This window comes from Haemaphysalis longicornis, unplaced genomic scaffold (genome assembly GCF_048455015.1).
Source record: "Haemaphysalis longicornis isolate Haplotype H1 unplaced genomic scaffold, Haemaphysalis longicornis Haplotype H1 scaffold_1, whole genome shotgun sequence".
Classification (NCBI taxonomy): domain Eukaryota; kingdom Metazoa; phylum Arthropoda; class Arachnida; order Ixodida; family Ixodidae; genus Haemaphysalis; species Haemaphysalis longicornis.
In genome coordinates this window covers 450797716-450869804 of record NW_027526203.1, presented here as the reverse complement: position 1 = coordinate 450869804, position 72089 = coordinate 450797716, and the positions used below count along the sequence as shown (strand labels likewise).

Below are 72089 nucleotides of genomic sequence, written 5' to 3'. Positions count from 1 at the left end.
ATCTAATTGTTCGCTTTAATACTAGCGACACTAGCGACATGACATCCTTCTGAACAACTGCTGAAAACGACTCCCGGTTCTGATCTGGATACAACTGAAACTACCTGGGTGCCAGCCCTCGCAATTCTAAATGTTTTAAGTGGGAGAGGATCCTAAATCCAATGGAGGATCCAAACGATCCAAAGGATCCAAAGAGGATCCAAAGGATCCTAAATCAAATGACCACATTTTTTCTCTAAAAAAATAATAGTACTTTATTCTACAAAAAAATAAGGCTATACAGGTAGGCAGGCCTGCCAAAGCAGCGTTGGGCTTGAAGAGCAGCGCCAGGCAGTCCACGAAAATCGCAATGATGAAAAATCACCGTCACACGTACAAACAAACTCATATCGGAACGCTTAAGTATACAAAAATTCCTCGCATTTCCTCGAGGGGAAGAATGTGAAAGTGCGAATGCACGAGTTGAATTTGCGCGGTTCGGTAATGTTCGCGAAAGAGAGATCACACACACACACACACACAACTACAAAGAAAGAAAGATGCATTTATTCACAGACACCTATTTGTGTTGTCGTTGTACTTGATTGCTAGAGCGGATCTCAGCTTTGAAATTTCGTGTCAGTACTCCTTTAAGCAGGTGCATTAGCCCTTCTCACGCCCGATTCTTGGCCAATCCCTCACGTGGGTGTGTGCCATGTCAGCGGCCAGGCAGCGTGCGCCCATCTCCCCCCGTTGCCAAGGAAGACGAGGAGATTCCTGGCCAATCCCCCACGTGGGTATGTGCCATGTCAGCGGCCAGGCTGCGCGCGCCCATCTCCACGTGCGCGGACATCGCCGGTGGACGCAGGTTCAGGGTCGCTTAAGAAGTGCATTGCACTTAAAAAAGAGGAAACAAGTCGACCTAGGAGGTGTATGTTACAATCAGCTCTGAGGGAATAATTATACAATAGCTGGAACGCGATACAATTCACAGACACTGGTTTACACACACAGCTTGATATGTTTCCCGGAACCTCAGGTTCTCACAGCTGACAAAAAAAAGGAAAGAAAAAGAAGAAAAGAAAAGGTAAATAACTGTACGGACAGAAAAGTAGAAGGCAGTGCGTACAAGGCTAAATGTGTTAGAACGATGAACACGATGTCAATAAAACCAGAACCTAGAAATTAATGGAAATGCAAACATTACGTCATACTTTTTTCAATTTGCAACTGGTTTTTACTGAAAAAATACTTGGTGTTAAAGTACAAGGGGACGTAGCAATGACGCATTCTTTTACCGTATCTAGTTGTGCATCGGGGAATGTAGTAAGGGCTTTAGGTCTTAGGAAACAGCAGCTGGTATGTATTGCTGCTGGAATATGCTAGTCCAAAAATGTTCTCTTACGATACTTTCCACCAGTGGCGTAGCCAGAAGTATTTTTCGGGAAGGGAGGGAGGGGGGGGGGGGTGTTATACTCTGCCGGAAAAAATTGGGCCCATCTCCCCGCGAGGGGGACTCGAGTAAATGCGTCGCATAGGGGGTGGGTGTATTGCGGTAACGTTTAGTGTTTGGGGAGTTGGTGGTAGTGAATGCGTTGTATCAGCAGCTTCTTGACGTAGTTTGAATGAGTCAAGGATATAAGGCGCGTTCGTAGCCTCCCATTCTGTGTCGGCTTTGTGGCGCAGTGGGTAGAGCACCATGTACATTGCGTTCCGCCCGCAGGGTCGAGGGATCGAAACCAGGCGCCGGATAGTATTTTTTTATATATAGTGTAGGGGGAGGGGTGCGGACAACGACGGTGCGGACTACGACGGACGTCAACGCGGGTGACATCGTGAGTTACTGAAATGCTCTGCATTTAACAAAAAGTTTAAAAATATAGCTCGCGCCCAAACAGTACCTTATTAGATGCGACGCATCTCTTGCTCTGGGGCATGTCCCTCCTGCATCGGCGTCGGCGGCGTCCGCACGCCACCTGCGCATGCTCGACTCTCCTCCGCTCTTATCTCCGACAGCGGTGCGCAACACTCTCTCTCCGTCTCATTATCATAAACAACAGCTGCGTGCGCGCGCTTCGCTTCGCTCGCTTCGCTCCACTCCCGTCGCGCAAGTGCGCGCATGCGCGACTCTCCTCCGCTGTCTCCTCTCCTTCAGGCGCTGTGAATATAAAGCGGGTAGCGCGCTGCGGCGGTTCAGTCAGCGCTCGCTCTCGTTCGACTTCGCGTCACTTTGCTTGACGACTGCGTGCTTGACTTGATTCTTCCGATGAAGACGTGATGGAAGCGACGGTCCCTTCAGCGAGTGGTGTGACAGAATCCAATACCAGCGTCACTCCAAACGCTAAAGTAAAATAACGCCCATCTTCCCGCGTATGAGAACACTCGCATGTGATGGAAATTCATCATACGCGTTCACAACACGTTTCACCCGATTTAGAGATTCAACCCAACGGAAACACCAATTGAACCCCCGGATGCGTCGCATCACACCAGGGTTCCCTCGCGGGAAGATGGGCGTAATTTTTTTTATCTCATTGTCGTTTGTACAGGAGAGATTAAGAGAAATACGAACAACGGAGCACACAGCTTCCGCCGCATGCCGCACGGTCTGGCTGCACTGTCAGTAAACTGCGCGCATGCGTACTTCTTTCACAGCGTTTGAGAGTGTGGCCTACTGTTAGGGGAAATGCTTGATAAAGAAGCGACGCCGGTCATTTATTTCAAAGCGTCTTGTTATGCTCTGTCACCACTGAGCATCCTGTTATCTACTGCATTTGGGAGCCAAGCGCACGGCAGGCTGATTGCAGCTAGCATGATGCCCGGTCATCCTGCTCAGTGGCGGCGCAGCGTGAAAAGCCGCCTCAAAATAAACGACCGGCGTCGCCTCTCGATGAAGCATTTCCCAATAATGTAGGCCACACTCTCGAACGCTCTCGAAGGAGTGCGCATACGCACAGTTTACTGACTTTGAAGCCTGACGGTGCGGCATGCGTCGGAGGCTGTGCGCTCCGTTGTTCGCATTTCTTTTAAGGAGGGGGTGGGATGCGCCACTTATAAACAGGAGGCGGCCAGCACTCTGGGGCGGTATTCTCGTAACTGTCCCTTTTGAAAACGTCCCTTTTGCGTCCCTTTCATCGTGACGTACTTCCGGTTAAGAAGTGGACGTGGGCAGCATGAAGGAAGGTTGGCAGTAGGTTTGCTGCGCTTGGGTTACGTCCCTTCCGGTTGTTTGCTGTTAGCCAATCAGGGCTCGCCAAAAGGGACACTTTTGAAAGGGACGCAAAAGGGACAAAACTCGAGAATACCGCCCCTGGTGTATGGGCTCCTGCCTTTTGGCTGTCTCTGGCTCTCAGCTGTATGGAAGTTATGCCAATAAACTTTTTACTCCTAAAATTTTGGGGGGTGTTCTGACCCCGAAACAACTACCCTGGATATAAGTCCTTGTTTTCCATCATTAATTGATCGACATTTGGTATTACGCCCTATTTTCAGTGCAAATATTGTATGAGAATTCCATCAATTCTATTTTTCCAAGGAAGTGAACACTGGCCGTACACTGTTATACCGTAGAGTAAGATGCTGTATGCTAAGGCATGCGTGACGACTTTCCGTAGTGTTATCGACATGCTGTATTTAATATTATAAATCGGAACAAACAAACCTTTAACTTTTTTGCAAACATGCGAAAGGTGCAAATTCCTAGACAGGTCACTGTCAATATATAGTCCGAGATACTGTACAGTTGCAAATATTCGATAGGTTTACACGTGCAACGAGTACAACCACATGTACGTAATAAAAATGGGTAATCAAGGTACACTTTTTAAAGGCTTATAAATGCAAATAAAGTGTGTCTTAGCTGCATTCCTTTAATTGAATTTTTTCTAAACCAATGCATAATGTTTCTTTTTGCCTTTGGTAGTAACACCACCGCATTCTTGTACTTTTTAGCGGAAGTAACAAGAACGGTATCATCTGCATACTTTATAACGTCATTCATATAAATAATAAAGGGACTCTGCAACACTGCCGATAAACGTCTTTACTCTTTCCTTCGCGGCCGAAATCACTGCGAAAGCTACAGTTATCGCCAGCCCAGAGCGGCACTGCGTGATTTGCTCGTCGCAGCAGATGCGCCTATTACAAATACATATATACACGCACGCACGTATACGCCTCGAGATTCGTGATCGCTGCGCCGCCTGCCGCCGCTTCTCCGCGGCGTTTGCGGGATTAGCGCTGCGTGGCTGATAGGTGGTCATGCAGTGTTTTGGTTCTCTTTCGCTTATCTTTGCCTTTCCGCGCACTAAACAACTTGTTATGGTGACGTCTGTAAGCAAACTGCACGTTTAGGGCACTTCAAAAAAAAAAAAAAAAACAGCTGCGTCTTGGTAGAGTGCTCTAACGCCAACAAGAGCTACCCGGGGAGGCGGTTCGGCGCGCTTCTAGGCCGCTCTTGCGGGCGTCGGCGACGGCAGCAGCATATCACCGCTGTCACCTTCGAACACGTCAGCACAAGTGAATTCTATTTATTGTCGCCTCGTTTAGACCTGATATTGGCACTGTAAGAGGTTGATTCGTTTTGCAGCGCAGACAACAAATGCTAGAATAGTCGTACGGGAATGAAAAAAAAAACCGAGTGCAGCCTGTGAAATACTAAAGACGTTTGTTTGAGCAAGGTAGTATTCACCAGACCACCTAGATGCGAAATGCGCTATTTCGCTAGACATTCGGGGGGGGGGGGGGGGGGGTGAGGAGGAGGACGCTCAACTATCGTTGTTTACAAATGCGGAGCGAAATCAACGAATGAACGTTTTAGTAATCACACACACAAGCTGGGTGTTCACTTTTAGTTTGTTTTTCGCCTTCAACGAACGGCTGATCATTCGGCGGGCGCATTTTTTGAAGAATACAGGGTAGGCAGTTCACAAGCGATACGAGGTGTCGTTGGAAGAGTTGATTGATTGATTGCAGGGTTTAACGCGCCGACGAAACGGAGGCGATGAGGCACGCCGTAGTGGAGGGCTCCGGATTAATTTTGACCACCTGGAGATCCTTAACGTGCGCTGAAATCTCGTACACACGGGCTCGTTGGAAGAGTGTCGTATCTGATAAGAGTCTCTGATTTCGGTTCATGCTAGATTCTGCAGTCTCCCTGTGTCATATGACGATGTTTCGCAGAAGAGTTTGGTCACGGACGCGGATTACTCTATAAGCCCATCTTCGCGCTTCTGCGGAGGATAAATGTAACAGATGAATCTTTGCGAGCGCTCACCTCGGGACAAGACGACACAGCATTAAATTTGTCGTCGTGTGCTGACTCCGGAGTGTAATTTTGCATTATCCATCGTACTTCTTTGGTACAATGTTTGTGAAATTTATGCCGCATTGGCTTGTTCATGGTACTGATCAATATCTGATTTGTGATATTAGCAGGCGTAACTTGCGTGCTGTCAGGTATGAGTGCTCCGCTGGATTTTCTAAGTGCACAAAGTCGATTTACATCATAGTGTGTATGGCCGCTACATGACCATCGGAGGAAACACTGCTTACGGAGACACTGCCACTAAATTTCAGGGCAGCGGAATTGCAATCAGCTGCATGCAAATGCTGGCTTCGGGACGCCGGCCTGTGACACACGCCCGGCGCTCATATACATCTCACTAAGATCGCGTCATAAACGTTTATACTCCCGTGAACACACCACGCTTGCAAACAGAGTGCCTGCTCCATGTTATTCGGTATTTCGAACGCGGACAAACGGTAAATCGCTGTCTTGAACGAGCCCCAAAAGCAACGGCGACAGGGGGGAGCGGGCCGGGGACTCCCGCGCCTGCTTTCGAAACGGGCCGCTAGGGGGATTTCAGTGGCGCCCCTACAGGCCGCGCTCGAGGCGTATACCCACATACATACATACATACCTGCATACATACATACATACATACATGCATGCATTATTGCATACATACATACATACATACATACATACATACATACATACATACATACATACATACATACACACGTACATACACACACACACGTACATACATACATGCATACATACATACGTACGTACACCCTTTGTCAAAATTTTGTGGGCCAATCCTAAGCCTTCTCGACCACAAAAAATTCAAAGAATCGGCTTTACCTTTGGCAAAAATATATTAAGGCAGTAAGAAAGAAAGGTGCTTTCTCTAGCTGTCCTGCATAAAAGGTTTCAGCCTCGCTCGGGGCGTAAGCTTGTACATTGAATTTTTTGCAGTTTGCGCGTTTCCGGCTTGGCCCACAAAATTGCGACAAAGACTAGTTGTACATACATGCATGCATTATTGCATACATACATACATACGTACATACATACATACATACATGCATACATACATACATGCATACATACATACACACATAAATACATACACACACATACATACATACATACATATATGCATGCAAAGAAACATGCGTACGTGCGTGCGTACACGCACACACAGGTGTAGATACGGCGTACTGAAATTCCCTTCCACACCTTCCTAACTACCCCTAGCATTTCCGTGCTTCGTGCTTGTAACTCCCGCTATAGGGTGCCCTTGATAAGCATTCATCCTGCCTCCCCAACTCCAAACTATGGAGCTCCATTTAGGGGTGGCGCAATCATTTTCCTCAAAAGTGGAACTCTTTAGGATGAGGGTTTCCCGCGATCTTCACGGCGATGGCGAGAATGATCACGGCAACTACTACGATGGGGGGGGGGGGGGGGGGGGGGGGGCGGAGGGTGTCGTTACGTGCTCACATGAAAACGCACACGAAAAAGGACAAATTTCAACATGGCACGCATCGCATTATGTGGGATCAAACACGGAGAAAAACTTTGAAGGCCGTTCCGCCCTGCGAAGGTGGATAAACGATAAACGCTTTCAGTTTTCTGGCGTTCCTGGAAGCACTCTGAAAGCGATAGTTATCGCCCGCACAAATCGGCACTGCGTGATTTGCTCGCCGCAGCAGATACCGATAGTCTCTGCACTGTTTCTGTGGGACTTTCTCTCAAATTGCTATTGAATGCGTTTATTCCTTCAACTGAATGGAAGCTCACCAATAGCGGTAATTGGGCTTGAGGGGCGTCACGCAAGCTCAGTAAAACTTCCCCGAAGCTTTGAAGAACATCACGAGAAAGAGGGAAAAATATTTTGCGCAATTTTCTATCTTACGCGCGTAGAGCGGCAATGTATGTCTCGGTCATTTTAGAGCCATCCCAAATATATAAGAAATGAGCACGCGTGTTCACTACGTTCTAAGAGCACTTCTCGTTATTGGAAAAAAAAAATCGGAGGAAAACTCCTGCAGCTGCAGGGTGCCTTTAACCTGTCACAGCGGATTGGAAGTAAAGCCACGGCCTTCGGATTACGCATCGAGATTCCACTAGATTTCCTGGCTTGTCTGTAGGGGGTTGTAGCCTATATAGTATATACACTGAAGAGTGGTAGCCACACGCCGCCTGAGTAAAGGAGGTCACCCCATTGCCCCAGGAGAGTTGAAACTTGAGCGGGTTGTACATAACTTTGGAAGAAAGTGGCAGCGCAACAGATGCGACGGAACGAGAAGAAAAGAAGCGCAAGTGTTTGTTTTCTTCTCGCTTCGTCCCGTCTGTTGCACTGCCACTTTCTTCCGATTTCGTTACCCGTGAGAGGATTGTAAGGCACGTGCTGTTGTACTGAAACTTTGCCTGCCAGGTGCCGACAGAGTATAGATTTTTTTTTGTAGGGGGATGGAAACGGGGAAGGGGGGGGGGGGGCACCGAACCTATACTTGAAAAGCGTGGACACGCAGTGGTTAAGGAAGACTGGAAGGCTAACGATGAAATCCGGAAAGAACAGTGGAGTATCCAAAACAGCCAAGGTAACCAATAAAGAGGCACGGCAGATTGAAACGAATAAATGGAGAGAAAAAAATGGTATCTAAAGCGTCGTTAGAGATTTACAGGGCTGAGAAATTGAACATCAGAAAGGAAAATTTCTAAGATAATTCCCAGGGCAATGTTTTGCTTTTTGAGGCTAGAGCAGGTTGCCTGCGAACTAAGAGCTTTGTGGGGAAGTATTCACAAAATGATGGGGTATGCGTGGTCTGCGGAAAAGAAACAGAAACTATGCGGCATATAGTGTTAGAATGTGAGGGTATCCATCCAAATCTACATGAACGAAATATTCGGCCTCCAGAAGCCCTAAGATTTAAGGGTACCACAGAGGAAGTTAACTTCAAGGCTGTCGAGGGGACGAAAAGAAGATTAGAATGCTGGTGGACGAAAAGCAGAGAAGGGAATATTGCCTAGGACAGTTACCACCTGTAACAGAAACAAAGTATTTTATGCCTAGTCAGCTTTTTGTGCCTGCCCTAAGCAGTGCTAGTATTAAACCAAGAGTGTAGAACATGGGTATATTAGTCCTTTTTGGTAAGAGGACATGTCATCACCCCGCCAAAAAGGGGAAACCAATAGCAATCATCATCATCATCATAATCATCATCAGCTGCTGCTGCAACCATGAGGGGCGCCGTAGTGAAGTGGTGGGGATTAATTTAGACAAACCTAGAAATATTTAACGTGCCTCCACGGCCGGGATCGAACTCGCGTCCTGTAGCTCAGAAGCACAACGCCTTAGCCGCTGAGGCACCGCGGGTGGCGATGGCAGAGTTTCTACATAGGGTTAAATTGTTCTGATCCCAAAGCTGATGCTAGGAACTAGAAAGTGCCGTTTCCCTCTCCTTTCCAAAAATACGCCACCTTGTTTTCGATGGCGTAACGTGCGCGCGTGCTTCGAAGCTCGTTCTCGGCTTCTTTTCTGCGAAAGGGGCGACGAACGAGCGGACGGGACGCGAGAAGGTTGGGATAAGCCAACGAAGCAAATGAAACAACCAGAAAAGAAAGCGTTCTCTGTAGATAGCATTGTTATAGCAGGAAAGGACGAATAAATGAAGAACTGCGCGAGGTCACACTGCCAGTCGACGCCTCCCCGTTGTTCCTTTCCCTTCGTTCTTTATTGTTTTGTACAAATTGCTGCCACGCAAATTGGAGGGTTGTACATGATCGGCTCCTGATACGACGTCAGTACTAGCGCTATTGAGCCTTAATGCCGGCACCGGGAGCCATGCAGCGAATCGCGCAGGGCAGCTTCTGACTTTGCAAAGCTGTTGCCGATACAAATAATTTCACGGCCTCTTCATGTGATCGCTTCGTGAGCAGCCACACAATTCCAACGCACGTTTTCAGCCCCGCGTCACGAGTTCAATTCCAGCTCGCTGGGGACGCTAAAAGGGCCGCGTAATTCAAATTTGAAGTGGTTGCATCTGCAAACGTTACTGGAATTTATATTTTGGGGGGCATGGTGCAAGTTCAACGGATAGCACAGCTCCAAAGTTTACGTAAACAATTTATCTTCCCGCTATTTTCTTATGAGCGAGGTACAACTGAAGACGAATTCATGTTGCAGGTCTACTGTAACGGAGTGAGATGGTGGTTAATGTGTGCTTGTAGCGTCACGTAGGTATATGTATCTTTAAATTTGCTTTTAACGACTTGGGTGCGGGACTCTCAAAACATTCAAATATAATGCCGTTATTATGTATCTTATAATATGATGCTTGTGCGGTTCCAAGAGGAAACTCGTCCGAAAGTAGGCACATTACGACGCATTGTCATCAGCGGGGTATAATGATGCGTTCCGCACTAACGCTGTAGAGCAGGACGATGAAGGGAACGGTCCCACTTTCCAATCTCTATTACAGGGAGGAAGTCTTTTTTTTTTTAGGCGAATGACTTAAGTGCCTATTCTGGGAAAAAGCGCAGTTTTTTCCCGGCCAAGAAAATGGCAGCCACAGTAAAGAGTAAATGAATATAAAACACGTGCGAGGTCCGGTAGGATTTGAACCCGGGCCTCCACAATAGCAGATGTATGCTCTACCGTCTGTGTTATCCCAGCACTTTTTTTCTCATTACATGGTAATCATGCGAATTCTATGCGCTTACAAGGCGCACTCTATAAGCAGTCTACAAACATTCACAGTTTAAGTAAGGGAACAAGTCGAAAGTTCGAACTAAAGGTCCGGAAGGCGCACACATGCATCCAGAAGGTGGAGCCATTGTGAGGACCCACTTTGGGCAGCGTGCACGCTTTGCACCTGCCACATTGGTCTTAAAAACGATAGCCTTTCTTTTTTGATAGGGCTACTTAAACGCGAGAATTTTTGAGTTCATGTATGTTTCTATGTCTGTCTGTCTCTCTATTCAGTCACCCGGCCAAAAGTTAAAAGAATTCTTGAACTATTTATAAACTACTAATTCTGGCGGCAATGTCCATACTTGTGAACACTGTTGAGCAAAAGGGAACATTAAGCATTTTTGTGTTAAGACATGAATACACAAGTGATATTTGCATTGTTCCTTTAATTAAAAATGCATGGCTGCTTGATTTTTGCGATAGCATATGTTACATACTTTAAACGACGGGTACAAGAAGAGGACGACGAAACTGGCATGAACTGAGGGGATGCGGGGAACGAGGTGGCGCGTGCCATCATCATTAGGCTTTTTCGGAATGATTCTTCCCGCTGGCACAATAAAGTGGTCCTCTCTCTACGTCGCCCGCTACTCGGTTTTTAACTGCATATAAAGGAATACGCCTTGAAAAAAAAAAGTTTTGATCTCAAAATACGACGACGATGATGATGATGATTGCTATTGGTTTCTCATTTGTAGCGGGGTGATGACGTGTCATCTTACCAAAAAGGACTAATATAACTATGTTTTATACCCTTGGTTTAATACTAGTGCTGCGTAGGGCAGGCACAAAAAACTTGTTAGGCACAAAATACCACCCCTCCGCACTCCCCTCACCTACTCCCGAGCAGTGGGAATGCGCGCTGACCATCTCGGACCTGCAGGACCAGCAAAGCCTGATCCAGCGGGCCACCCGAGCAGCGACAGCACGCGGTTACCTGGACTAAGGCGGCCGCCCAACTGCTCTAAATATGTAAAATAAACGTTTGTTTCTCCTCCTCCTTCTGTTACAGGTGGTAGCTGTCCAAGGCAATATTCCCCTCTCTGCTTTTCGTCTACCAGCATTCTAACCTTCTTTTCGTCGCCTCGACAGCATTGAAGTTTACTTTCTCTGTGCTACCCTTAAATCCTAGGGCTTCCGGACGCCGAATATACAATAAGCGCTTGTGGCGCCCCCTCGTGGCAGTGTTCCAAGTTCAAAAGTTAGAAAAGGTTCAAGTAGATGGCGCGCGCAATAGAAAGCGGCAAAATTTAATTGACTTGAGCAGACCTCCACTGTGTTTATATTGGGAGGAGCGACACGGGAGGGGAAGAGCGTGAAAGGTGGGTGGGAAAAGGAAGAGAGGGATTTACGTGGCATGGGCGGCAGGACACTATCGTCTCTCGACGACAGTTGCAGCGAAGTAAGCAGATACGCGGCCATTTTTTTTAAATTGTTGCCAGTGGTAGAACGAGAATTCTGTCGTTGTTCTTTCTTGGTGGCACATACGTACCCACTTGGGGGACTGGCCTGGAATCGGGAGCTTTGAGGGGCAATGTGCCCGCTTCACAAAAATCCCAGAGCTCTGAATTGGAAATTGGAAAAGTTGTAGAATAGTGCATGCGGCGGGGCACCGTAACGTGATGGCCCGTGAGTTGAACAGGGGCACATGGCTAGCCGTGCAGAATCCTAATTCTAGGGTGGTAGTGCCAACCTGCGCGCTGACGTAATTTCCGCAGCAAGACGAAAAAATGAAAGCGAAGGACCAAACGCAAACACGGTGTAGCCGAAAATAAGCCGGTCGAAGTAATTAGTGCCAAAAGACAAAGAAACGAAAGCGAATGAAAGGACGCAAATACAATGTAGGAATAAAGAAGTTGCGAATAAGTATCGCCAGGGTTTCGCCTTCAAAGCACGTAAGCAGACTTAAGTCCCCCGATGCTTTTTTTTGTGTGTGTGTGTGTAACGGTATCTGCTAGCGCTCTAACAGGAATTTGGGGTCTGTGTATCTCTACATTCTACCTACAATCTTGGGGATAGTAAGGTGGAGGGATTTGAAAATGGTTTGCCTGAACTTTCAAGCGGACCCCGAAAAAAAAAAAAAAAACGACGGCGTTCGTGATACCCTTCAAACTTCGCTTAATGTGGGCACTGTTAGTCGAATGGTGTCCTTTCTCATATGCATGACTTTGGGATGTCCAGAAGATGAGGGTATAAGCTTGTTCCCCTGGAAAAAAATCTTCAACAATTGTAACGCACGCGGACTGATTCTACCGGCCAGCCTAGATGATATGTCCGGACAATCACCAGGTATGAGTTTTAGAATTTTAAATCCGTGCAAACAACTTATAATCGGTTTTGTTCATTTTATATCTATTTATGGCCTCCCCTGAAGCGCCGAGGCGTTATAGCAGTGGAGCGGGCAACAGGCGACAAAATACAAATGTCTAAAAGATCCTTTGTACAGTCGCTGGGCAACCAAGAGGTCCCTAAGTAGGAAGCAGTACACAGAAAAAGAATACTGAAAACAACCAGAAAAACCTGCGCTTGAAATTGCATTTTCCTGGCTACAGTGCACACGAAATGAATGACCCGAGACACCAATCTTTAAGGGCGCTATATTATTCCAGATGTGCGGGATGGCGCATATTAGACAGCGGAAACGCAGGGATAAAACAGTACTAAAGCTTAGACACTCACTAACAACCGAAAAAAAGCGAACGGTCCTGTTTGGATTCCGTTTTTTATAGTTTTATAAGTGGAATATAGTGCACATCTTTGTGTTTCACGTTCATCAGAAATACAACCTCCGGGACCGGGAATCGCCCCCACAGCGTCGTATGTGGCAGTACAATGTGTTTGCTGCACCCTCACAAGCGGCTGCTAGGATCTATACAACATAGAGTGAAACAAGGCAAGAAGCTGCGGAGATTTGGGATCACAGCTACGTGAAACAGGTTTAGATCTTAGGCAACTTTTTCGTACCTCTGTCGCGGCTGTAATTATTGGTTTGCCCTTCGCTTATATATTTTAAACCAGGATGCGCGACTTTAAACTGCATATTTAATTTGTTTTGGTTGGAATAACTTATCATGCCCGTATGGGCGAAGCTCTGTTTGTGGCTACATTGTAGACCCTTCTGAACTTTAAGCGGTTATAAATATGGTACCTGAATACCTGAATTATGCTCGAATAGTTCAGGCTAGCAAGCAGATCTTTTTTTTATTACGCTCTGAAAAAATGTGGATCAGATTCACCTCAATGCACGTGCAATGCCAAATCTCTTCGTCTTAGGGAGCAACTCTGACGAATAGCGAGACCTAACATACGATTTTGCTAGAAAATTTGATGCATCCCATACGTAATTCGAAACGTCCTGGTTACATGCAATACGTCAGAGCCAAAACTACATTTTTCGAATAATATCACAATTTCGACATCTTCGTTTATCTTTTTGTCCAGTTTGACCAGAAGCATATATGGGCTTCAGCTGCGTCACGGCAAAGCAAACCCACGGGGTTTTTGATAGTATGCGCCAAAAGACAGCCATCTCTTCTGGTTCACTTAATGGAGCTGCGCGGTACGCATATGGTGCGAACAGTTTTGCAGCATACCCGACCCGCGCATTGCACTAGTAATGCGGATGTGGTATACAGGTCATCTTAACGAAATTTACGGCAAGCCGTCTGCAAGCTGGGCGGTGGCACGTCGGGAATTTCGGAAAACGAGAGTGGTAAAGGCGCACGGCCAAACAAGGGGAATTCGCGCGGCCTCGAGCGGTCAGTAGAGCACGCAGCGGCTGCAACCTGTGCGGCTGCCGATCGACGCACTGGCGCGCGCCTTAGTAGCAGGCAGGGCTGACAGTGGAGGATTGAGAGGTCCCGCCGAAGAGTGGCAGTCACCGGGCTCTCAAGGAAGTCGATCCAGGCCAGCGTCCGCAGCAGCAGCAGCGGGCCGCCACCGCACCTTGCACCGCATTCGCGTAATCAGATTCCGCGGCAGCGTTAAAAGCGTCCGGTATGCAGGGCCACAACGAGCGGACGGTGTGTGGATGGGCTGGTGCAGGGTTGAAGGGCCGTGAGAGGGCGCGGAGACAGGCGAGCAAACAGCGGTCCCGCGCCGAGTGGGCTCGAAAATGTAGTACACGACAGCCCGAAACAAACGAGGGGAATCGGGCACGTTCAAGGCTTCCTGTGTGCGCGTCGGCGCGGGACAAGAAATCTCTGCTCAAGAGAGGGCTGGAATCCTCTGCCCTGACGTGGCGCTGTCTTAGCATTCCAGCCATCGACGTCTACGTATGCGACTACAAAGAAGCATCGCCGGCTGGCCTAATCGTTTGCATGGGCTGGAGGCGCTTTTAACTCTGCCAAATAAAGAATCCCCTCATGAAGCTAGCATATGTGACAATGTATAACGCCGCGAATACGGGGGAGAGGCAGGATGCGACACGTCTCCACGCTAGTGTGTCATGCACCCAAAGCTGGAGTCCCCGTCTATTTGCCCGCCACCGGTTGGAGACGCGTGGCCAGCCCTGATCGGCAGTCGCTCTGCCCCGGCGCCATCGCTCTTGCGGCGTGTTCGTCAGAAGAAGCAGACGATGCCAGGCGCTGCCTCATGGTCTCCTCGCTATGGCACTAAGACTGAATGAGACGTCCGTGTAGTAAATGGTAATGGGGGTGTGACGGTCACACCGCCATAGCGGCTGGCAACCGGTAGGTTTTTTTCCCAGAAAAAACATTCTCTACTGAGAAACACTACCGCACTTTTGAACGGGAGCTAAAGCCGGCATACCTCACTATCAAGCACTTGCGCTTCCATCTTGAGGGCCACAACTTCGTGGGCTTCCCTTTTTAACACGTCTTAACAACGCCTTCAAGTTTATTAAGTCAAGACCGTAGATTTTCTTGAAACGACATTTGGCGTATCTAGCAGAGTTTGCGACGGACGTTCAGCGCATCAAGGAAGACAACAACATTCCGGCTGATGCCCTGAGCCTTACTGCTGGCATAAAACGCCTCGGTTTCTCTACATAAGCACCGGATACATGCACTTGACGAGCGAGAAAGGGTCAAGTCGACTGGCGGGTTCAGCTACCTCGACCCCTCCCGCGTTTATATGAACTCCGTCCAAAGAATCGAGGTGAGGGGAACGGCAGGGTTCCAGGAAAAGAAGCTACAGAATTTTCACGATTCTAACGCGCAACCTCTTTTGCTAAAAGGCAGCCTTAATATTTGCGTGCGCGTTACAATCGGGCTCAAAAACCGCAATGGGCCTTAAAGCGGCCAGCAGCATTGCCATGCGGAACGGACACGGAGTCCCCGCAAAATCTAACTCAATCCAACAAAAACAATCCGTCAACAGTGAGTGAATTTCGGCGCACTAATTCCTCAATGGCATGTCACATACCTCGGTCAGCTGTTGCACATTTTTTTGCGCTGCTGCAATTAGCCCGTAACGCCTAGAATTATGAAGATCAAGGCACTTGAAATCGCAAACAGCTTGAGTGTTTCCCGCTGTGACTTCATTTCCAGCAGGAGCTGGATAAGCGATCCTATGAAGTACAATCATTTTTGGCTTCCACAGCTGCATATGCCAAATAAAATCTCTCTCTTTCAGGTACGTGGTGTCATGTTTTTAAAGCAAAGCTTTCTACCTCTACCCCCCAAGGGTTCTTTCGCGACCGTTGGTGTCACCAGAAAACTCCAGCGAACAAATAAAAGAATTTACTGGCACCGCCGGGAATCGAACCTGGAACTAACAGACTAACAGAGCGAGAGCCCGTTGTCTTACCGATTTAGCTACGAGCCCACGCGAAGACAGGGAAGACAGGTGGTGTACTCACAAAGTACATCTACGGGTTTACCCCCTTCGTTCTCGCTGAATGCCATGTCAAAGCGTCACGCGACCACTCCCGCCCGTCTAGCGGCCCTGTGCGCACCTTGCTCATGTGCTAAGAGTTACAAAAATTAAAGGAAGCTCACACCAATGCATGGCATCTCATTTCTAGTACGCCATTGTGCTAAAGCCTGTGACCTCCAGTGTTCACGTAAAAAATCACAGCTCCTTGTCGTCCGCCCTCACGCCAAATAAAGGAATACAAATACATTCAAATAATCCTTGATGGCCAGACCATCACTCCAAGCCCCAGCATCAAGATCTCTGGACCTACATCTCGAGACTAACACGAAGAGTGACGTCTCCTTGCATCGCCTCAAAAACAGCATTAATCAAATCATACACATGATCAGGCGAGTTGTCACCAAGAAGCGAGGCCTAAAGGAATCCGGTACCTTTCGATTTATTGAACATTTTGTCCTCTCGAGAGTCACTTACGTCAACCCCATGTCTCCTTCTCGGCAAGGAAGACATTGAGATGCTTTATATAATGATTACAAAGGCGGTCGAGCAGGCCATTGGTCTTCTCATGAGTGCGTCCACATAGGGGCTGCTTAGCACGGGACTCCACAACACGGTGGAAGAGCTGATAGAAGGCCATCTTTCAAACCAGAAGGTCCGACTCAGAACTGCGGTGGGTAACTGCATGCTCCACCAGATTGGCTGGGCAGCCCAGAATGTCACTCCGCTTGACGTACTCCCAGACTCTTGGCGACTAAAACTAAAGATGCTCCCTTTGCTTAGAAATATGAACCCCTCACATGACGAGGGTCGCCGAAAAGCATGGGTTTAAGCGCTAAACACCGCCCTCGGTGGGGATCACGCAGTTATCTACTCAGACGCCTGCAAATATCGAGGGCAGCAATACGCCATCATCGTGGCTACCTCCAGAACCAACCTCCTTGCGCGTACCTCGCTTAGGACCCAAGAAATGACGGCAGCAGAAGAGGCAGCCAACACTTAGGCTCTCTTTCAACCAGGGGTTCGGAGGGTAGTCACCGATTCCCAGCAAGCCTACTGGAATTACCAGTCGGGTTGGGTGTCCTGACCTGCACTGCGCGTGCTAAAAAACCACTCCCCAAACGGTTACATTCAGCTCATCTGGACACCCCCTCACGCTTCAATGGAGGGCAACAAATACGCCCACCCAACAAGTCTGCGCTTTTACCTCCCCTGCTATGGAGCTGCACGAGGACAGTCACCCGCTTGTCACGCTCAGGGAGATATCCCAGCATTATCGCCTTGTGAGACAGACCGTACCTTCGCCTTACGGTGACCTTTCCAGAAAACAACAAACTACCCTACGACTCATACAATCGGGGCTCCTTTCCACAGCCTACGCGTCTTCACTTAATGCATTCGAATCGCTACGACGCTGAATGTAAATTTTTCTCAGAAGTAGGAACACTCCACCCCGTAATCGGGGTGTGCGACTTTAGCCCTGAGCACCCTCCTCTCTTTCTGTCAACTACCCAACAAGAGCAATGGGAGATGCTGCTGTCCAGCCCCTCTCTACCTACCCAGCTTCATCGGTTGGACGGAAAACAGGCTGCGCGGAGTGCATATGGGCCCCACAGAAGAAGGAATCACTCCCCAGGGCTGCACTCTGGACCGTTCAGAAATTTCAACCGAAGTATTTCTTCCTCCTCCCCTCCTCCTGTGCCGCAAATCTCGTCGCCTCCGTCCGCGGCGCAGAGGCGGAGCAGTCAGATCGTCTAACACCGGGTTGGAGCTTACTTTAATTTTATAAAAAAAGTTTCCACTCTTGTGCTACACCAATACAATACAACCAAACACCGTTCATGCATCATGCATTGATTTAACCTTACCAACAATATCTCTTTGAAGTAATAAATGGTGTTGTTAAGTGCATTTCACTTCTCTCTGGTTTTACTCTTTGTGGAGCGATGTGAGTGAATAAAGTGACGTCGCATGGGTAATCATTATGGGTGCCGTTTACAGCTTTGCTTTCCAACCACATTCACGGGGTGGATTGGCGCGATTTTTTTTTTCCATCTGCGCAGTACCGTCAGCGTCAAATTATTTTTTTTTTCGTATTTTCCTGCGCGAACTTACCCGCCCGCTACGATTGGGGGTGCGTTAGAACCGCGTTCATTTCCTTCGAGCTTCGAAGGGTTCCTCCATTCAACTCCAGGACGTCCCCGGCCGTGACTCCGGAATTCGCGTTGTTTGCGACGTTGACCCAGTTTCAGACCACAAGCGTGAATGCCTCCTTGCTTCTCTGAGGCTCCATTCACCGCATCACTCATGCTGGGAATCGTGCGTCACAGCCCTTTCGCCGACAGATACGTCTATGGCAGGAATACCGACGTACGCGCACGGGCTCGTTCCTGCTTCCAGTGTCATCAGCGCCTTTAGCATATTACATCCCTACATACCACTTTCCCCCTACCGACTGCGGCATACCATTTACCCAACAGTACAGAAGCAACACTTTCGGCATGGTGCAAAGACGCCAGTTAAACACGGTAATAGGCTGCACACTGCGCTTAAAACAACTTAAAACATACCAAACCACCGCTGTTTACAAAAAATGTCTACTGATTGATTGATTGACTGATTGATTGATTGATTGATTGATTGATTGATTGATTGAAGTAATTGATTGATTCGAAGTAATTGATTGATTCGAAGTCATCTTTAACGAAAGTTCTCAGAACAGATTACAGATTTTGGGCATCCGGTAGCAAAACAAAAAAAAATTGCAAGAGTAATGCAGAGAAGAAATTTCGCATTAATTTTCCGCAATAACAATTGAATATCGCGCCGTTACTTGAACAAAACTTTACGGCAGTGTTGCGGACAACTAAGTTTCTGCGTGATAAAAATTTCAGCACACTTTTTAGGGCGACTGTTGCGTGTACGATTCTACAGCGGCTTTGATACATCGTCCGGTGCAAAAAGTCCCTGTAAAGGACGCTTCTCTGCAAGCAGACGGATAATGAAAGAAAGCCACCGCCACGGAGGCGGACATGGGGGGCGAAACGTTTAGGCGAACGGAAGCTTTATGCGAAAGCAATCGTCAACTATGTTGGTCCGAAATCTGGCGTCCATGGCACATAAATGGCCAACGGACGCTACACAGAATGGCTGACTGCTAAAAGAATAAAAGAGCTCGATGGATACTCGAAATTAACCCAGATTTCTCGGAAAAGTACCCATAAGTAAAGCCACTAATTGAGTTGACAAGAAAAATAGGTAAGTTCTGAGATGGGGGAACTTTAAACCAGAGTCATCCAGAATGCGTGACGAGCAAGGAACCCATGACACTGGCCACCACAGCCCTTCCATTCCATAGTTTTCAGAGAACATGTATGTGGTATAAAAGAATGCAACCATTGCTCAAATTCCCATGGTTTACTAATGGAAATTTGAGCAGTGTAACCTCCATGGGAAATTCCCAGAGGTTACAACCCCCCCCCCCCCCCCCCCAGTAGGTGCGCCAGTGACGCACCTATTGGAGGGGGGTGGGGTTGTAACCTCCTCCTCTTCCACCGAACTGCAACCGAAGTTGACCGAACGAAGTTTGTAGTCTCGGAAGGTTATATTGTTGTACATTCTTCCTCGACACTCTTCTGTTGACATGAACCTCGAAAAAGAATATTGTTTTACTGGTAATAAAAAAATAAAAGAAAATGAATACAGGAGCACGCCCTTTTGAGGCTATGTGCTTTTAAGACGGTGCGGACCAACTTGCGTATAACTTGAAGTAGTTTGAACAAGAACGAGAAAATTTCTTAGTGGCAGAAAAAGTGTCCGTGGGTAGAAAATGTTTGAATGCCTAAGAATCCCTGGGGGGGTTTAAATTAATCCTTAGCCCTCCACCCATGTAGGGCGCGCCTCAGAGCCCATGTTAAACCTCAATTAGTACTCTTTTTGTAGGGCCACATCATACCATCTTCTGACCTATTGTGCGCAACTTCCGTCACGATATTTGAATAATTCGTCGACTTCTAAAGCAAAAGAACGCTGAAATTTTCCATAGGTTGGGACTCAGTATTGTCAAGATTGTCTTCTGACCTCAAATAAAATCTAATAAGATCAGATCAATTTTATATTATTTTATTTGAAAGCTAAAGTTTGTTTTTGCAATACTAAACACTGTAAGAGCTTAAAAAGCCCCCCCTCTCCCCCCAAATCTCATGTCAAATAAATAAAGGTTCGGTTTTCCTTTATATATATCGCCTGAGTTTATAACATCCTAGCGAGGAAAGCGCAACGTTTCGTGCGCAGTTAGGAAAACCTGTAAACACGGATAAAAATACTCTCGTATTGATAGGCTTCCAGAGAGAAATATGGGTTCATTTGACTGCCCAGCGCAAATTGTGCCAACGTATGCTAACAGATTTCTTACTCTTGCAGGTAGCTCGAATTTGAGTAAAATTTCGCATTCAGACGTATTTGAAGTTTTGGCTCTTTGTTCCTCGAAACTGGCTTCGCCGTGCAAACCATAATTTGCCGTTGATAGACAGGCAAACAGCCTTTTTTGTATCCGGTATAGCAGTGAATATTAGTCAACTGTACTGCAAAGTTTATTTCTGCATTTTTGCAAGAAATAAGAATTGCGAGGAGACTACACGTGCTTTACGCTTTGCTTGACTTCATCCGAAAAGAAGGCATTCAGGAATGCTTCAGCTGTATTTCCTTCCCACCCTGATCTCCCATCATCCCTTCCCTCACATTCTATTTACAAACTTGGGTTCGAGGCTTCGGGGAATGGCAAAAAGGCTTCCCGTGGCTTTTGTAGCGTGAGCTACACTGGCCGAGGTTGATCAGTTTCGCGTGGCTCCTGGAAAACCATGCTGCGCATGCGCGAGGAGCAATGACGTCACATGGCGCAGAGAACGTTGCTCGCTTCCCGGCGTCTCTCACACACCCCACGAGCCCAGCGTCTTCGCCGACCTCCGCTCCGCACGTGGCAGCACGGTCCACTTGATGATCATGTGAGGGGTGGCCGGGTGTGGAGCCGATGGCTCGTGCGTCGCGGCAACACCGGCGTGCGCCTGTGGAACCAGCTTAGCTCTGGGGCATTGTTGACGCTGCGCCGGAGCCGCTTGATCAATATACATGCGTCACATAATGCGTATATCGTGTATGTGTCATTGAAGCAGCAGTGAGCATGATAATCAAGTTAATCCTAGACAACCAGGAAAGCTAAGAATAACCAGCTGAACTTTAGCTCACGCTACGTATGTCCTGGCATAGCCGAGCTAAGCCAATGCTAATTTCTCTTTTAAAGCAAAGCTTTCTACCTCTACCCCCCAAGGGTTCTTTCGCGACCGTTGGTGTCACCAGAAAACTCCAGCGAACAAATAAAAGAATTTACTGGCACCGCCGGGAATCGAACCTGGAACTAACAGACTAACAGAGCGAGAGCCCGTTGTCTTACCGATTTAGCTACGAGCCCACGCGAAGACAGGGAAGACAGGTGGTGTACTCACAAAGTACATCTACGGGTTTACCCCCTTCGTTCTCGCTGAATGCCATGTCAAAGCGTCACGCGACCACTCCCGCCCGTCTAGCGGCCCTGTGCGCACCTTGCTCATGTGCTAAGAGTTACAAAAATTAAAGGAAGCTCACACCAATGCATGGCATCTCATTTCTAGTACGCCATTGTGCTAAAGCCTGTGACCTCCAGTGTTCACGTAAAAAATCACAGCTCCTTGTCGTCCGCCCTCACGCCAAATAAAGGAATACAAATACATTCAAATAATCCTTGATGGCCAGACCATCACTCCAAGCCCCAGCATCAAGATCTCTGGACCTACATCTCGAGACTAACACGAAGAGTGACGTCTCCTTGCATCGCCTCAAAAACAGCATTAATCAAATCATACACATGATCAGGCGAGTTGTCACCAAGAAGCGAGGCCTAAAGGAATCCGGTACCTTTCGATTTATTGAACATTTTGTCCTCTCGAGAGTCACTTACGTCAACCCCATGTCTCCTTCTCGGCAAGGAAGACATTGAGATGCTTTATATAATGATTACAAAGGCGGTCGAGCAGGCCATTGGTCTTCTCATGAGTGCGTCCACATAGGGGCTGCTTAGCACGGGACTCCACAACACGGTGGAAGAGCTGATAGAAGGCCATCTTTCAAACCAGAAGGTCCGACTCAGAACTGCGGTGGGTAACTGCATGCTCCACCAGATTGGCTGGGCAGCCCAGAATGTCACTCCGCTTGACGTACTCCCAGACTCTTGGCGACTAAAACTAAAGATGCTCCCTTTGCTTAGAAATATGAACCCCTCACATGACGAGGGTCGCCGAAAAGCATGGGTTTAAGCGCTAAACACCGCCCTCGGTGGGGATCACGCAGTTATCTACTCAGACGCCTGCAAATATCGAGGGCAGCAATACGCCATCATCGTGGCTACCTCCAGAACCAACCTCCTTGCGCGTACCTCGCTTAGGACCCAAGAAATGACGGCAGCAGAAGAGGCAGCCAACACTTAGGCTCTCTTTCAACCAGGGGTTCGGAGGGTAGTCACCGATTCCCAGCAAGCCTACTGGAATTACCAGTCGGGTTGGGTGTCCTGACCTGCACTGCGCGTGCTAAAAAACCACTCCCCAAACGGTTACATTCAGCTCATCTGGACACCCCCTCACGCTTCAATGGAGGGCAACAAATACGCCCACCCAACAAGTCTGCGCTTTTACCTCCCCTGCTATGGAGCTGCACGAGGACAGTCACCCGCTTGTCACGCTCAGGGAGATATCCCAGCATTATCGCCTTGTGAGACAGACCGTACCTTCGCCTTACGGTGACCTTTCCAGAAAACAACAAACTACCCTACGACTCATACAATCGGGGCTCCTTTCCACAGCCTACGCGTCTTCACTTAATGCATTCGAATCGCTACGACGCTGAATGTAAATTTTTCTCAGAAGTAGGAACACTCCACCCCGTAATCGGGGTGTGCGACTTTAGCCCTGAGCACCCTCCTCTCTTTCTGTCAACTACCCAACAAGAGCAATGGGAGATGCTGCTGTCCAGCCCCTCTCTACCTACCCAGCTTCATCGGTTGGACGGAAAACAGGCTGCGCGGAGTGCATATGGGCCCCACAGAAGAAGGAATCACTCCCCAGGGCTGCACTCTGGACCGTTCAGAAATTTCAACCGAAGTATTTCTTCCTCCTCCCCTCCTCCTGTGCCGCAAATCTCGTCGCCTCCGTCCGCGGCGCAGAGGCGGAGCAGTCAGATCGTCTAACACCGGGTTGGAGCTTACTTTAATTTTATAAAAAAAGTTTCCACTCTTGTGCTACACCAATACAATACAACCAAACACCGTTCATGCATCATGCATTGATTTAACCTTACCAACAATATCTCTTTGAAGTAATAAATGGTGTTGTTAAGTGCATTTCACTTCTCTCTGGTTTTACTCTTTGTGGAGCGATGTGAGTGAATAAAGTGACGTCGCATGGGTAATCATTATGGGTGCCGTTTACAGCTTTGCTTTCCAACCACATTCACGGGGTGGATTGGCGCGATTTTTTTTTGGAGATTGTAAATGCCTCCGAAACTTCACGAGAGCGTTGGCCCGGGTATCTGCTCACAATCGAAGCGCAGTCAAGCTTTGGCGAGCGGCCATTCTTGCCCCAGTGTGGTGCCGGGTCACTTCCCTGAAATTTCTTGAGGAAATTTGCATGCTCGTGCAGGCGGTCATTAACGCAACGCCCCGTCTGCCCTACGTACAACTTGCCGCAGGACAGCGGGACGTTGTGCAGAACACATTGCCTGCATGCCGTGTAGGGGCTTTTATGCTTTATGTCTCAAAGTCCGAAGTTTTTGTCATCGCTGCCGAGTCGGGCAAGCATGTTGTGGGCTGAAAAAACCACCTCGACGCCAGGCTTAATCTTGCCGTTTTCATTTGCTTGGGGGAAACAGCGTGCAAGTATGGAATGACGGCCCTTCTTTCGTTTTCTTTGTGGAGGTATGTGCAGAAGACTGGTGTTTGTAATAGGTCTTGCCTGGTTCTGTTGCTTAGAGACTCTGGTAGCGCAATTTAGCAGGAATTGGACGAGGAGTTGCGTGTCACCGGAGTAACCAAGGTTTTAAGACACGCCGACGATTTTTTGGTCTCTCCCAGTGCCTGGAGGGTGACGTCTTAGCCAGATGTTTACCATATCTGCGGCATTTTTGAGCCGACCTTGTGCGGCTTGGTTTTAGCCAGAGAACTTCCGGTGAACTCAGAGCGTCGATTTTTGTATTTTTAATGTGGGCCTCCACGCGCAACACGTTTGTTGGCAGTATTCCCCCCGCTCATAGAAAAGCCTACTGCCGTTTTAGGGCGCAGCCTTCGGTGGCCGTCTCTGGGCTGAGCCGCGTCGCCGTCGTAACCGAGTGAACGATGGAAAGACCGAATAGTGAAAGAAAGCAAAAAAGGAGAGTGTCACGAAATTGTGTGTGTGTGTGTGGGGGGGGGGGGGGCGGCGGTTCGCCGTGGCGGCGCGAGCGCTTTCAGAAAGTGTGCGGTGGAGGAGGGGTGGGGGGCAGTATGCTGTGCCCGCACGAGACGCTCGTCTGCGCGACGCCGGCGAAAACGTGAGGTGGCGGGGGGGGGGGGGGGGGGGCGTGCGCGTGACGATGGTGTGCGTTCCCTGCCAGAGACGCGAATCGCGGACCATTTCTGAGACGCACTTCACGCCGCCGACGCAGAGGCTCATCGTCGCTGCCGTCGAGAGAACCCACGAGTGAGTGCTGCCTTAGCACACTGCTGCTGCGCCCAAATATCGCATTAGGGAGTATCGTAATCGCCAGCCAATTTTTTATCGGCTCACTCAAAGGTGGTTTAGAGCGATATTGCTCAAGGGGCCTTGCGGAGTGCCCTCCAGAGAATTTGCCACCACCTTGACCCAGACAGCTTCAAAGAACAAGAATTGCGGCTCAGGGAGGTTGGCTTCCCCGAAAGTTTCATCAAGAGACTTTCAAGGGTTTCCGTAAAGGAAATTCACGAAGGTAGGCCGGAGAAGAACCTCAACAAAGAAAAAGTAACGGCCGTCATTCCATACACTGGCAGGATGTGTCCCACAAGCTAATGAAAACGGGAAAAAAGTTTGCCGTCAGAGTGATTTTTCAGCTACCAACAAGGTTGCTCGGCTCTGCAGAAAAGTGAACAGCGATTACGAAAGCTTCGGACGTTGAGACATGAGGCATAAAAGCCCCTGAATGGCATGCAGGCAATGTGTTGCGCACAACGTCCCCTTTTCATGCGGCAAGTTATACGTTAATGACCGCCTGCGCGCGCATGCCAATTTCCCCAAGAAGTTTGAGGGGAGCAACCTGGCAAGTTTCAGGGGAGCAATGGCTGCTCGCCAAAGCTTGACTGCGCCTAGATTGTGAGCAGATGCTCAGACCAACGCTCCCGTGAAGTTTCGGAGGTGTTCACAATTTGCAAAAAGGACTATTGTGTTAGCATGCCATCGCACTACAGGCAAAAGAGATAAACTATTTAGGCGGTGTGACTGTCGTGGGTGATACCACTGATTAGCAATCATATTCATACCATGCTGTTTTCCTTTGTTGTTATTACTATGTGGTTATGGTCTTGCACTTACCATATATATTTCACGTTTTTTTTCATAAAATTTAGTAAGTCAGCGCCCGTCCATGTCCCTTTTACTCCTGTCCTGTTCCTTGCGCTGTTTTAGTCATTGATTTTTTTTTAAAATTCACTTTGGTTATTAATCAGACGATTCTACGGAAAAACCTGTAAAAAGAATGCTTCCTGCCTACGCGACGACATATATGGTGCGGCAATTATGGCGCCTGGAATTTAGCCCCTTGGCGGTGACGAAGACAATGACGAGAATGACGATGGCTGTTTGGTTTTTGCCGACCGACTGAAGGGGCTACCACGTGATTTTACGAGAAAAGAACATGAATAGATGCGCAGTAATATATTAGCATGGCAGGGAGCAGAGAAAGAACAGAAAACTGAACATACTACCCCTGTCACGATTGCAATGCTTGTGTGAAAACCGTACATTGAAGTTCATTCTAAGTGATCACCATGTAAACCCTGCGTCGAAGTAGAAACGTAGGCTCATATTTGATTTCAACTCTACCATGCTGCTGAGACGACGTGCCTGTGCCAACAGGGCCCTTGATGCCATGCCTGCACGCCAGGAAAAATCAAATACGCCCCATCGGCAGCGCATGGCCTTTGTTGGCGGCAATATGGAGCGTGCGGTTCGCGCGAGAAACATGGCCTCGGAGCTCGCGGTCATGGCCGCACGCGAAGAGCGATGCTGAGTCGAATCGGAGAAAAGGCGGGCGTCCAGCGCAAGTCCCCGCGCTGAGCCCTCCCGAGCAAAGGTCAGTGGCGACCCCCCCGACGGCTTACCACCGGACTCCACCTCGCGAGGGTCGCGACTCAAGCAGACCAACATGTCATCGCCTGGAGGCTTCCCTCGGCCTGGAGGCGTTTTTCGAGGGCCACCTCCAGGATTCCCTCCCGGCCCACCGGGAATGCCACCGGGGGGTTTTCCTGGTGGACCCCTGAGGCCCGGGTTCCCGCTGCGGCCCGGTGGTACACCGTCTCCTCGCCCGGGATTTCTGCAACCTCCACCGGGGATGCCCCCTCCACCGGGGATGCCCCCTCCACCCGGGATGCCCCCTCGCACAGGTTTCACGCCCCCGGGCGCAGTGCCAGGCCAGGGCTTCGCGCCGCGTTTGCCACCAGGCGCCTCACCCATGCGGCCCGGCTTTCCCCCGGGTCCTCCTACGGGCTTAACGCCACCCAGGACTCCACTTGGTGGGCCGCCAGGACTCCCACCACCGCCGGGTGTCCCGCCGGGTACGACGCCGCCACCAGGAATGGTGCAAGTGTCAGGGATTTTGCCACCAGGGACTTTTCCGCCGCCGCCACCGCCGCCGCCGGGGGGGGCACCACCGATACCCCCGGACGTTGCGCCGCCACCGCCCCCGCCTCCACCGATCGCGCCTTCCATGCCATCACCGCCAGCCCAGGACCCTGATCGTCAGTTGCTTGTGAAAAAATCCAAAGAGGAACTCCAGCAGCTTATTTCCAAGAAACTTGAGGCCTGGGACAAACTGGCACTCTCAAGGGAACAAGAGGAACGCATCGACGCATTGCGCAAGCTCATCACCATTAACAAGGACGAGGTCGAGCTGGCAGGAAAAGTGGGTCCCAAAGACAAGCTCATCGAGGTGATGGACACAAGATTGAAGCTCGCCAAGGATACCTTAGACCAGATAAACGCAGATATCAGGAAAGACGCAGCTGAAAAGCTCAAAACTCTGGACCAATGGGAAAAGGGTGCCATTCAAGACATAAAGCGGCTCAACAGAATGGAGTCTGAATTGGCCATGCGACTAAGCAAACGAGGCAGGGCAAACATCGGCAGATCATCGATTGACGACAATGACAAGGACCAGGACATGGACGACGTGGACATGGACACGGACAGAGGCTGGAGTCGTGGTCGCGACAGGGACCTCGATAGCAGGAGCAGAGACCGGTTCCGTAGCCGAGACCGCGACAGAGATGACAGAGACCGTGACAGAGACCGTGACAGAGACCGTGACAGAGACCGTGACAGAGACCGCGACAAAGACCGCGACAGAGACCGCGACAGAGACCGCGACAGAGACCGCGACAGAGATCGTGACAGAGATCGTGACAGGGACCGTGACAGGGACAGGGACAGGGACAAAGACCGTGACTGGGACAGGGACAAAGACCGTGATTGGGACAGGGACAAAGACCGTGACAGGGACCGGGACAGGGACCGTGAAAGGGGCCGGGACAAGGACGAGAAAGGCCGTGAGAAGGGACAAGACACAGACCGTGACAAGGACCACGATCGAGACATTGACACAGAGAAAAGTCGGCAAAAAAGTAAAGACGACCAAGAGGAAAAAGCGCAAGAAGAAAAGGAGCCAACCAAAACAAGCAAAATTCAACGAGTGAGCATGGTAGAAGTCGATACTGGGGATTCACAAGTCTGTGATAGTAACCTCCTGAAGTTACACGAGCTAGAATTCCGAATTGCCAATGACATGCTTAAAGGAAAATATAAGGGCAAGAAGGGTCGTGAACTGACGTCACGCGAACTGAAGGAAAAGCTGCGGAGATTGTGTGACCTGGAAGTACAAATCGCAGACGAGCTGTTTGGTCAAGAATCCGAGGCGTCGGGAAGTATGGACGTGGAAGGGACCATTGCTAGGGCGACACACAAGCTGCCGCCGGCTGACAAAGGGCGGAGGTACAGCCATGACACGGATGATAGGCTATATCTAGACCGAAGAGACTACTACGATCGGAGAGACTACCCGCCAGATTACATGGATCCGTACGGCCAGATGGACTACAATGTTCCACCGGAGTACCACGCGGACTTCAGGCAGATGGGCCTAGGAATGATGCCCCCGATGGGCCCGGTGCCTTTGATGCAGCCAATTCCTGAAATGCAAGTTGTGCCCCAGCCGCAGCCCATGCCGCAACCAGTGCCTCAGCCTACCCCGCAGATTCAAAGGACGGGTCCAGGACCTACGCTGGGAGCCGTCGAGGAGATTGGAAATGATTTGGTTCGCCACCAAGAAAATATAGAGGTGTCTGGAGAATCGGGTGTCCAGGTCATCAAGCACACTACACACTCAGAGCTGATTCGCTGTGGCTCGGCTGAACCACACATGGAAATTCAGTCCAAGCCAGCCTTCTCCATGGAAAGCATTGACACCGGTCGAAAGCCCATTGTGGCTACCTTTGAGCAAGTTGCTGACGACCAGACAACCGTTGTTAAACTGAAGACTGCCATTGATATAGAAATTATACCCCAGGGCGTAAAACCCGCTTCCGTGGCAGAGAAGACTGAACCGGCGTCCAAGAAGGAGGAAACTGAAGAGGAAGAGCCACCGAAAAAGAAGAGCTCCAAAGAACGAGCACGCTCCCCGACTACGGTTCGGTCGCCGAGTCCAGCTGCGATCGACGAAGAGGAGGAAGAAGCGGCTGATGATGATGAGGAGCCATCGGGACCACGCGTTCAGGATCTAGGAGACCGGCGCGTGGCGGCCGATGATGAGATCCCACCCGGCCCGTCCTTCTGGCAATGGATCTGCCAAAGCATCTACCCTCCCCGAGGCGCCCGCGTTCCGGTGGGCACCGAGCGGCACGAGCGGTCTATAACTTCGCCACAAAACCGGGGCCGCTCACGGAGCCGAGACCGTGACGACCGGGTCAGGGAAAAAGAGGAAGAGCTGCGCCAGCTCATCGACAGCGTCATAAAGGTCTCGCAGGACGTGATCCTAGCGCGGCGCGCCATCGAGCTCGGAGGCGTCGGCGAAGAACGTTGTATGGGCAACATGTTCGAAGCCGAAGGAAAGCTTCGCAACCTGATAGACTTGGAGATGAGGCTGGCGAACGAGCTGTCCAACTTTCGAAACTCCGATATGGTGGCCAATGAAGAGTCCCGCATAAGTGTGCTGAACGCGGAAGAGAAGATTCGCCAACTGATCGACGTTGAATCTCGTCTGGCTGAAGGATTTGTTGCCGACTGCAAGTCAGGAAAGTCGAAATTATCTCACGCCATGTCCGAAGGCGCCTTCCGCAGCTTCGCTTTCGAAGAAGCTGGCCGCGGACCGGGTCCTCTCACCGACGCGCGGGGTATGACGCGGCACCCCCCCAAAAAGCGCGTACTACCTCTCCACCCCAAAGACGGCACGTTCGGAGGCAAGTGCAGGGCCATAGCCGGAGATGCTGAATGCCGGAAGGGCAAGCGAGGCAAAAAGTGCGCCGACACCGACGACGACGAGTCGAACGAGCGGCGCTGTGCGCGGGGACTCCGAAGCACGGACGACGTGCGCTCCCCGCGGACTCGATCTCGGCGGCGAGCGGACGAGGACGAGTCACGCTCAGCGACGCGCCGCAGGGGCCGAGACCAGAAAGACGAGGACGAAGACGACGCGCCACGGCTGTGTCGCTCCAAGTCGCGCCGGGGGGGAAGCTCCCGGTCCCGCAGCCGCCAGGACGTGGACCGGTCACCTAAGAAGCAACCGTCCAAGTCGAGCCACAAGCAGCTCATTAAAGTCAAGGAGGGCGTGCCTGTCAAGATCAGCCTGAGTGGGAAGGTGAGAATGCATTCTTGCATGTGATGCGTACCGCGGGCCTTCATTGGTCTGCCCTTACCTTCAAACACAAGCACAGGGCCGAAATCATGCAGGGAGGGCAAATCCCAGATATCAAATGGAAACGACAGGGCGATGCTGTTAGAAAACCTGATGTACAAGTAGTGCATGCAATCCAATGTGAAATCTAAGCTCTTTTGGAATCCTTTGCCACGAGAAGAAACGATTGAAAGGGGGGCCCCGAAACGCCGGAAAAGGGGCGCAGAGTGATAATGAAGACCTTATTACTATATTGGTAGTTTTTTGGCGCTTGGCAATATGACAAGTATTTATTTGTGCCATTAGGTGCACCAATATAAACTGAAATGGCACCCGTTTGCGTGACCACTTGAAGTGAAGCAACATTACTGAAACCACAAGGTTAATCGGGACGAGCACATGCAGTAAGGAAGGGGGGTGAGGGGGGGGGGTTTCTCCAGTCAGTTTTGTTCAGACTGCGTGCACGAAGTACTGCCTCAAGGATGTTAATACTTTTTCTCAGCATTTTTGGAAGCACAACAACGAATAACGCTGTTCCTGCAATGCGATTTTTCAAAACTATAGCGGAAGTACTAAGCAGCATGGTTCCTTAAAAAAATCTCTCCGTTAATGAAAAGGAAGAGGTGATTAAGAACTTTTTTCACGATGGATTTCGGCACGTCTGATCGTAATCGGGAAAGAAAATTTCACAGAAGGTCCATATCTACGTTGCCGGTTGATGTACACTGTTCGTCGAACACTGAACCACGGCCGGGACAGAGCGGCGGCGCGCACCAACGAGCGCACGCCGCCGCTTTAGCCCGGCCGTGACTGAACAATGCAAGCAGCGCTTGTGGCATGTAGCGAACAGAAAATGTAATTTGCTCACCAGAGAATTGAGAGAATGTGCTCCTCTGGCGTTTTCACGGCTCCATCGCAATGGCTCTGTCTGACGGGAAAAATTCCGGGGCTTCAAACTGTTTGATCAGCTCTTAACACGATGAACGAGGGATGCGAAAGTTACTGCGAAACTGTAAATGGAAATATTACGTGCTGCCACTGTTGCCTTGCGGCCGACCTTACCTGTTTATCGGAATTATTGCTAACAACGTTGCGAACGTAGCCTTGGACTTTTTGAACATCACGAGGCTCGGCGAACAACTCGGCAAACTTGTTAGCATAAATCTTGCGATCGTTGTCGTCGTCGTCCGAGCTGCTAGGTCTGCGAGCTACTGGAACAACAGTATTGACGTTTCCTCCGGCTCCAGTAGCCGCCTCTTTTTGACATGGTGCATTTATGGCTTCGTAGACATGAACTCGCCACACAAACGCTCAGAAACGCCACGAACAACACACGTACACGAAGTAGGCGATGTCGTTGTTGTTGTGCCCTCTGAAATGCGCGCTCGCGCGGTCACTGCTGTTACCTGCCGGCAACCGCGGCGTTTTGTGTCACGCGACCCGTCCTCCCGGCCAGATCGCGCCACGCTCTCACTTCGAAGTCAGAGCGGTCGGGAGCGCCCCGAGTCGGAGGCTGGCGCTCCGAAAGAACCAACCGAAGGTAGTTCGAGCGCTCGAGTTCTACCAACCGAAGGCGCGGCCAATTTTCAGAGCACTCCAGAGCGCTCGTAAACGCCCAACCGAATACGCCATTATACACTAAAAGTGCTTTATAAGTAAGTTAAAACTTCTCGAGCTTAAGATTTGAGATAATTATTTCGACTATCGCGCTTTTATCCTTTTTAAAACGTGCTATTGCTTCGAGATACCAGTCTCCAAAAACGGCGCTAATACAGTGGCTTCTATGCCAGTTTTCAGACTTGGAACTCCAACCTGCTTGATCGCAAATTCTACCGTCAGATATCTCAACCCCCCTGTACTAACTACTTTCAGCCTTTTAAGCAATGAGGGCATTTGAATTAAGCAAAGGGAACATATGCCTTAAAAGCCAGCGAGTCAATGATCCACCAGCAAGCAGAACCACCAGACAGCGTCCAGTGACTGCTCAAATTTGTTCTGGTTATTTTGGGGGACAGTAGAAGACAGGAAGACAGGCGGGCAAGCAGGTAGGCAGGACGCAAAAGCAATTTATTTCGTCCAAGGAGGACTATAGCCTTTAAAACCATCTTACGCTTTTTCGCGGGATTGAAAATATGCCCACAGATGTGAAGATTAAACACTGCGCGAGAGGATATTGTAAATGCAAGTTTATTGCGTATTTTGAAGCGACAAGGACGGTATATACCCTAAGAAACCCCCCGGGCGAGCGTCACCACAATGCCCCAGAACGGGCAATCAGTGTGACCATTTGGCATATGACGAAGTCGAGCATGTGATATGGTAAAAAAATAGAATCTGCGCTAAGACAACAGCGCAAGGCGAGGAAGAGAAGATTCTATTGTTTATTGTAATCGCATGCTTGACCTCGTCATCCGACAAATTCGCACATTTGGGGAGGCTGATTCGTCATTCTACAGCGTTGCGGTAAAGCCGACCTACGGCGATCTGTTAGAGTGACCAGGACCTATTCGCAGGCGCGTAAGGAAGCTCTGCGACACCGTACGGTGAAGAGTAGTCGACCCATGCCTCCCCGCCATACCTCAATCTCAGCCCTGCACCCCAGCAAAATTCTTGGCCGCAATGCACCTGAATGGTCAATACCTGAGTCTATATAAGCTAATTGGCCGGATAACTCTCACCCAACGACTCGAAAAGCCTTCTCGCGGCTAAGCGCAACACGTTGGGAAGAAGACACTCCTTGACTGTGTGTGTCCTGTTTCCATGACTATTTTTCGGGCTTCACCACAAGCGCAAACAAGTAGCCCAAGTCTATGCTTCTGTCAAGAGCTACCTGCGCTTTAACGTCCTACAGTGTCAAAAGTTATTCTTGCGTTTCATATTTTCACAGCGTTGACTTAATTCCTGGCGAGAAATCGTACGTTCTGCCTTATTTACATACCTTTACCACTGATTGGTTATTCTGGTGCACTGTGTTGAAGCCTACCCAAGGGAATAGTTATGATGACACTACTGAGGAGGGTGACAGCCTTTCCACTGTAATGGTACTCCTACCTGAGCGGCACGAAATCGGGTGCCGGATGAATGAATGCGGAGAGAGCACTTGCTGTTAGTGATGGTCCTTATTCGTCTCACATCAAGCATAACTGTTGGGCGTGACAAGAGCTAGATCATTACTGCGTGCCTCAGCACTGGCATCCACCGCTAGCCAACAGCGCCGAAATAGCGTTGTTCCCTAGCTTCGGTTAGGGCCATATTTTATACTCAGTGCCGTCCACCGACACTCAAGCTCAGCGCTACACCGAAGGCTAGAGTGCCGTCCGAAGGCATTAGAATTTTTAAGGCTGAGCTGACACAAACCAGCCTTCTTTTCTTTTTCTTTCGCCACCACCACCACCACCACCACCATCATCATCATAATCATCATAATCATCATCATCATCATCATCATCATCATCATCATTATCACCATCATCCTGCTATCTACGCCCACTGCGGGCAAAGGCCTCTCCCATTAATCTCCAATTATCCAATGCCTGTGTTAACTGCGACCAATTTATCCCCGAAAACTTTTCGATCTCATCTGCCCATCTAACTTTCTGCCGCCCCCTGCCACGCCCCTGCCCCTGCCCCTGCCGCCCAAATGCAGCGGTGGCGTACAGGTAGAGCATCCGCCTCGCGTGCAGAAGGACCGTGGTTCGAATCCCGGTGCTGGAGAATTCCCACCGGATTAAAAAAAAATCCGCGAGTTGATGCAATTGCAGAATGAGGCCTGGGGTGTGGTGTGCGCCTGACCCTGGTGACCATTGCCGGTAACGGACTCCCCCACTAGAGGAGGATTAGCTACCCTGGTGTAGTATTGGCCACAACAACTCCATGAATACGCCAGTTAGCTCTTTCGTCTCAGGTTCCTGTTTCTAAGGGCAGTGGTTGGAGCCCGGCTCTTCTCTGTTTTAAAGACGATAGTCTTTGTTGGGCTACTTAAACGCAGAAATTTTGGTCTGCCTGTCTGTCTGTCTGTGACTCGATTCAGGCACTCGGCCAAAGTGAAACGAAAACTGCGCAATAGTCTCATATACTCAGAGCCAAATCTAAACGTCTAAGTCCGGCATCAGCGTTCATACTTGTCACCATTGTTGAACAAGCACAATACATTACGCAAATATAAGGCAGCAAATCAATGCATAAGTGGTATTTTCAGTGTTCCTTTATTAAAAAATTAATGGATGCTTCGTTTTTGCGATAGCAAATGACATACTACATTAACGGCAGAAAACCGTCGCCTGCTGTTGCCAGCGCTACCTCCTGGCGGCATTTAAGAAATCAAACGGCAATAGCAACGAAAGTTCCACTCGATGGGATCCACGTTCCGCTTGGAACGCTCGTGGAGTAGGGCAACGTGGTTCTATAAACGTTGTAGTAGGGTGCCTCAATTCATACGCGTCTCCGCCGTACGGCAGCGCTGCCATCGAGCAGTGGAACGCGGTAAATGTAAATTGACTTGAGCAAAACCCTAGCGTGTTATCTTGGGAGGAACGAGACGAGAGAGGAGGATGAGAGGTGAGCGGGAAAGAGAAGGGAGGCCTTTACTTGCGAGGGGCGCCAGTCGACTATCGTCTTTCGGCGACATTTGCAACGAAAGGAGCAGATGCGGGGCCATTTTTTTTACACCTTATGTTTTAAGTATAGTTTTCATTGCTAAGGTTAGTTTTCGGCGTTTCAAGTGATTTTTTTTTGTTTTCGTTAGGTTATTACGTTACGTTATGTTAATAGAGTGTGAGGTATAGTGCCAGACGCTGCATTTTTTCACCGAAACGCCCGTGAACGTCGCTTTAGTGGAATGCTTATAGTACCGTCTAACGGCACTCTAGACACAGGCTATTTTATATACCCATCTGTTATATAACGCTCAAGCGTGATGGGCTTTGATTTAAAGTAGCTGCATTAATATGGCTCTTTTCAGTCGCAGTACGCGTGTGTACGTGAAGTGGCAAGGGACAAGTAATGATCGAGCGCTCTATTCAAACTAGAATTAACGGAACTTCCTTACGTAGGCAGCATACTGAAACTTAATAAGGTGTTCGCTTCGTCTTACACACTATACGTGGTGTAATTTGTGTCCCTGTTGTACTTGCATTTTTATGTGATGTACTTGCATTACAACCACAATTACTGCCGTTTCTCGAAATCGTACGTTTCGGAATCATTCGGTACCTGAATGAATCCAGAAACGTAAACCTGAAACCACACCAACATTGCAAAAAACGAAAAACAGGAAATGTAGTGTTCAGTTAACATACCGTTAAGACCGAGTTAACATACCGAGCTAAATCGCTTAATACGCAACCGAAATAATTTTTTTTTTGTAATGCAAACAAAGTTTACTGATATGAACGTTCTCACTGGTGCTCGGGCATTGTCCAAGCCTCTTTTTCACGAGATTTCGAGACGCATGGACGCCTCCCCTCACTTAGACCCTCCCTGTCGGTTTTCCGAAAAAAAAAGCGCGGGAACGACCGAGTGCAATACCTAGGTAGCATTCTGCGATTTCATGGAAAACGCTTCATACAGAGGAGGAGGAGGAGCAGCAGGGGGAGGAGGATTAAACGTTTATTTTATAAAATTAAAGCAGATGGGTGGCCTGTTCAGTCAAGGTAGCCGCGTGCTTTCGCTTCTCGGGTGGTCCACTGGCTCAGGTTTTGCTGGGATTGTAAAAAACAATAAACTCCCACCTCCCCTAGCGGGAACCCCTGTGTAGATGCGACGCATAGGCGGAGCGCCGAAGGGCCCACGTTTTATAGCGCGCATAACGTTGAGGGGATTGCGTAAGCCGGCCCCAGTCGATGACGACGTTGGCATACTTGTAAAGCGTCGTGGACTCTAGGTGTTTGAGCCAAGAGTGGATGTTGCTTCGCCGGAGAACGGCACACCGGTTATATGCGCAGCGCGCCCGAGAGGAAACCGCGGAAGAGAGTACTGCACTTGCGCAGGCCCCAGCGCGTCTGCCGCGGCTATGACGCAACACAATCCAACACAATCCACTTTAATCCAATCCAATCCAAATCCAATCCAAGCCAAGCCAAGCCAAGCCAAGCCAATCCAATCCAAGCCAATGCCCCTCGCGAGAGAGTGTTCGCTATGGGAGAGGAGAGGGGGTGAGCGGCGGAGAGCGCAGCTGGCCGGCGAGGAGAATGGGGGAGGGGTGGACAACGCCGACGACAACGACGACGACGCCGGAGGGACAAGGCGAGTGAATCAGATGCTCTGCATCTAAAACGAGCACAGGGATAAGCGCGAACTGCATAGACTTCGAAACAGCGGCAGCTGTTTTGAAGACGCGCAACAACTTAGTTGCGCGCGAAGAATTCGATCGGCGAACGAAAACCTCCCGAAGTTCGCGTCTCCTCCGCTACTCCCGGTCGTGAGTTTTGCGGCCATCTCTGAAGTACTCGTATACATGAGAGAGGCAGGTGGGAAGAGCGGACAAGGCCGCTCACTCTGCCTGCCGTCAAATAACGACTGCCAATGATCCCTTTTTCTGTCGCAAGCGATGCAATAAGCTCATGCAGCTTAGACGTGTACTCTCACCATGAAGATTACCAGTTTGCAGTTTGGAACTTTGTTTTCCCTTGACATATGACGCATGTCAAGATGGCCAAGCTCGGGGGCCGGTGGCGACGTTAGACCTGAAAGGCCTATAAAGGCCGAGAATTACCCCCTCTGCGCCACCAGCAGTTCGGCTGGCTTTTCAACAATTATTACTGCGTTGCTAAGAAGACATCTTTACGGACTCGTTTCGCTGCTACAGACGCCTACGCTGGCTTTTTCATTCAATGGATCATTTTATGCTTTCACATTAGAGTACGATTCATGCATATCGGTTTCCGTTCTAGCTCGAAATCACGACTAGCCCACCTCTGGGCTAGTAAATTCGCTGTAAATTTGTGAAGCCCGTTCCGTGAAGCATCATTGATGTCTCTTACATGAAGCTTCTTTCGTGAAGGCGCCCGTATTTTGGGGTTAAAACTAGCTTGCAGAAAGGTTAATGGGCAGCAGAGGGAGGTAGGCGATTGGGCATCGACGGACCGACGTTAGGCCTAATGTCACGCTTTGAGGTCTAACGTCGTCAACCGGTATCCGCATGCGCGCCACACATTGTGCGCCAAGCTGCAGCTTGGCGCACAATGTGTGGCGTTGCTTGACACAATCATTACCTAACATTACCTAGGGTAACCTAGCGGTAGACCTCAACATAGGACGTTTGGCCTAGCGTCAGGATTTGAGGTTGCACGTCGTCAACCTTCACTAATTTGAAAAAATTACACCAAATTGAGAATATCGGTTGGCGAACATAAGGTTTCAAGGCTAAAGCTGGCCTAAGCAGGCACATAGCTGCGGTTAGTAAAAAAAAAAGACAAATACCCGCCGTGGGGCACGGGAACATGCCCGCCGCAGTGGGGTATTGGACAACGCTTTGGTGGATGCTGCGGCATGCGGAATCGATGGATCGCTTTAAGTACGAGCACTAGGAGGCTCGACGAAGTCCACACGGAAGCTGTGCCCGTGCCCTAAATGGGTATTTGACAACGCTTTAAGCGGGAGTATGGGCTGCTTTTGCACGACATTTCTTGGTTGGCACAGCGAAAGCGTATCATCAAAGGATATATAAAATATTTCACGAAATTCTGTGTGCCTCACCAGCGTTCATTGTCCCCTGATCTGTTTGTAGTGGACTAACAAATGTTTTTCACCAAACGACTTTTATGCTACATTCCCGACATCGAATTTTTAGCACTCGTTCCTTCCCCTGCGTAACCTCAGAATCCTCTCGGGAACGAGGGTGGTTCTGGCTGTTCTCTGGTTTGCGCTGGGATCTCACTGCCTTTGCTTTGAGCCTCCTGGAGCTCTTTACGCTTCATCACCATTTTCACTTCTCACTGTGACCATCATTAAGTTTTACTAACGGCCCTTTAGACGTATCTATCAGCTGTTTTTAATGTAGCTCACGCTCAACTTTCGGTACTGTAAACACACTGACAGATCACGCGGCATAGACCCGAAGGTCTTTGACCGCAGACTCCTTTGCGCCACCAAAGCATACACACTACTGCGAAGTGAAACGTCAGTGATTTTTTTTTTTTAATTTTGAAGAGTTATCTTTCCTCCTTCTCCCTGGTCAGGCTCGGGCAGGTTTTCGCATCTCGCCCGGATCGCCCGCCGAACGAGCCCCTTTCGCGTCCTGGGCCTCCTCTCCAATGCGCTGTCCCTTCCTACCCCGCGGAAGTCATGCGAGTGAGGGAGACGCTGACGTCATTGGGCATGAAGGGAAGTATGCGGTTAACTGCTCGCCAAGTCGTTTCAAGGGGCGTACAGACACAGCCCATGTCTGTATGTTGCCTGTCAGCTCTAAAACCACAGCTTGGTGGGGGTCGAACCGGGGCGTTAGCTGCGCTAAACCGACACTCAACAACACTGGATGTCCTAGATCATCATTCCGTAAGCTATAAGACCGGATCGAGGGTAAACTTCGCACGGCCAGCAGACTAACTATACTACTGGTAACTGTGGCAAATTCCTATCATGCTGTCATGAGGACTAGGCCGTCATTTGGGCTGATGGAAATCCCTGGTTCTTCGAACACCTAAAATGCGTTTCGAACATAACGGGGTAAACGCGTCGAACCGTTACATTATGCTTGAATCATCCAAGCGAATTATTCTGGGTCTTGGCCGTAGCTTATAGAACTAAAAAAATCCGTCAACATTGTCGCCCTTTCCTGCGTTATTCAAACCACGGGCGCCAATTCTTGCGACTGTGTCGCCACCGAGAACATGGGGGCTTTCAGTTGCGGCGGTAAGGATTTATACCCGTTTTAAATAACCGTGCAACAAAACCAATGTTCAAATTAAAAGAATTCTTGTCCCTTGCTTTGCGAGGAATGGCGCGGACAGATAATGTGAAACTTGGGTGGATTGAAGTTTGAAGCTTTGTAGATCAGCGGTTAGAGTGTTATACCCGTGCTACACGAGCGTTTCGAAGGCATTTGAGTCGAATGTCGTTTGAATCAAATGACACCTTTGAGCTGCTACATGACGTTTTTCAAATGCCTTTGGTTGAAATGCCATTTGAGTCAAATGAGCACCACGAACGACCTTGGAGGTTCTCAAAGGCCTTTGAAACGTGAACAGTTGTACTCTAGGGAGGAGTTTCTGCATACCGTAATTAGAAAAAAATATTTAAGAATAAAAATTGATGTTTAAAGTGCACAATCTTGATATTTCTCACTTGTTTTTGTTCTCTGTCACTCGCTTTACGATTACAGGTAACTTTGTACTCTCGACAACAGCGGTGCGAGAAAAAAAAACGGCTGTTAATGCATGTTTGTGCGCACTTGTCGGTCGTTATCAATTTGATCACTAATTGTTTTATTGCTCATTTTTAACTCTCAAATGATATTTTTGTCAATAACGAAACAGGGCAGCAGTGACGACGCCAAGACATGGTAACTTTCAATTGCCTTCAAGAATTGTCGTCTAGGTGGGCGGAATGGCATTTCAAATTTCAAAGGCCATTTGACTCAAATGTCCTTTCAAACGCTCGTGTAGCACAGGTATTAGGTGTTTGTCTGTGTCTACAGTTATTTCAGAGGGAGGAACCGGATCGCGATTTCACTTCACTCGAGAGCGGGCCCCGACCAGCCGCTGTCTCCTCATTAAGCCACTAATGCAATCTGAGCCTTAGCATTTCGCTTCTTACTGAGCAGCGGTATCGCCTCTTCCACTTGGACTCTTGAGTGAGGAGAGGCTCGTGAGAAAAACACTGCTGTTACTACCGCCATTCATCCGCATACGACGCATGCCCAGTTTAGTAACTTGAAACGCAGCTTAGGTGTAATCAGGAAGGTTCTGCCTCAAGAACCTACACGATAGTGGCACGAGAGTTCCCCATCATCATCACCACTATCATCAACAACAAGTTCAACAGCAATGAAGGACTATCCCAAACATTTCCAGCCCTTTCTACTGGGAGTATGCTCAGTACATCCCCCCCCCCCCCGACCCTCCCCCTTTTCTGACTATGCAACCTTTCAACCTTATGTCGTTTCGGTCCATTGGAAGCCACTCCGTTAAATGGATGGTCCATTTGCTGTCCGTCATCCGCATTACAAGATTTGTCCAGCCCCACTTCTGCTCAAATTGAACGATAACGTCTTCCAACCGAGTTTGTCACCTAATCCACGCGGCTGTTTTCTTAACTTCTGATTTAAACTCCCCAGCATCCTTTCCACGGCCGTTTTGTGACGATCTAATACTCCGGTACACGGGTGTTTGAGTGAATGGACTTCCAAATTTCAAATGCCATTCGAACCGGAAGGAGTTCCGCCGACCTACACGACAATTATCAAAGGCAGTTGAAAGTTTCCGCATTCACCCGCCATGGTTTGGTGTCGCCACTGCAGTTCAGTATAGTTCTTTTGAATTGGCAGAAATTTCGAGTTAAACTAGGCCAAAAAGACCCATTGCGGGTGACAAAATTGATATCAACTTACAAACACGCAGAGAACATGCACAAAATGGCTTTTGTAGGCCGTTTTCTTTTCATGTTTCGCACCACCGGTGCCGTGCGTACAAAGTTTCTTTGTCGTAGAATGAGCGACAAAAAACAAAAGCAAGTGAAAAATCATTAAGGGCATGCTTTGTAAAAACCAATTTTTACTCGTAAATAATTTTTTAAATGCGACATGCAGAAATTACACCTTAAAGTACTAACATTCACGTTTCAACGGCCTTTGAGAACCAGAAATGTCAGTGGTCGTGCTCCTGCGACTCAAATATTTCAACCCAATGATTTCGAAAAACGGCGTGTAGCAGCTCAAAGGTGGCATTTTAGTCAAATTACTCTTCGTTCAAAGGTTTGGTTTACGTTTCTGCCCCATTATGTTAGTACCTAAGGTACCCATTACTTGTGTAAAAGCCTTCTTAGTCAACTTCTTGCCGAATGCAGCCCACCCGATAGTTACTCTGCATTTATTTCTTTTCATGATTTGAATCAGAAATAATAACTTGCCCTATATAGATGTAACACTCACTTTTTAATATTTCGTTACCTAGATCGAAGACGCACCCCTTCGCATGTCTATTAAACATAAATCCTGCATATAAAGTTTAATGATTGATTGTTGAGTTTAACGCGCCGACGCAACGCAGGCGATGAGGCGCGCCGTAGTGGAGGGCTCCGGATTAATTTTGACCACCTGGGTATCTTTAGCAAGCGCCGAAATCTCGTACACACGGGCGTTTTGCGCTTTTCGCCTCCATCAGAAAAGCGGCCGCCGCGGCCGGGAATCGAACCCGCGTCCTCGTGCTCAGCAACGCAACGCCTGTATATAAAGTTGGCAATATTTACGCGAAGCAATAACGTATACAGGACCCCCCTCCCTCTATTTTGTGTTCCTAGTAAAGATTGTGTTTGTAGATTAACTTTGAATGCTAGGACGGACTAGTGTCACTAAATAGAGCAGTTCTTGCCCAAGACGCCGAACGCATGCGTCAGGCTAGGCAGGACCCAGAATTGCCGTATTTATGGAGACACTTTTGTGCTGAAATGCTTTTACACGCTTGATTCGCATGCCGAACGATGGCAGTCGCGTGCAGCCACAGAGCAGGGAGGACAAGCTAAGCCTACCGGAGTTGACAGAAACGCATAAACAAAATGGCGGTGCCCATGAACAGTCGCAGTGCAAACAAATGTCACGTAATGCAAACTAACCAATGATCATGGCGGCGGCACGGAACAACAGGAGTAAAGAGTGCCGATACAGATCTGTACCGTTATCTAGGGACACTAGCCGAGCGCAAGCGGCAAGCCCGCCGAGACGACGAGAAGCATTTTATACACCTCTTTATTGACCCTACATGTCCAGCCTGCGGGGCACTCGACACTCACTACCATACCCTCTACGAATGCCATACCCTCTGCGAACGAGACATCGGCACACGTTAAAGATCCCCCCGTGGTCAAAATTAATCCGGAGACCTCCGCTACGGCGCGCTTCATCGACTGCGTTTCGTCGGCGCGTTAAAACCTTCAATCAATCAATCAATCAATCAATCAATCAATCAATCAATCGATCAATCGATCAATCGATCAATCGATCAATCGATCAATCAATCAATCAATCAATCAAATAATTAATTAATTAATTAATTAATCAATTAATCAATTAATCAAATAATTAATCGATCAATCAATCAATCAACCAATAATTACCCGATCAAGCATGATATTGAGCAGTAAATTGATCAAGTCAATCAATCAATCTAGCAATAAATCGATCAAATCAGTCAATCAAATCCATCGGTCAAATCAATCAGTGCCAAATTATTTTACAATATTTGATAACTGGAGTGGCCTGCATTTGCAATTTATACAATTAGAGTCATGCACAAAAAATGCAACAGTTTAGTCTTTTGTCTATTCCAATTCGATGCCCGTGCACCAGTTCATTACAGATGGGTCGACTGCTTGAAGGTTATAAACGCATTTATCAAGAGACTTGAGTTGACAGGACAGTATCATCGGCGTACTGAAACATACATTTTGATACAAACTGGTGTAATTAATTGACGTAGAAGTTAAATAAGAAGGTATAAAACTGATCCTTGAGGAACCCCTTATTTTAACAATATTGTTGAACTTGTGTAGTCACTTATATGCACCACCTGCCGTCGATTAAAAAAAATAACTCGATAGTAGTTTTTTAAAGGGACCGCGAAAACCAATTCTTACTTATCAAGAAGCAATATGTAAAGGACTGGAATAACCGCCTTACTTGCGTCTAAGAAAAGACCACGAGCAAATTCGTTAGTATCAAAAGCAGAGTAGATAACGTCCGTAAATTCTTCTAGCAAGGATATTGTGCTTATTCTTCCCTGGATGAAACCGAACTGTGCTCGCGAGAGCGCATTATTTTTTGGTCATTGTTTTGAGCAGGCGTTTTTCAATTATTGGACTGATTGTAGGCAGGATGAAAAATGGTCTGTATTTCTCTACTTTGCTTTGGCAGCCACTCTTATAGAGCGGTTTCACTACAGCCACTTTTTAATCGTCGGGTACAACGCAATGCTCCACGCACCCATTGATGATAAATAGAAGTACGGACTGCAGCACAACATAATTGTGTTGAAGATCATTCATGTAGATGCCATCTATACCAGGTTTGTTCTTAGGTCGGAAGCTGAATAATATGCCGTGTCAGTCTCCTGAAGTAACTGGGAACAGCGCTAGGCTCATCTGCAGCAAAATGCTGGAGGTAGGAAGACGCTTCAGAAAAATAAGCAATTAAATTCTTGGACGATGGACGTGAGGTCTTTGTCCAAATATTTCATTAATAGCTGACCACATCTTTCTGGGGGAGTGCTTGTTGTCCTGACACCCAGCCGACCGAATAAAGGCGTTTACCGTGTTCCGCATTGATCTGTGCATATTTCTCAGGTCTTTATTGTTTGAGCTTACAGCGTGACCAAAGCAACCAAAGGGCGTCTTTTTCTTTCATGGCCGTAAGTATGTCTAATGTTATCCATGGAAGCTTGTGGTTGCGTTTTTTCACTGTTATTGTTTTTGGAGCGGTAATGTTTAGAGAAAGGATTGTATCAACAAAACGCGTATGAGCAGTGCAACTCGTGACGCTACGTAAAAACTTGTACCTATCAAAGGTGGCTACAAGTTTGTCAAATTTATCGATATCAAAGATGTTCAACCAGTAAATGTTAGGGCGTGATTTGCGCGGAACTGGAAACGCAAAATAAAAGCCTACAATATAATGATCGGCCAGTTTACACTTGACTACTGTAGAAACGGTGCTGGCCAATGAGGCGCTTACATTAATATGGTCGAGGCAAGCTGTTACGAGTTTGCTTCCGATATATTCGCCTCGAGTATAGGCATCAATTGTTGGACTGACTCCCCATTTTGATAGTGTGTTCAGGTACTCGCTAACTGGCCTTGACGGCGATAGGGTGTCAATAGGCCAACGTAGGCTATTTGGTGGTAAGGAACGAACGAGATCATTCCTGTTAAATAAATTTGAGTTTTCAGAGGGAGTTCTGCAAATAGAAATAGGCTGATATCGGCATCAGGCAGAGAAATTTTTAGCTCTACACACTCGGCACAGATGAGAATCGGGGTGAAGGTTGAGAGATTTAGTCCGTGTACAAACATCATGATGCAACCTGCTCTCCCTGTCTTCCGTGTGAAAGAATATCTGGAATAGTGCTCAAGCAAAAAAAGGGAAACCAAATCAGCATGAATGTTGATTTCCGTTAAAACGATAGTATATAATATGTGGCCAGTGTTAAGGAAAATAGCAAGAAACTCGTCCATGCGGCGACGAATGCTGCGAATGTTCATATGTACAAAGGAAAACGTGTCGCCTTGAAGTGAGAAGGTGCAGAAGGTAGCCAAGTCGTCACAATCGTCACATTTGCGTGGGGGGAAAGCTATGCGAAGCTGACGAGTCAGGCTTATGAAGGCAACAAAGCTCATTGTCGTGGACGGAATGCGTATGCTGGGGGGAGGGAGGGGGGCAATGGAAGAGGCCACTTACTTTGCCTATCAGAAGATTCCCAGCTGGAAGCTACGCAGTTCTGCCTTGCGCGGCTTCGGCGTCGGCTCAAACCCCATACTCAGCCGTTTGGCAACGTCCCTGAGTGAAAACATGAGAAAAACGATTGGAAGGCCATGTAAACTAGGCCCCCGGCATCCCGAGGTTATTTTAATTTTAAGTTGAATTGACTCATCGTTTGAGCCGTTTTGGTTTCCTCTTGTGTTTTCCCTCTCGCTTTTTTTATCTGCAAATAATCTTCTCCCAAATTTGGCTCCTCTTCCCCTAATACTCTCGTTTCTTTCGGAGTAGCTGCCTCCTATACACCGAACCAAGGATGACTGTCGTCCCTGCAAGAACGTTGGCACCGGGCGGTCCGTCGTCACTCCGTACGAAGCGTTTTAGGAGTGGGCCAGGACAATTGCCGCTTTCCGCGCGAAAAAGACGTTGTTGATTTGTATTACAAATGTGTCGCCATATTCGAGCCCAAAACACTACTTATTCATCCCGTTCGCCTTGGGCTGTGGTGAGGTTGAAACGAGATGCTAGGAAAAATGTTCAGTGTAAAAAAACCACGCTACTCGCAAAACGCTAACAGCAATAACCCATAAGTGTTGCGATTTTATTTGAGACCTTGTTTAGAGCAATATTTGGGGTGAGGGGAAACCGAGATTTATAATTTTACGAGTCTACTTCGTCGGATAGTCATATTAGGTATCAGAAATATTCAACAACCAAGTATATCACTGCATTTTCCCAGTTAAACGTTGGGTGGGTCCAACTTCTCTTGAGGCCAATTAGGCCGCTCTAAGTGGTGCAGACGCCGCTCTAAATAGTGCACAAGCCGCTTTAAGTGGTGCAGATGACGATTTTTAATGCAACCCAACATCGCATAATTAACTCCTTCCTCATATGTGCTGCCATGTTTGGGACTTGGGTCCCATTTCGTGCAGCCGTAACAAACTATCGCTCGAGCTACCTGCGCCGGCCTGCGCCACTTCGCGGCCGTGGCCGCCGCCAGCGCAGACACCGTGCGGCTCGCTCAGTGCGCTTTTCGTGTCCCCGGCGCGTTTTCGCGCCCAGTTTAATAAAAAGTCCCTCGCATTTCCCCGAGGGGGAGAATGTGAAAGTGCGAATGCACGGTTGTCGGCCCGCTTGCGGCGCTTGCGCTCGGCACCCGCAGCCCACCGCCTCGCCGCCTTCTCTTCCATCTCTTCCATCGGGTTTGTAGTATCACGTGTACACCACGCAGTTATCAAGCCGCTATAACGCCGCTGAGTCGCCAACGCAACGCCGCTGACGACGTAGTTCGAATGCGTTAAAGATATAAGGAGCGTTCCTAACTCTGAAATTAGCGTGCCTTCCGTGGCTTCCGTGGCTTAGTCGGTAGAGCGTCGCGCTGCGGCCGCAACGTCCTTGGATCGAAACCGGGCGCCGGATGCTGTTGTTTTTTTATATAGTGTAGTGGCCTGGCTGGCGCGCCGAGAGAACTACGCCGAGCAGGAGACCGTTGCTACGCCGAGACCGTTGCTACGCACGCTCTCTCTCCTCCTCCGCGCCGTTGCTAGGGGAGAGAGGGAGCGCGGACGGCGGACGAGTGATTCAGGGTCCGCTATAAAGTGCATTCGCACTTAAAAACATTAAATAGAGTGCCTAGAATCGCTGTAGAACCTAGATCACGGCCAGCTGCCCGATGGCGAACATCGATTGCGCGAGGTCCTCCGCTGGCTGCTCGGTTGCGTTTCGCACACTTTCTAGGCTGTATTTGCCGCTGATATTTTGCAAATGATGTATGTGTGTTCGAACCAATATATCTCCAAAGTTATCTCGCCTTCAAAATTTTGTCAGTACCCTTTTAAGACAACGTGCAGCAGGTGCGGTGAACGCCTACCTGTAATCGACATTCTACTTCAATGTAAGGCCCTCAACAACAAAACACGTTCCACTCAACCCATTGTTATTTTAAGTGCGGGGGGGATGTCGTCCGCCTGATGTCGTTGGGCCTCGCGCAAGTCAAATGACGCATACCCACTGATAGGAATTGGCCAAGAAGAATGTCATTTTCTTTTTAGTCGGGAAAACCAAGTGGATAAGACAAAATAGGGGAGCAGAAGAAATGATTGTCACTCAGCTCAGGAAAAAAAAGTGGGAAAGCAAAATAAAAATAAACCTTACCCCAACAGTTCCAGCACAGCAAGGAACCGTCTCTGCAACTAATGAGTGGATGGCGTGCCACACATCCCTATGGCAGTGGCACAGCTTCTTTGTGCCCCCGAAAGACAAAAGCACTGGAAGAGACAATAGTAGTCCCAGTCGTCCCAGGCGAGCATCCAGCAGCCATATCCGATGATTGTTGTTGTTCCTCGCTTCGCGGCGCATACCCATGTGCGAGACTGGCTAGAAATCGGGCAATTTGAGGAGTTATTGCGTACGAATAAAGCAGATACCTAAACAAAGCAAAAATCAACATACACAACAAAGAGACGCACAAAAAAAGCAGAGCGAAAGCAAAACACAAATAAACAGAAGATAAACGCACGGTACTCGCAACAATAACACAGGGAAACACTGGCGAACCCCTGCTCCGAACATCCGAGTGGAACTGCGGGAATTTTCGTAGCGTGAGCTACACTGGCCGAGTCTGAGCAGTTTCGCGTGGCTCTTGGAGAGCCGTGCTGCGCATGCGCGAGGAGCAGTGACGTCACACGGCGCACAGAACGTTGCTCGCTGCCCGGCATCTCTCACGCACCCCACGCGCCCAGCGTCTGCGCCGACCTCCGTTCTGTACGTGGCGGCCCGGTCCACTTACTATCATGCGAGGGGTGGCCGGGTGTGGAACCGATGGCTCGTGCGTCGCGGCAACACCGGCGTGCGCCTGTGGAACCAGCTTATCTCTGGGGCGGTTGGTGATGCTGCACCGGAGCCGCTTGATAAATATACATGTGTCACATAATGAGTATACCGCGTGTGTCATTGAAGCAGCAGTAAGCATGATAATCAAGCTAAAATCACGAAAGCTAAAAATAACCAGCTGAACCTTAGCTCACGCTACGTATATCATGGCATAGCCGAGCTAAGCCACTGCTAATTTTTCGTTTTGTCCGACGACTTTCATGTTTTATATCAAGCGTGATTAACTTCTTGATGAAGACTCAATTTACACCTCATTTCATACCGTAACCCATACGCACAACCTGGCCGTGTACACACATTATTCCTCTTATTTGTCTTTTCTTTTACTTTTTACTTTTACTCTACCTGTCCCTATACACCAGCCATTTAATTTGTATTTTGAGCAAGTTTACTTGTGCTCTGACTGTGGACTCCATTTCCAGTCTACACCATTTTATTAGTTAATTTTTGTTTTTGCCCTTTTAGCAGTTAGCAGACCTTGCGCCTTTAAAAGCAACAGTTGTCGCTAAATACATAAAGTGCTCGACCACATCTGTCATTCGTGTTGCAATTTAGTTCTGAAATCCGGCTGTGGGTGAAAGGAAACCATGAGAGAGAAGTGCCCCTTTCTTATTCTGTATAGATCGTGAAAGAGCGGCCCTTGGGTGAAGGTTTAAACCACGATGAGCCAACATACCGGGAAATGCATTCGGCCAGAGAAACGTTGCGTCTGTTTACGGTACTTCAAGATCGCGTGGGACGCTCCGAAGGTTGGCACCCGGACATGGCCAAAAATTGTTTGTCAGCAAATGGTTCGGGAAAGTTACAATCTTAAAGGCGGCATCACACACGTACTTCTGAATTCATGAATTCAAATTTTTTGTGCCAGAAGGCATGCTCCCGGATACAGAAAAAATTCAATTAAGCAGTTTTTACGCGCCAGGTGGTTCAGCACCACATCTGGTACGTTTGAGATGGGGTGGCCGGGAAAAATTAAAGCTCATTAACAAGAACATCAAGGTTCTCTAAAACGCACACAATTACGACTACAATGTCTTGCGCTTTTCTTCTGAAATTAGGCGGAATTGATTAGACAATATAGTGCGACACGGTATTATTGCAAAGTTGCTTACTTAATGAACACCGTGACATCTGCCGCAAGAAAACATATGAAAGCTGGTGCTTAAGGGACAAGTTATGATATGTAGGCATGCATGCTATAGTAGGACAGAACGAGCAGCTGCCAAATCAGTGTTGCTTGGATGGGGTGTCTGTTGGCGCGTCGGTTCACGTGGGCGAGTACGCTTCACCTACGCCCTGCTATTCGGTCCCATTTTTTCCCTATTCGTGTGGTAGCTCATTTAGGGGACCCTCCTCCGCACTGCCCGCGTGTGGTCTGAATATACACCGCCGGTGACCTCTGCGCAGGTACTGGACGGCAAGAGGCGTTCCAAGTCTGCTGACGCAGAGAGGGCTTCACTGGCAGTCACACGGAAGAGCGCGGTGTCAGTAACCGAGATGTCTTCGTCCAACTCTGACAGCGACTCCGAAGCCGAAGTGACTGCGGTGGTGCGGAAGTCGTCGAGTGACACATTTGCTGGCAAGCGATCCATTTCCTTCAGCTCTCCTCGGCAAATAAAAGTGACATCGAGCAGCCCTCGATCCGGCAAGGGCTCCAGCCAGGTATCCGTGCTTTCTCTGTCGATGAGCGAAAGTGAAGAGACGCCCCGGCGGCCAGCTTCGTCGCAGCTGAAGGCCCGAAGATCCCGCAACCCCGCCAAGTCACGACCGGAGAGCCCCCAGTGGTCGCGGCCAAGTCGGCACCTGACGCGCTCGTGTAGCCGGCACCTGGCTATGCAGCAGTCGCAGTACTCTTCGCCTCATGGTTATTCGCGGAGCGCGTCTCCGAAGCCTGTCTACCCGGCTCATGTGTACTCCCCGACGCGCTCACGTAGCCCTATGCGCATGTCCAGTCCCCGTAGAACGGTGTTCGAGGTGGTCGACCAGTCAGCCTACTACGCCGAGCCGGTGGTTCGTGATCGTGCGCGCCTGATGCGTCGGGAAGAACAGCGCTTCCAGATGAGCGCCGATGACCCGAAGACCCAGCGGGATGGCAAGTGGCACGAGCCCAGATTGCGGATTAGTTATGCAGCCAAAGTGCCTTCGCGCTGCAGCAACTCCACATCCTCGCTCAGCTACAGCTCAAAGACAGACTACGAGCGAGGGGATGAGCACCGAACTGCGCCGGCCAATTCTTCGCCTCACCGTCACGTGTCGCCCACAAGAGCGTATGAGGGCCTATCTCCACCTAGAATATATGTGGAAGCGTCAGGAAGCGGCAGGCAAAGCTCCTCATCGAGAGTGACTGGTTACTCTTCCTCACCCACACTTGACTCGCCCACAAGGCTGCAAGTCCGCGTTAGCTCGCAAAGACTAGCACGTAGCACATCGTCACGCAAAGACAATCGTAAAAATTCTTCCCTGAGAGGCTCTCATGGAGATTCTCGATCAAGACTCCCGCATGAGTCAAACTCGCTTAGAGATGCTCGGAGTTCCTCTCCTCGTCGCGGTACCTCATCTCCTAGACAAGACATGTCACCAGCTAGAATACAACTACGTGTTGCTTCATCGTCACGTCTAGGCTATGATGACACGTTTTCATCAGGGAGTTCGGCAAGGCTTGTCCCCAGCGCCTCACCAGACTGGCTCGACCACGATAACTTGTTCCCCAATGGCCCATTGTCCCCGCCACCCCCTAAACCCCCAGTGCCACCCCCAATGCCACCTCCTAAGGGCTTTTCCATGACTCCACTTGATTTCGAAAGCACGAGCACGTCGGCATCAGCCATGCGATTAACAATGTCCCCGCCTCCCATGCCACCCGTCCCGCCCATGATGCCACCACCTACACTCAATGAGATAGGCGCCCTGCAAGCCTCAGCAGCAATGATTGATTTGGGCCGAGATACTGGTTCATCCGAAGCTCAGCTGCAACAGCAGCTTCAGGACCTGCAGAATGCTCTACAGCCACAGGAAGGTGTGCCGGTACTACAGGTGCAGTTTCAGAGTCCCCCGGACCCATCTGGGGCCTCTCCAGCGCAAGACCAACCACAGCAGCTCCAACAGCAGCTTCAGGACCTGCAGAATGCTCTACAGCCACAGGAAGGTGTGCCGGTACTACAGGTGCAGTTTCAGAGTCCCCCAGATCCATCTGGGGCTTCTCCAGCGCCGGTAGCGCAGTCCGTACTTCAGGTCCAGTTTCAGACTCCATCTCAGCCGGTGCCTCAAGTTTTTCAAACGCCAATCCCGACGAGGGTGGAAAGCCCTGGAATAATACAAGTGCAGCTCCAAAGTCCTGTGTTACCAGCGGAAACATCACGACCTTTCGAGTCGATCACGCAACTAACTGCTCGCATTGCGAAATCTGAGGTTCAGCTGCAGGGCTCGCATGAGTTCTCCCAAGAACAGGCAATGCTACAAGCACAGCTTCAGAGTACCATAGATTTCTCCACTCTCTCCAAAACACCCCAAACTCAAGTGTCCTTGGAACACGGAGGTCAGCCAAGGAAGGCAGTCTCAGCGCAGCCCGGTCTTTTTGAAATGCAATTGCAGGGATTGATGGACTTTAACCAACAGCAACAGAGTCAGATGCAATTTCGTAGCCCATCAACGGCTTCCATGGGCTTCAGTGGTCAACAAACCACACAGGGGGGTCCTTTTGATCAGCCATTGCTTCATCAGTCGGCGCAACAAATTCAATTTTCCGGTTTGCCCATGACCCAGGCCCCAGGCTTAAGTATATCTAAGGCCCAGTTGCCTGGTCTGTCGACGACCGGACAGCCAATGGGGTTCCCGCAAATGACAGCAGGGACACAACCAGATCAATCGTTCTTTGAGATGCAACACCAAAGCCCGCTGTTTCCTCCAGTTAACTTTCCAAGCCAATCGCAACAGCAGCATCCATTTCAGTTTTTAGAGCAGCAACAAGGGCAGTCGCCCCTTCAAATACATCTAGGAACCCCTTCAATGACAAATATAATCCAGGGTCAAAACATACAAGATTCCAGGCATAGACTGCAGTCCCAAGGACTGCCTACTATGCAAGATTGGGCAAATCAGACAACGCCAGGCTGGGGATCACATATGCAAATGCCGGGTCAGCTTCCACAAATATCGGACATGCCAATGCCAATATCAGGGTCTCCCGTTAGAGACGCCTTTTTCAATCAGCAGTCACCGCGAGATCTGCCTTTCGGTTGTGGCATGAATCAGCCTGAAACTCCTTCAATGCAACCGGGCCTACTGTCAAGCCGATCATCGCCATTAGTTCCGGGGCCTACAATGCAAGCGTCGGGAGAGCTTCAATTTCCGCAAGACATGCGCTTTCCGAACCCATTCAAACAGCAGCTTCCACGCCCGAGGTCCCATCCACGCACTGTAGTCATGTTTCAACGATCCGACATTCGACTACCCCGCCCACAGAGGATGGCGCAGCCCATGGGTAGCGAACCCGGCGTGCAGCGTCCTGCCGGACCCGGTGGCTCACCTCTTCTGCCCAGAATTCCGCCCCCACGGTTGCCCTCGCGGGCGGAAACGGTTGCTAGGGGGCCACTTGAGGCTCCTCCGTGGCGCTTGCCACCGCCACAAAAGGCGGTCCGCAGTTCCTCTCCTGCGCAAGTTAACAAAGAGCCCGTGAGGGCGCAGAGCAACATGCCTCGATCGTTCCCCAAGCAACCGCCTCAGGTAGAGTCCAAACAGCAGCAGCAAGCACAACAACCAAAACCGCAACAAGAGCCACAGTCGAAACAGCCGTCGAAACAGCAAGAAAACCTGCAGAAAGAAGGCCCTGTCCAGCCTTGTATGCAGCAGATTCCTCTTCCGGTAACCGGATATGAGCCCACCACACCGTTCCCGCGCTTACCGTTTCGCATACCCCGGCCCAGGTCAACAGCGCCGCTGGGGCCGATGTCTCCTTTGCAACAAATCGGTGGACTTTCACCACGCTTACCACGCTTACCACGCTTACCAGACCCCCGGCAGCTGGAGTTCCAAAAAAACATGCAGCTGCGTATTCTCGAGCAGCAGCAACAACAGATGCAAGAGCAGATGAAGGTGGCGGCGCGCTTTCAAGGTCCTCCAAGAATCCCCAGGAGTCCCTCAAGCACGATCAGAATCAGCATGCGGCCGCGCAGCTCCTCTAACCTTCGGCCGCAGCTTGGCCAGCAGATGATTTTACAACAGCACATGCAGAGAATGAAAGCCAATCAGATGAACCTGCTTCGCGGAATAGGAAGCAGCACGGACGGAGGAGGATACATGCACCGCAAAATGCTCAGCGCGACAACTAGCGTTCCTAACACAGACAGTCCGTCCGAGTACGGAAACACGACGGCAGATTCGAAGTCTGTGGCAACTGCAGCACCCAATTTTATCGAAAAGCAAAAAGTGCTGGCGTCGTCACCGCTCGTGTATCCAGAAGCAGAAAGAAAAAAATATCAGGCTGCAATACAAACAAGAATGCGCAACTCTCAAACGGAGATGGTTGTTTACTTTGTCGTGTTATTAGCCACAATTATTGGCCTTTGGACAGTGCTAGACATATATGGACGGCGCACAGCGGTGCACTCTTTGAATGGCAGTTTTTTTGTGGTTCCCCCTAACGCGAGCATGAAAGGATTCAATAGAGGCCCAAACCAAAATGACATGTCCTTAAACGACAGCTTTGGTCCCGGTTTTGAAAAATGCAATTCACCGGAGTGTCAAGCCGAAGGGAACTACGTATCACACCAATTGAACTGGAACGTGAACCCGTGTGAAAGCATGTACGAGTTCGTGTGCTCCAACAGCAAGACGAAACTGGCAGACGAGCTCTTGCTGTCAGATTTGGAGCGTTCTCTGCTTCGCCAGCTCAGCGGTCCTCCGGCCACTGGAAGTCTCGCCACAAAGCTTATGCAAGACCTTTGGAAAGAATGCCTAGACGAAGACGCGCGAAATCGCCTGGGCTGGGGCCCTCTAAAGCACATGTTCAAGGCAACGTCACTGGCAGACTGGCCGTACCTTCAGTTAACGACGCAGGGCGAACCTGCAATCTGGCAAGCAGCAGCTCGTGCTCTGCGCTACTTTGGCTTGTCCACTCTGGTGCTCTTGGAACCTAGCGAGCACCCACTCATGGGGCGCGCCTCCTTACTGGCCCTGGACAAGCCCGTGCTGCTGCTTCGACCGGGTAACGACACGGCATGGTACCACGAGGCGGTTTCTTTGGCCATGTCTGCGGTGGCTCGCAAGCAGGCCAACAAGCACACTGTAGCACTTGACCTTACTAACTTTGCAAAGCAGCTGGGCAGCGCGGTTCGTTCACCTGGACCCTCTGGGGACCTTGTGCGCGACGTCAAACTGGAGAGGCTGAGGAGCGTGCCACGCTACCGGGCCCTGCTGGCAGGGTTCCTGCAGAACGAAAGTCACGTCACCGACGACACGGAACTGCTGCTGAGGGCTCCTGAGTACGCCATCCGGCTGGGCTACTTACTGGATGACACGGCGCCACACGTGGTGCTGAACTACATCGGGTTCCGGCTCCTGGTGCATGTGTCGCCCTTCCTGCCGGACTCGCTGCGAAAGCTCGTGCCGCTGCGGGCGCGAGAGCTGGGCCTGGGGAACCACGGGCCGGGCCGACTGGTCTGCCTGCGCGCCGTAGAGCAGGCCACGCCGACGCTATTCTACCGCATCGTGTACGAGTCGCACCGCTCGTTGCTGGACGCATTGCTTGCGGCCGACCTGGGCGGAGCAGTGAAGCAGGCGCTAGCTTCGCGGCTCGCGCTGCTACCGTGGCTGGACGGCGAAACCCGCGACCGCGCCCTCCAGCGCCTGCAGCAGCTCGAGCCGAAGCTCCTCTTCCCGGATTGGGTGACCGACTCGCTCAAGGCCGAACAGGACGCGCGCCAGGTGCCTCACGTCATCGCTGGCGAGGCCCTGCGCTCGTACGCTCGCATCACCAAGGAGCTCCAGCAGCGGCGGTTGCAGACCGCCGACCCATGGTTGGGACAGCCGCCCTCGGACCCGGAGTGCTCGCTGACGCCCGGTCGGCGTGTGCTGTACGTGCCCCTGACGGCGCTCAACACCACCGCACCGGCGCAAGAGCCGTTCCTGATGCTTCAGCTGGCGAAGCTGGGGGAGCGCGCCGCGCGCTGCCTCGTGCGGATGCTGCTCGACGGCGCCGGCAGTCACGCTGACGACCCGCGGGCCTGGTGGGCGCCCGCTGCGCGCCAGGGCCTGGCAACGTTGCAGAAGTGCTACGCGCTCCAGGGCCGCCAGGGGGAGAGGCCTGCCGCGGTGGAAGAGAGCGCCGCGCTGGTTGTGGCGCACACGGCCTTCGAGTCGCGCACGCCTGCGCTAGACCTCCGGCTCGACAACGCAGTCTCCATGTCTCTGGACCAACTGTTCTTCGTGCACTACACCCTAGGGTACTGCGCCGCTGATCCGGACGTGGCACACCGAGTGAATTTGGCGCTTCTGAACTTCGCTGGCTTCCAGCGAGCGTTCACCTGCGATGCCGGCACTCCCATGAACCCACGCAAGAGCTGCGACTTCTGGTGAACCGCTTTGGTGCGTGGTTGTAAATTCGTAGAAGGCTGGCAAGCCGTTCACGATAGCTAAGCGGATGTACCCTGACGTCGTTCTGTGTGCAACGGATGCAAGTGGATGGGGGCGCGAGTGGATGGCAGCGGCTGTTGGTGTGCTGCTAAATTTTTCCGCCAGTAAAGCGTCTGCCGCACTAAAAAACAGGCTACAGAATACGCAAGTACGAGTAATAAAGCCTCTGGCGGGTACTTCTGGCTCAAACTATGTGCTTGGTACTCCAGTTTCTCATGCCAGAGGTACCCTGGCGACACGTTTGATAGCCTTTTTTGCCACTGCGCCCGCGATACGTGCCAATTCCATAAAACGCACCGGTGGATGGACAAATTATGTACCTTCGATAATCGCCGATGATATATGTATATGTGGAGCCAGAATACGTTACGGCGCACATTTAACAGCTGCAGTAAGTATAAACTGTAGTCCGGCTCTACCGGGAACCGTAAGCCAACGTGCATTTTCAGTGCATACACGTCGACAATCCCGAAAATTATTTCGAAATTTCCTAACCTATCATGCAGCTAGCCCTCAAAATCACTTCGCTATAATTTTAAAACGAAGGGTTTTTCATTCGCCCAACCTATCACTGTTTGTGCGGAATTCGAAAAAGCTTGCTATTAGGTATTTGAGGAAGCGTATAGGTCATGATCTGTGGAATTCTTATGATGACTTAATTCGGCCAGGGCGAAGTGAGTTTCGTGCTAGAAATGCACCACATGGAAACAAAACGTGTTACACAAACCCTTCCCCTGCATAAGCCCTACTCGCGCCGCACGCAGCTTCCGTTCCGTTTCCGCGCTAGGTTTGTGGCTTTGCGTCACGGACCTCCTCAATTCTCTTCAGCCGTGACTTTTTACAGGGGGCGCCTTTCCTCCTCCATTCTCGGTGCATGACCGGTGAGGTGCCGCTTATCCAGTTATTATCCGCGCATCCGAATTGGCTGAGATGGTACGGCCTAGATCAGTGTCATTGCTTTTTTCTGTGGTTATTCCTATACATTGGTCGCCTGTTGGTAACGTCCTAATAAATTCTGGGCTGGATCCATGTACCAAAAGGCCGTCAATATGCGGTTATTAGTTTGTGGGCGTACACGCCCCCCCCCCCCCCCCCCTCAAAAAAAAAAAAAACTGCCGAGACTTGTGTGTCTGCTTCTGTAGAGTACACTCGAGTGACAACTCGCTGAGACAAAGGGACAAAATACGGCCGGAAGTGCCATTCGACTCAAAGTTGATACGTGCTGCCATGCTGTGGCATTTTCTAATGTCGCACAGTAGACCACTGCGCCACACCTCCGACCCCAATGGCTTGCTTGATAACTGATCGGTCATGTGCTGTGTGCTGAAGCAGACCCACAACGCTAAGATGACATTATTAACGCTTAGGTCACGGCAGTGTGTGCGCTTTTCCTGTTCGCCTGAATCAGAAACCACTCTGGCACACATGCCTACTTTAAGAAGTTTTCAACGTTTCAATCCGTTAAATTTGGCTAGACGGTTTGACTGCGCCAACCACTGAATGGCAGCACGCATTCACGATTGCAAAGCGTTGTTCAATGCCCCATTGCAGGTGTGCGAGCCACTGCGTGTGAACCACTTTTCTTGTAGTCGCCCCTGCTGGTGCTTGCGCGGTAATTCAATCAGTGATGGCTCGTTGCATGGCCATAGCGTTTGTATCAACATGCCTTGGAACAGCATACAGTCCTGTTTATTAAACCTTGACCAACACCTTTGTGCCGGTGCGTGCAACTCTGAGTAAAGCCGCTGCAATCAAAGCGTAAGCGTCAGCGATCAACGTGAAAACTGCCTGCGAATGAAACTCAAAGCCCAGATGACAGCAGACGAATTCCCCACGAGAAATATGAGCGACAAACAGCCAAAGTACAAAGCGACAAACAGCGAAAGTACAAAGCCAAAGTTCATTCGACCTCAGCCAAGCTCAACCCAACGCCCGCCCAACCAACTCGAAGTAAATGTTGAGTGACCCGAATGCGATGATGGCGCCATTGGATAGATGTCCGCTTCATAATGCGAGGCACCGAGGTTCAATTCATCATCATCACCACCACTACCATAATCGTCATCATCTACCCTTCCATTGTGCAACGTTTCCTGCAGTGCGTTTTGGTTACGATACCAGCGTCAGTGAGAGCAGGAAAGCTTCGCTTTAATAGCAACACTTGGGCCTAACGTTTCGCTGTGAGGTCTTACGACTCCAACCTGTGCCGCAACTAAGTACGTTTAGTGTAATGAGTGATTTTTTGCAATGTGTATCGGTCGACGACCTTAGACCTCTCAGCGGGGTGTTAGGTGTAATGTCGCATATATGTATAGACTAACTTTTGGTAAACTTCAAGTTGAGCCTTCTGACGTGCGAAACGACGACACATTCATTGTACGTCGAGCTGCGGGAACCGGTTGCCGACTTTGGATGGGCAGTCGCATACCTGCGCCGCCTTCTTGTGCGCATCGACGTTTACGGAAACGAGTTGTCAAGTGAAATACAAAGGAGACTTCAGACCTGCATGGTCACGCCGATTTTAGGGACGGGTCACTGACGTTCACGTAAAAAGCACACGCTTTTGCTCCCTACTTCGAGCGTTGTCATCCAGAGTAAGTGGCTTAACGACGTGCGAAGCAACGTCCTCCTTGTACAGGTACCGTCATGAGTAATTGAAACTGATTTATGAATTGGAACAAGGAAGCTCTTTCGATTACAGAGGACTCCTTTAAACGCGCAACAATGCAGCCAGGCAGTTTCCCGAAGAAGAGATTCCTGTAAATGTTCCAGGCCGTGTTCCAGTTCCTTTTGACGGCACCTGCACGTCAAGCTTTTCGTCAAGCTGTACGTTAGGGCACAAAGTTTAACCTTAGGCCAAAAGTCAGGCCGACACAGCACCGATAGCACCAGTCCCGCGCCATGGTTTGGCAGGGCTGTACGATCACAGGTTTCAGTGGATGGTAGAAGTGTAACAGCACACACATATATAAACGAGAACGCAATATTATGCTCCAAGATAGGTACAACCCGGACACTTCCAGTTAACCAAACTTATTTACGAGAACAATGCTCGGAATTGAGCTAACACTACATTCCGCATTAAAAAATTGGCGGGTCTTGGGAAAAATATTGAAACAAAGCCGCCCAGCGGCACACTCCTCTTAATTGTTGCTCAAGCGAATATATCAGGAGCGTGACAAGCGAACTAGTAGACGGCACTGCGTGCGCTCGGGAAGCGCGGCACTGTCACCGCAGGAATGTCGCCGCTAACTTCGCGCTGTTTTACCGTCAGATATGTAACAAATCCCCGCCTACAAATCGGACTTCAGTGGATGCCGCCTGATGGAGCTATTGTCAAGCAAAGAGAAACTTTTAACACATAGAAGCCGGAACCAAGCCACAACGCATTCACTAATTTCACCTTTAGTCAGCTAGAGCCATCGAGCTGTGGACTTTAGTTGCTGAAAACAGAGTTAAATGAGGATGGGAAAGTGGAAGTCTTCCTGAACTCCTCCTGTGGCATCGACGCTCATGTGTGCTAATCTTTCATTCCGTCCGAAGGCCCTGATTCAAACACCATCAAAACGTGCGTTTCAATGCGCATTTATTAGTCGTGAAAATCGGACCCTTAAAAAAAAAGATACCGAAACCACCGCAGCTTTTCGCCACATCTAGCTTCTTGAAGGTGGAACTTGTGAACGCCGTACGGCCTTTGTCCTAGAAATGTGTTGGAGACATGTGAGGCCTATATAAGTTTAAAGGGAAATGCTTGACGATGCGATGGTGCCGGGTCACGCGAAAATACTGTGTTCTGAATAATAGTAATCAAGAGAGAAATACGCAATGAGAGGACACGTTGTGTGATTAGACAATCGGGCTTTCGCAATTACATCATAAGCAGTGCTACTCAGGCGTATACTGATCACCTATGATAAAGCAGCAGGTAAAGTTTTGTAAGCGCGGAAGGAACAATGAGAATAATACCTCAACAGCACCGGCAGTCAGCGATGGAAGTGGATGCTCATACATCGAGCTTACAAAACGACGAACACGGCGGACCCCAAACAAGACATCACTACCGTGGTCTCCCAGGCAGGTTCGCGGGGTGTCTTCGATGGAAGCCCGTCTGGTCGCCATGGGTGATGATAAAAGAAAATAAAATCTTACTCGAATAAAATACGCGCCGGCTGCTACACTGGAGCCTTTATCACGAAACGTCCGTTATTTAAAAATTTCAAACGGTGCTTCCTGAACCTTGAATGCAACAAGGTTCACTAAAGCGGTGCGGCGAGCCGACGATGCGTTGGCGGCACTATAATTCGTTATTGCCGTCTGTACTGTTCCACACCGCGCTGGCGTGTGTAAGTATAAAACTTCGGAGAATGTAGCGACCCCGAATTGTTAACAACGTTTCAGCAGTTCGAAGTTTAATGGGGGTGTTCTACACCACAGAAAAATACACACACAAAGCCGAACAAATCAAAACACTCGTCCGAGAAAGACCGCAAATGTGCTAGAACATTGCTTAAAGAGACCCTGCAACACTTTTGATAAGCGCTTTCACTCTTTCCTTCGCGTTCCGAAGCACTGCGAAAGCTACAGTTATCGCCAGCACAGAGCGGCACTGCGTGATTTTCTCGTCGCACCAGATACGCCTTCCGTTTCTGCTTTGTTTTTGTGGCTTTATTTTTATAGTTGCTATCGAAAAGCATTCAGTGCTGCAACTGAGTGAAAACCGGCCAACAGCCGCTACATGGCCTCGGTGACGTAATTCGGGCCGTCGAAGAACGTCAAGAGCGGGAAAAAGAGAAATCTTTTGACTGATTATCATAGAGCAGTAATGTTTAGCCGAGGGACTTTGCGGCCCCCTAATCTAGGTACTGGGTGTGTTGGGTGACTGTTCTGCAAGCATTAAGGATTTTAAAAAAATTCGAAAAAGAAGTGTTGCAGGGTCCCTTTAATAATGAAAAAAAAAGACCCACTGTTAGCGATTTAACGCGCAACTGTCAGGTAAAAAAAAGCGCGATATTACAATGTGATCTAGGCAATATACGGAACTTCTGTGGTTTACTCTACCAGCAAAATATTACTCAAACTCGGCCGTTCAGCAACCTAATGATTTAGAAAAAGTAGCAAAGGGGTCTCTGCGCGCGTTCAGGCCACACATTCAGCCGAAGCCACCGGCGGGCGACGAAAAGATGTCAAATGACACTGCACACACCATCACACCTTTCGCGACACGGTAGCTCCGAGACAATAGAGAGCTTTAGCTGACCGTTTCTGACGGTCCGCTCCGCTCCGATAGCGAGCGGGAGCGCCATTGCGCATGCGTGGCACGCTAGCGCGCTACCACTGGGGCCTCTTAGCGCATAGAGTTTTAGCGGACCGTCGCGGCAGCTTACGCTACCGGGCGGAATTTTAACATGGCTGCCCCGGCAATGCGAGCGCGCTCCGGCGAACTTCGTTTCTTCAGTTGAAACACGACCGATGAAGCCGCGAAAGCGCTTCCGAATAGGCAATGGTGCCACACACCTCAAAGATCTTTAGAACGGAAGCGAAAAACGTCGACCAAAGCGCGGGGCTGCTTCTATTCAGCGCCGAGAAAGACAGCCTTGGCTTGGCTATTCCAAAGTTTATCGGCTTGTTTATTGTTATTTAGAAGAAAAAAATACCATGTCAGCGACTACATTATACAAAAAAAAAGGTTAAATGAGGCCAAGAAACATGGTATTTTGCTTTGTTTGGGCGATAAAATACAAATTCGTATGTTTCTTTTAGGTTGAAGTTTTGGTTTACAGGCGCACGCGAAAAGACCAGTCACGCGAATCATTCCCCGTCGAGGGAGATACGGTTATCGCTTAGCTAAAAGCCTTTCGGCTGCTGACCCTCCGGTTGTGCTGAGCGGGAAGTCGGGAGCATAGCGGAGCGTCAAAGACGGTCAGCTAAGTTTTAGCTTACCGTTTTTCACGGCACGCTGCACTCCGATAGCAAGCCGGAGCGCCATTGCGCATGCGTGGCGCGCTTGGCCGCGAACGGCATTGGCTCCGGTTGCGCTGACCGTGCCGCCGATATGGGAGCGGACCGTCGAAAACGGTCAACTAAAACTCTTGCACCGAGCGGGCCGCCGATACCGGAGCGGACCGTCGAAAACGGCCAGCTAAAACTCTCCGAAGCGTTGAAAATGATCGGACCGCTTCAGTGGCCGGAATTTGCCGCACACGGCATATGTTTGGATGCAAAGGCTTCGAAAAAAGGGAAGCCAACTGTAACGATGGGGCGGCGTGAACATTTCTCTGCTTTAATTTTTTTACAGACCAGAACTTGGTGAGGCAGCTAATTAAAAAAAAAAAAAAAAAACTCCCCGCAGAGTGGGGCAATTTTTTAGGTCTACATCTTGCCCGGCTCTGGCGATGATTTGGGGTAGCAGAGTAGCAGTGCAGAGCGAAACTCGACCCTGCTCTTTTGCTTTAGGAATCGCTCGAAAACAATACGTGAAAGTCGTCAAGAAATACATCGATGCAGTGCGTAAATAGCAAAGGCCGAAAGGAGGGAGAGATGATGCAGCGCTAAGAAAATTTAAGGGGGTGTTCTGACACCTAAACACCCCCACTGCCTGCGCCCCTGCCGCCTGTACCGATTTGAGAAATTTTTTTCCAGTATTGACTATGGGCCTCGTAGACTGCCGTTTTGAGGTGACACGGAGCCTGGCAGCGGTGGCGACATTTCCTCCCTGATGGAAATTTAAAATAAAATCTATAGCAATTTCTTATATGCCTTTATTCAGAAGCCCTCAAAATACAACAAAAAAAAGCAAATCCGTGTTTCATTGTATTAATATCATACCCATAAATGTTTATATACCATGAATTCACTAACAGAAGCCGACAACAGTACACGGATCAGCTGCCTGAGACGCCGACGTGCACAAAGCACACAGTACCCGAGAACAAAGAAAAAGAACGGAACCGTGCACAGGTGTATTTGCGTACCTGAAGGCTACTTGGCGTTCGACCGCTGCGACAAAATGCCGTGTATCCAGCAAAATGGAACGTGTGCTTATTTTTGCAACTCCCCATATAGCTAGCCTTTCGATGTCAGTGTAAATGATATACATTGAAAATATAGAGCATCCCACGAATATACATGCTTCCATTATATACGTAGCCATACCGGCAAAATATACAGAAAGCTTTAAAACGAAAACCCGTTACGTAAATGTTCACGCTACAAAGCAACACGACAATAAACAGGTGGACACACAGAGGCACAATTCGGAGACTCGAATCTACGGCTTTATTGAAATTACTCTCAAACATGTCAAACATTTGTTCCTGTACAACTTGTAGTTTGCGTTTCTGCCACAGTAGGTCCAAGGAAACGAGTTGACGTGGAGCTTGTTGCGCGAAATATTTTTGCTGACACAGATAACTGCATGAGCACAACTACGTACGCTGGCATGTAGTTACACGAAGACCATATACAACTCTATCAGCTTGATGCGATCTCCAATTCCCAAATGATCTTGTTTTCATCGCCACTACGAATGTGAGAGGAACCATTTGTAGACAGTTGTAGCTCCCGTTGTGCGCTCTACCATGTCCGTGCCCGAGCGACACAAGCAGTGACTAAGGCTGGGTTCAGCCTGTTGCCGCAACTGTCGTAATAACTTTAAAGAATGACGTCATTTCACGTCTGAGCCAACCGAACTGCGTAATATGCCGTTTTTTTACGTCCATAGATCAGGATACGGCTCTTGCGTCGGTAGTATAAACATAGCCTAATGCAAACAGCGACCAAAATGCGACACCCGGCGACAGCCCGTTCATGTGCTACCCATTCGCAGGTTCTCCCCTGAGGGTACTCCCCTCATGCTAAGAGACTATATATGGGGTGTTTCGTGAATAAATAAACGTCTTTAAAAAAACTTTTCCCAAGCAAACCGCTGCTCCATTTACGCCCAAACTTTACACGAAGGTCGCATTTTGTGCTCTGTTTTGCTTAACACCAAGACTAAAGGTGGCAGGTACATGATTATTAAGCAAAAAAAAAAAAAACTCTGTCATAGGAATCAGTCAAACACGGAACTGAAATGTGCAGCGAAATAGACAGCTGAGCATGATTTTGCGGGTCGGCGGCTTTCTTGTGGGTGTGCTTGGCGAGCGACTTCCTTCTGGCGGGTCGCTTCGGCAAAGGTGTACTGGCATCATTTCCGTGACGGATATGACGTCAGTGAAATCTTGGGGTATTGCGGCATAAAACACTTTTGTGTTAAAATATAAAACCCGAAAACGGACAACCCTAAGTATAACGTACTCTTAAAGGACACTCAAGTGAATTTGTCAAGCTCCTGTTTTTGGCTTGCACTGCCACGGCCGCTGGATAAAAGGCGCACTGACGTGCGGCCTGCCGCGTGCCTCCAAAGCGGCGTGAGTGCGCCTAGAGCCAGATACTGCCACCGCGGCGCCACCGTTCCGTTAAATTCCGTTGGCAGCACCAGCATTACGCGTTGATAGTGTGCCTTCCGTCTCGCATTGTTGTGTCGTTGTGTCTTACATCGCCCGGCATGCTCTTTGTGACCTCACGCCCGACAGAGATTTACGTTTTGTCTGCAAGCTGCGACTGCAGAGATTAAAATTTCGGACAAACAGAAACAATGTTTTTGTGACGGCGCTTGTTATTTATCAGTGCCAACACTTCTCAATGTTTGAGCCATAACCAACTTTTATGTAGGTTTTTCCTCGTGCACTAAATAAAACACCACAATTCGTTTTAATCTCACGGCACATATGACTTGATTACACGTTGTTTAGTTATAGTTATGAAGTAATACTACTATACCTATAATACCTTTTTTATTTTGACTAAATATATATATATATATATATATATATATATATATATATATATATATATATATATATATATATATATATATATATATATATATATATATATATATATACAGTTGAATGAAAAGCGCCTCCAGTTTCTACCTGATATTTGTACTTGTTCTCTGTAGCCTCGAACTAAATTTTTGCCCGGACGCAAAATAGAAAAGCGAAATTGTACAGTAATTCCAAACATTGCCCAATAATGCCTAAGGATTCAAACACCGCTTTTCCATTTCACATTTTCTTCTTTTCTTTGATATTTTAAACCAACAATCTACATCTTGGATATCATAATTATTAATTTTTCCAACTGCGTGAAGTATGCATTATTTGTGCAGATACAAGGCATACACTTCTTGCATTACGTAGAGATTGTGCTTGGGTACTCACAAAAGAAAGCTGACGTAATAATAACGTATGTGAAAATTTTCCTACGCTACGAAAATTAATTCGAATTGAAGCGCAGTATGTTCACAGAGAAAAACTACCGCAACGTCATTAGAGCGCGCTAATTTGAGCACATACTGGTGCTGCTCTAGGAGCCCGGCCGTTAGCTTCAGGGATAAATGCATATGGGTTTAAATCAAATCAAATCAAATCGTTTATTTTCCTTTCTTTTACAAAAGGAGGGCACAACCGCAAAAAGCCACTGTTACAAGCGGCTTGACGAGGCGGCTGCCCCGGTTTCCGGCAACAGCAGATATCACGACCGTATGCGATATTATTTCATTACACGTCGTGTGGATTAAACGACAAAAAAAAAGACACACACACACACACACACACACACACACACACACACACACACACACACACACACACACACATACACACACACACACACACACACACGCACGCACGCACACACACACGCACGCACACGCACACGCACACGCACGCACGCACAAAAGAGAAATAAAAGTAAGGCATAATAATCAAATCAAATCACAGTCATGGCCATATACTTAGCGGAAACGGGAATGGTAATAAGTATACAATTGCTACAATTGCTATAATATGGGTATGAGAAGCACATACAATAACTGTTTTTTAACAAGTGGAATCAATTTTTTTGAACAAAGGCTGTATACATAAAACATCGGAAAAACAGTGACCAATAAGTACTTTATACAATTGCTAATTTCTCAAAAAAAGAGAAAAACTAACACACAAGGCTTTTTCAGGAAACAAACAGTGTTTTTAGTTTTTTCGGAGAAAGGCGGTATATATCAATGGAAATGGTGTCGTGTCTATTTAGCAACACCGGGAGGTTATACGTAATGACTGGAGATTGTAATTGTTGCGGGGTGTCGGCATGTACCATAAAGACGGAAAACGCGTTTGGTACGTCACAGCGTTTCTTGTTAGGTTAGATATGTCACTAAATAATGAGTTGCGGCTTTTAACAGCTATACGAAGGGAGTTTAGCAATCTGAAGTTGTAAAGAGTAAGTACATTAACGACACGGAATTGAGTGAAAAGCTCTTTTGTGTGGTAGTGACAGGGGACATTTGAAATAATTCTTAAGTTCTTTTTCTGTAGGATCAATAACCGGGTCATATTTGTTTGTGTTGTGGTACCCGATAAATCGGCGATAAAATAACGGAGGAAATGTACCTAGCGCTAGTTCTCATCGCAAAGTTTGAAAAATGGTTAGCAGCTAGGAGAGTGGACCGTACGCACTGCCTCTTGAACACAGCACGGTGTATTTATTTTTCTTTCGATACAACCTCTGTAATCAAGTTTTGAGTAGCGCGTTTAAAGGCTTTGTCATGCCTGCGAAAATGGAACAACCCAAATCTCTATGCGCGGCGAGACATGATCGAGCCAGTATAGAGTATCAAAAGACACGCATAGCAAAATTTCTAGTTTTTTCAAATCCTTTTTCAACCATCCTATCGTGTGTCCTCGTTTTATGAGGTCGGCCAACATGTTTTTTTGCAAAGAAGTGTCTTTAAGGCAATCTTTAATCCGTCGCTGGCAAATATTCATCGCTTTCCCGTGTGTCGACGCCGCGTTTCCCGAGAAAAGGTGACATTTTTGAAATTTAGGACGTAAAGTCCAACCAAATACCTGCCGCTTGAACTGTAACTAATCAACTTGCGGCTTTAAACTGTGCAACGCGGTTTGCGTGCTGTGTGTGAGACGTTTTCAGACAAAGCTAACCGGTGGTTTGTTATCTTTTTGTCGAATATTATCTTTTTTAACAATGTTGTCGAATATGGAGCATCTTTTTTAGATTTATATGGAAAATGTATTGCCTTACCTCATTCAAGAATTATTTTAATTTCTTGCTGCTTCAGTCACGGCCGGGCGGCTGGATCGAGCGAGAGACTGGCAGTACATACATGCATACGGACAGACAGTTTTCGCGGTTGAGTAGCCCAGAAAGGACAACAACAGCTTTAAAACCTACGCGCTCGCCTACCTAAAGCGCTCGCCTACGGGGACCGCCCCGCTCCGTCCCGAAACTAGTCCCCGAACGCTAGCGCCGCGAGTGAGTCAAGCGGCGGCAAACGTAAACACCGCCACTCACGCCCTCGCCCGTTGAAATCCGGGCGACGCGGCAGGCCGCACCTTGCGTGCGCTCTCATCCAGTCACCGTGGCACTGCGTAGACTGGCTCAAATTAACACGCTTATCATCTTTTATCCGGTTGATAAGTCGGTAATTACTTTATAAAGCCCTAAAGAAGAAAAACAACCATGCGCGGTCTGCGGCGGCTGCACCAACTAAAGGCTGTGACGTCGGGAGGAGGTGCGCCGTGATTGGACGATGTTCAAGATTCGCATTCAAACAAGTTTCGGTTTCGATTCTGTAAAACAACATGCTTGGCATCCGACGTTATCGTTGGATGGACATCCTCGATGGCGACCGGCGGCCGGCGGACTAAACTCTGCGCCGACTGACTCTGTCGGAAGGTCGGCGAGGCGTGCAGTAGCGCAGTCAAGCCAAGTCATTTCCTCCTGACGTAACAGGAAAACGCCACAGAAAATGAGCGAGGATGCAGAAAGGAGGACAGCATTTTCGAAATGATTTTTCTACTAAATAAATTCGCGTAAACACACTCAGAGTGGTCGACACATGGACTGTGGACTCCAGACTACAATTTGCGCTAGTAATCTCGCAATGTTTACAAATCACTTCAGTGGCCCTTTAAGTACTAAGGGTCGCTTCCCCGCAAGAAGACCCTGTATTCAGGGGTGCACCCTTTACAGGCCGCTTGCTTCGTTGTACAGACGTCACTGCCGGGATGGATACGACGTCAGCGAAATCTTCGTGTGTCCGGGAATAAAACAAACACTATTGTGTTAAAAATAAGCACGATTTTTGCCTATGGGAAAATGGAGGACAGTTTGGACATTCATGCTTAACTTTCAATGGTGGCGCCACCTGCCGTAAGCAAAACTACACGCGCCCTGGCGGTTCACGGCATAGAGTTTCTCACTCATCAACCTTCCAAGGCAACTGGTTCAAATTCCAGGTCTGCACCACGGAATATATGCTGACGATATCACGATCTGGAAAGGGGAAGGCTCAGAAGGCGAAATGCAAGACAAATTACAACAGGCTGCAGACTTTGTCCGAACCTATGCAGCAAACTGTGGCCTCAAATGCGCCCCTCAGAAGTCAAAACTTCTACTGGTGCAGAAGAGACCTCGACTCAAGAACGACACTAAGACAACCATAGAAATAGAATTAGATGGGGTCCTCATCAAACTCTCACCCTCCATCAAAATACTGGGCATGATCCTTCAAGAAGACTGTTCCAACTCTCATGTGATCTGCAAACTGGACTCTTCGATCAGTCAAATCACCCGCATGCTACGCCGTATCACAAACAAGAAGCGCGGAATGAAAGAACAAGACACGATTCGCCTCGTACAAGCTTTCGTTGTATCAAGAATTGTCTACATCGCTTCCTATGCCATACTAAAAATTACCCCACCTTCCCGCGAGGGGAACCCTGTGGAGATGCGACGCATCTTGCTCGCTTCAACCGTTTGCGTTCGGTATCACGCTTACGAAGTTCGGAATCCGCTGCTCGCTTCAATCGTTTGCGTTCAGCATCACGTTCACGCCGCTTCGCAGCCTTGTCTTCAGTGGTGCTAGCATTCCTGTTATCACAGTGATCGGTGCTTGTTACGGTTGCGCGGGCGATAGCAGAATTGTTAGGCTCCATTCAACGCATCGATGGAAATCGGAACGCCGGTGCTGGAACGACCGCGGCTATGACGCAACGTTTTTCATATGCTTTCAGTTAGTCTGTCGTCTGCTGTGACATGTTACCCAGTTTTCCGAAAACATATTCGCTACTCCTTCATAGTTTGTCCTCGTTGTTATTTTATTGTGTACGTTCGTGTCTGTGCTAGTGACGTGCCCTTATAAGACCGTTCACTGCATACAAAAAGGCAGCCTGTTCATCCGCAGTGAACAGGTTTATGATTCATATTATGATTCGTATGAACTCTTATGTAACTACTTGTGACCATCACAAACTATTGACGAAAGAGGATTTCTGATCGGCTGCAGCCCCATTTGGCTCATTCCCCTGAACCCCCATGGCGCGTGTCGTTCTGTGCGGCAGGTGGCGCCGCTGTTTCAAGTTCAGCATCAACGTCCAAATTTACGGCCTTTTTCCCGTAGCCAAAAATTATTTTTATTTGTTTTCGTAATAAGCAAACTTGTTCATGGTGTTAAACAAAATAGACCATAAATTTCGACCTTCCTGTGAAGCTTGGGCCTGAACGAAGCTGCGGTGTGCTCAGGGAAAAATTTTAAAGGCGCTCCTTTATCGATGCAACACCCTGTATTCCAGGGCTGTAGAGACTTGCGGGAGGATGAGCTGATCCAGATTTTAGGTCAATCATTGCACGTCAAAAAGCTCTGCGGCGTCTGCTGCAGCAAACAAGCACCACTTTGGTCCTTGGACTCACCGCGAAAACTCCGAGAAGCAATCCGGCGTTCGTTTTTTATTTCGAAGCGTATTTCTATGGCGAGGACAGCCGGAAGAAGGCGCTTTTGCGCGACTCGTCAATCACGCTCGCTGGCGTTGGTTGTACTTGCCTGCCTGACATTCCCCAGTCAATTCTCCTTGCGTTTGACCCTATAAGCCCATCAAGCCAGCGATGACGCGGGCGGCGTACGCCACAGTGGTAGGGTAATACGCGAGTGCGGGATTGCCGCATTCGACCTCAGACCTCAGTGAAGGCTCCAACCGGCGCTTCGAATAAACTTTAGTCCGACTCAAGAACACGAGAAAAAAAAAAAAACATTTTGGACCCAGTTAGGCATGGCTTTTCCAGTAAACGCATGACCGTTTAGCGATCGATGGTTCGAGATAACCGCTTTGGTTTCAAGCCACTCTGGGCGCTGTAGTTTAAGCACGCATCACAATCTAAAAGTACCAGGGCGTCTATTGGTGATGACAGGTTTTCCCCGACAATTCGGGAAAAATTTCCCGACTAGTTATATAACAGTGGCACGTGACACGCGCAGTATTTTTTCGACATGGTTTCATCAATGTAATATCGTTATTTAAATACAGTAAAGGTCGTTTCCCCGAAGTCCGGTGTCGATCAGGAACCCAATCGCCCGGCCTCCGGTTAATTTGGCAGGAGGCTGGCAGGGCGATGGTGTTGAAGTTCTTGGAGACGGTGGTCGAATTGACGAACTCGAGGCGTTGGGGTTGATTAAGTGAAACGAAGAATTTATATACAGCTATTTACAGTAGTAAAACTGGGTACATGAGTTATAAAGGAAAAACTGCAAACTTCAGCTAGACGCTAGCCCCGAGTGCGCACAAATCACTCGAGCTCCTCAACTTCGTCTAACTCTCCTATTCTCGGAGAGTACTCAAACCGCTCGAGAAACGACGGCCGAGACTCTGTCTCGCCGCAAGATCCGTCTAGTTGCCCGGTACGGCGCTGCACCCTAAACCTCCGACGCGATCTTAACCTCGACTAGGGGGCTCACAAATCCCAACCTAGCTTTAACGGTCGAGACTCCTTGTCCCTCCGGGAACTGCCCAGCTCGGCGCTCAGACAAGAACCATTTCCAACGGCCAAGTTCGGCCTTATAAAACCTCGAGATAACCCTCTCTCGGGAACGCCCCTGTAGCGTTCGTACACGCGTATGGGTGTGCCCAAATTCACGTAGACAGCTGTCACTCAGCACGCCACGGAATATCCAATGAGGCGCCGCCATCTTCGGGTCAACGGCACGCTCGCAGACGAGCAGGTGCGTGCGACCCCGCGGGGTGAAAGCGAAAGACGGCGACAGTGCGTCATGCAGACCAGTGCGCGTTAACAATGGAGACTCGTGCGGCGCTCGTCCCGACGCCGGTAATCCCACCACCTCCGCGCGTCAAGCAGACGTTCCCGGAATCCGGTGGCGCTGTCTGCTTTCTTAATGGGCGATTATCCCTGTGGTATGCGGTGGGCCAGACAATCCGTCTCCCGCGCACGCCGTGACGAATTGGCGACGGCTGCAGCGCAGTGTTGGCAGTGCTACGTCGCTAGACAGAGTGGCGGGTTCTCACGCGCAGCCTGCGCGCCTGGCCACTGACCGCATAAGTGGACCTTACAAATACTATCCCCGTTCGAGGGATACCCCACCTCGAACAACACTACGCCTCGGCACTAACATATAGGCACACCCTGACAATGCCCGAGTAGTGGGAGGTCACCTCCAGAACGCAATTCCTAAGGACGCCACTGCTTCCTAGTGACTAGAGTCATGTGCCCCAAGCCAATACCTACGCACAGATAGATTGCACATTCCTACATTCCGCGCTTTACATGCGAAAAAAAAAATCATCAGCGCCGCTACCTTAGTGCCGCTTTTTACAGCACAGCTGTATATGGCCCGTGTTTTTGTGGCCAGTGTCAACCAGTGTCTAAACAGCGCCGGTTCCCGGATTGTGCGTGCCGGGGGTTGGGCGGAAAGAGGGGAGGGGGGGGGGGAGAGGGGGGTCGTTCCCATGCCGCCAGGTTTCATGCCTTCACCGACGACGCGCCCGTTCTGCTGGTGGGAGATTTCAACGTGGAACGTCTCCGGCCCAATGTGACCTGACTGCTGTCCTCCAAGGGCGAGCGGTTCGGGGTGGTGTGTTACACAGATGATCAGATGCCTACTACGCGAGAGGGAAACAGACATTCGCATGTTTGCCCGCTAGAGTAAAGCTCGAGTCCTGACGATTTTAATTCAGCTAGTCGGCTAGGAAGTATGCTCAATCGCAAATGACAAACATGCACGTTTTGTTTCGTGCGCTCTTGGGCTGCGTCCAGCTTCGCTGGTCATCATTCTTCACACAAGGGAAAGGCACTGAACTTATTTCAAGCCGTTACATCCAACGGGGCAGTGTACCTTTGCAGAAAGCACCTTTGCCATGAAAAAGCGGACGAACACGAAGAATAAATGCGGAACACCTTTCCAAACTACAAACACTGGTGGCACGGCTCCCACATGTCCGCATTGTTTAGGCCAAAGGAAACTAGGCTCGTTGAGGCGAAATCCAAGTCTACAACCGAGATTACCAGCTTTCGTGTAATAAAAAATACACGTTGTATCGATTTTCCGAAATCAGGTAAAAAGCGCGTTAGCTTCGTTGAAAAGGGTCGAAGTAAAAGCAGATCAGAAAAAAATGCTGATACTCCAAGTGCAATTGTCGAATATTGCGTAAAGAATCTTTCCAACCGTTTATCCCAGCACTTAATCCTCGAAGTTTCCGTCGTGTTTGGTGGTCTTGCTGTTGTTGTTATGGCGGTTGGAAGGAATGCTGACCGTATCAGTCGTACCAGAGTCCTCTCTGGTTAATGAGGGCCCTCCCAAGGTTTCTTACGTGGCCTATTTACCGCTTGGAGACTTCGCGGCAGTACAAAACATAAATGTGGAGGCGTTCCTGACGGGCCGAACGGCGCAGGTGGGGAACGTCTTGTCTGCACCCCGGCCAGTGGAGGTCGGCACCCCACAGGGCTACGTCATCAGCCCCTTCCTCTTTAACCTGGTGATGGCAGCC

The 72089-nt window shown here is 49.2% G+C and overlaps 1 protein-coding gene across 1 annotated transcript; it reads left to right on the top strand.

The window, feature by feature from the left end:
* Positions 1-26318: 26318 nt before the first annotated feature.
* LOC144162406 (uncharacterized) lies at positions 26319-55293 on the top strand. The gene is made up of 2 exons (XM_077692919.1): positions 26319-30020; positions 48976-55293. The coding sequence occupies exons 1-2, from the start codon at positions 26319-26321 to the stop codon at positions 55138-55140; spliced, it is 9867 nt and encodes a 3288-aa protein (XP_077549045.1). The 3' UTR covers positions 55141-55293.
* Positions 55294-72089: the final 16796 nt, after the last annotated feature.

What these genes read in the sequence shown, in the direction of transcription:
- LOC144162406 (XM_077692919.1), top strand. Translation starts at nt 26,319, where the DNA reads ATGTCATCGCCTGGAGGCTTCCCTCGGCCTGGAGGCGTTTTTCGAGGG. An exon ending in AGATCAGCCTGAGTGGGAAG is followed by an intron (nt 30,021 to 48,975) that starts GTGAGAATGCAT and finishes ACCTCTGCGCAG; the next exon opens with GTACTGGACGGCAAGAGGCG.